Source organism: Urocitellus parryii, chromosome Y (assembly GCF_045843805.1).
Source record: "Urocitellus parryii isolate mUroPar1 chromosome Y, mUroPar1.hap1, whole genome shotgun sequence".
NCBI lineage: Eukaryota > Metazoa > Chordata > Mammalia > Rodentia > Sciuridae > Urocitellus > Urocitellus parryii.
Genome location: NC_135548.1, coordinates 34,919,313 through 34,991,401, shown reverse-complemented (window position 1 = coordinate 34,991,401; position 72,089 = coordinate 34,919,313). Strand labels below are relative to the sequence as shown.

The 72,089-nt window shown below is 41.4% G+C and overlaps 1 protein-coding gene across 1 annotated transcript; it reads left to right on the top strand.

Annotated features, from left to right (window-relative positions):
* The first annotated feature begins 26,773 nt into the window (after window positions 1-26,773).
* LOC144251089 (beta-galactoside alpha-2,6-sialyltransferase 2) lies at window positions 26,774-62,447 on the top strand. The gene is made up of 5 exons (XM_077794210.1): window positions 26,774-27,713; window positions 43,481-43,578; window positions 44,934-45,035; window positions 47,079-47,253; window positions 62,176-62,447. The coding sequence occupies exons 1-5, from the start codon at window positions 26,774-26,776 to the stop codon at window positions 62,445-62,447; spliced, it is 1,587 nt and encodes a 528-aa protein (XP_077650336.1).
* Window positions 62,448-72,089: the final 9,642 nt, after the last annotated feature.

The window sequence follows — 72,089 nt, the reverse complement described above, 5'->3', positions numbered from 1 at the left end:
AGATCCCCAAATTCTGTTGATCCACAAATTGAACATCTTAAGGACAAGGTGCACTGCCCGGGAGGACCATTCTTACATACCTGATCTAACGCCTGAGCATTGCAGTTAATGACTTTGGAGAAACACATTTACTAGCAATGTCAGGAAATCAGCATTAAATCATTCAACCTAATAATTTTTGTGACACTTGTGAATCTCACCAAGAAAAACCTGAGAATCACATTTCTTTTTATAATTATGCAAAGCCTTCAGAATTGAGGGACATATGTAATTGGTAAATAATTAGTATATACATTGAGTAGGACCTGTCTGTGGAGAATTTGTAAAAGCACATTGTTTCAGATTCACAAATGCAGTATCAAATCCTACCAATTAGAACTCCATACAATCTCAGCACCTGGTGAGAGAATGAGGCAGCTTCAGAGAGAATGGGCTCAGCAGTGTTTTGTTATTGGGCTGGGTGTTTTTGGTTTTGTTTTTTTAATTCTACCAGCCCAAGTATCATCTAAGAACAGCTGTTAGATTTTGGAAAAGGCACATCTAGACCAGGGTATACCACGTCAGCTGTCCATGAAGAATTGCAGTTTGCAGTTTTAGGACCTCCATCACCATTTCAATCCAGCCCTGCTACAGGTGGGAGACTGATGTCTTTAAGTCTAACCAGTCACTATGCTGTCCCCTGTCTGCATAGATGTGACCTTATTCTGCCAATACTCCCAACCAAAGCCAGTTGCAGAAGTGAGGGGCACCTTGTGAGGACAGAGACAAATGTCATTAAGAGTTCACATGGAACTCTGTATATGTTCAGAGGACCTTCCTGGACTCCTCCTCCTCTTGAGTTCTAAGTGCAGTGTTATCCCCAGTATATCTGGTTTTGTTGTTTGAAATTTTGCAGTTACTCCAAAGGTCAAGTTAATTCGGGGGGGCATGCCTGGAACATGTCAGTGAATTAAAGTTCCTTACTAGAGTTGCCATATCCACCTCACCACTGGTTGAAGTTAGGGACAGTGAATGATGGTCAGTGGTAAATCACACATGGCAGGAATTTAAGGAAAGCCTAGGAAGTGGAGTTTAAAACAAAGAAAAAGTACCTGGAGCCCTTGAATGAACCATTCCACTGCTCCATTTACCTTTGCACTGGGTGCTAGGAGCTGCCTGGGAAGGAAGAGAGGAGATCCAGAGTGGGCTTCTCTGCCTGTGTAGATAATCTGGAATCACGTTCATTATCCAGTGGATGTTAATGACCTCCTGTGTGTTGGCTAAGCAGTGGTCACATCGACTGTCACAGTGGGATCCTTCTGTGGTCTGGTGACCCCACCACCACCCTGGCTGTGCCTGATCTCCAAAGGCTGTTCTCTGTAAGAAAGAAAATTTGGTCTGTCTCCTGTCAGCAGCCTGGTTGGGCTCCAGAACACTGGGTGTTGCTGTGATTTAGAGTAATATATTAAAACAGGAAAATTTTGTGTTTCTTAATGACCTCAGATTTCTGCCCACCCCCAAGCTCTTTTCATTTTCCTTATGAGTCATGCTAAGCCAGCTTAATAGGGTTTACATTGCCAGTTGGTTTCTGTGCACTTTTAATTATGTTGTTGTCCTTAACAAGGTTTCTGATAGCGGGATGTGGTTAGAACAGTCTTCCTTATGACTGTGTTCCGGAACATGGATGCCAGGCAGGAAGGCCTCACCCCGTGCAAAAATCAACCCATCACCCCAAGAATGTTGTAGTCCACAGGAAACCCATAATCGCTGGATATTGGAAGTGGTTTCAAAAGAATCCCACACTTTGGGGAGGGGGGGATGAACGAACGTGGCTTTTGCTTGTTTGTTGGATTTTTTTTTCCCCCAACTGCTTTTGATTTCTTGAGAAGGTTTATTTGCTAGGCCGTGAAAGTAAGTACAATTTTGTGGCTTCCTAGAAAACTGGTAATAAATAATATGGATCTAACAAGAAGTCCTGGGTCTGCTTGTTTACACTTCATGAGTGTCTGAGGTCATTGGAAACGGCAACACTTGGGCTCTTCTCTGTGAGATGACTATGAGCCATTCAGTTTACATACCAGGGGAAAAAAATGGTCTTTCTTCATTTGGAGGGAAGGAAGACCTACTCTTTGGAAGACTGACATCCTGCTGGGCCGTCCATCCATCGAAAAGCATCTTGCCTGTCACTTTACCAAAGGTGGAAACATCTCCTCTCTGGGTCAGAGGAGTCCTGTGCCAACTGTGGCAGAGTGCAGGGTCCCCAGGTGACTGCATCCCTATGAAGTTGGGCCACACCTGGTGTAGTGGAGAGTGCCCCAGTAGAGTGCGCTCCTTACAGTCTGCACAAATAAATAAAAGATCACCTCTCTTGGGCCCAGAGGTCAAGAGCCTCTTCCTGTCTGTAGTGGGGGAGGCTGGAGAGGAGAGCACGGAGGAGTCCTGCTGAGGTGTGAGGGAGGGCGCACAGGATCCCTGGGAGCTGTCTGCCTGCCCTAAGCCTCATGCTGCATCCCCAGGGGTGGAGCCTTGCTCTCAGTCAAGTTCATGAGAACAGCTTAAAAGCAAACAAGCCCTTCTCTCCCAGGATTCCTTCCTGATCTGGAAGGTTCTTACTGAGACTTGAAGCCCCTCCTTTCCAGAAAGCTAGGCAGGAAGAGGGAGTCCCTACATTTTGGAAACTGTTCTCAGGACCTTTCCAATGGCAGGAAAGCTGGGTGGGGTTGAGCGGACCCCACCAGCCTCCAGTTACCACCCAGCTAATCCCTCCCAGAGACCCTCAGCTGCCCACCTCAACCTCTGGAAGGTCTGCTGACCTCCTGGGACAGCAGCAGTTGTCTCTGACTTCAAAGGGCCTTAGATTGGGAGCTCCTGGGGAGAGAGATGAAAGGAGGAGACCAGATGTGCTTTGTGTTTGCAGCAGGAAATTAGCATTGTAGCTTGAGGTTGGGTTTTTTCTCTGAAGATTTGAATAGAGGAAGCCAGGCTCTGCCAGAGGTCCACACCCTCATCCCACTTACTGCCTTCCTGGTGGGTTGTACCTGTTCAGAAGGTGCCCTTCCCCTCCATAGGAGGAATTCCACTGTCTGCAGCTCCTTCCAGCCTTCCTGGGTTCCTTATCTCTCCATGTCTTGTACTTGTGACCATTCTGGTCACCAGCCCCAAATTCCAACCTCCCTCCCTTTCAAAGTTCTTTAGACATGGGCGTTTATGTCTGCCTCCCCAATGGCTAGCAAATTCCTCCCATAGATTCTTGTTGAATAAAAGACACTTGATCTATAGATTTTACAGTCTAGCAATGGCTCCTGTTTTAGTCAGCTTTTTTGCCACTGTGACCAAAAGACCTGACAAGAACAATTTTAGAGGAGGAAAACTTTACTTGGCGCTTAGGATTTGGGAAGTCTCAATCCACCAAAGTGAGGCAGAACAGCAGGGCAGAGGGTGTGGCAGATGAAAGAGCTCCGGAGTGACAATAAGGCAGCCACACCCTACCAGCCTACAGTTACCACCCCGCTAATCCCTCCCAGAAGATCAGCACACTGATTAGGTCACTGCTCTCCTCACTCAGTCATCTCACCTGTAAACCTTCTTGTACTGCCTCACCCTGGAGCTTTGGGGAAACACCTCATATCCAAACCATAACAGCTGCCTCTCCATGTGTTGGGTTTTGTTGTTGTTGTTGTTTGTTTTATATCACACACCCTCCAGCCACAGTTAACACTGTGGGAGCAGAAAGTGATACAAAAAGATAACATTCTGAAGTTGGAAACTTGCTTCCTAAGAACAGAAACAAGTGGACTTACTGTAACCGTCAGGGTGCTAGTTTTCTGGGATGGGTTGTATTTTTAATTGTGCTTTATGTTTTGTTTATTTGGGAGGGGCTGTTGTTGTTGTTGTTGTTGTAAATACTGGGTTCTTTCCTCTGCTTTTTCAACTTCTGGCCTCCAATCCCGTTTCTTGCTCATTCCTGGTGTCTTTTTCCGACAGCCCCTCAGGACTTGGCATTAACGGCCGGCCCTAGGACGTGCTGCCAGAGCTTTCAGGGCACTTATCTTTGCTTTGGGACTTGTACACAGATATTTAGTTTATTGTGGCCAGTTCTAAAAATTTATGACCTATGAAAAGTTTATTTCCAGTGTAATGGAGGTCAGAATTGGACATTTAATCTGAAACCCATATGTCACTGAGCTGCACACTATATGAAGGCATTTTGTGACTGTAGAGGGCAGTCTTGAGGACAGATGGGGGCTCTGGAGTCAAGAGACTGAGTCAATAGACTCAGTTACTCTTTTCCTCTGTATATGTGGTGGGAGGAGCCATATTCTGGGCTTCGGGTTCTCCTATATAAAATGAAAATGAATGATTTATTTGGTTCTTTTTTTGACAAAGAGTATTTTTTCTCCACTACTGGAGGTTAAATAAACTCGGATATGTCTGTCAGTTATTTAAAAATATATATTTTTTTTATTTTTGAGGATCTGGCTAAGTTGTTAGTTGTCTCAAACTTGTGATCCTCCTGCCTCAGCCTCCCAAGTTGCTGGAGTTATGGGTGTGCACTGCCATGCCTGGTGACAGATAGTATTTTTAACTGCCAACCAGCACCCTTGGACAGGGCTCAAAGGTAGAACTTGCCACTGTTATTATTAGAATAATAATAGTTAAAGAAGATAGAATGGGCTACCTGTTTAGCAAATTTGCTGGGCGGATGTGGGAGGGTTCTCTTTCTTAAGGAACCTTAGGAAAAGCTACATAGGTTTTTTTTAGTTTGTTTTGCTCTTAGATCACAAACAATAAAATATAATGCCTTTTTTCTCTGAAATAACTCACAGTTGATGTAATTTACAAACCAGACAGTGGTTCTGAGGACTTCCAGGAAGAAAAATCATAAGAGGCTTAGGGATGGGAATCCCCTGACTTTGGGCCCTTCCTGGGATTCAAACACATGGAATTTTAATCTCCTTGTAGTGTATACAGCGCTCATCAGAGGAAGCTCTCTGAAACTAGATGCCGGCTTAGCTCTTAGCTAGTCCCCCCTTCCATCCAGCCCAGTGCTCTAAAAGATCAGATCTGCCATGAAGTTAGATAATTAAATATGGGAGGAAAAAACAGAAAGACGTTGAAGTTAAATAAAACCTGTCATCTTTTTGCTTTGGTTAAGATCCTTGGAAATGATTTTGTCACCTTTGAATTTAAAATTGTAGGCTTAGCAATGTGCCATAGGTTAACAGAGTTAGATATCCCTGCACAGAGCAAATATCTGTCCAATGAATGGAGAAAGGATAGCTGCAATGCCTCAGAGAAAAGAAGGGGGAAAGAAAGGAAAGGCAAAGGGAGTAAATAATGAATTATGAGCTGTCTGGATTGTCAACAGAGGACTAATGACCCCAGGTTTCAAAACTAAAGAGCCTTATTGCTTTCAGTGAGAGGCTGAATAAACTGATACCAGAGCAAAATGGCTTTGGAGTCAACCTGAGTTCAAATAAGTCCAGATACTAGGGGACGCTGTTCAAAACTAAAATGGGTCATTTTCTCCAGAAAGCAGGAAAAACGTGCACTGAAATGAACTAAAAATGTATTGCCCTTCCTTTCCCTCCTCCCTTCCCTCCCTCACCTTGTCATGGTGTTTTGACGTCCCAAGTCAAGAAAAATTAAAATTTTTATTGTTATGAATTTTACTGTTCATTTTTATCTTGTATAATGCCAGTTTTGAATGCAGATAAAAGAGCATTTAACTAGTTTTCAGAATCACTGAAATTACACTCTTCTTATCTCTTAGCTGGCACCTGTGTATTTCCTTCTTACAGCACAGTGGACACACTGGTTTTTTTGTTTGTTTGGTTGGTTGGTTGGTTTTTCTGGCTTTCTTTTCTTTTTTCTTTTTTTTTAATTACGCTTCTTGACCCATGAAGTGCCTACCCACAGTTTACCCATGAGTACGACGGGCTTTTCTATAGCATCCTTTCCAGTGTGAGCAGTTGGCTAAAATAGAGAAATAAGAAAGGCTGTGAGGGCATACTTGGTCAATTTTCATGAAGCCCCTTCCCCTGCTTTTTTTTTTTTTTCCGGTGGGGGGTGTGTGCAGGGGATTGAACCCAGGGCCTTGTGCATGCAAGGCAAGCACTCCGCCAACTGAGCTCATTAAAACAAAAAACAAAAACAAAAACCAGAAAGCATGGCCTCTCAGGGCGAAGGGATTCCCCCTTGTCCTAAGGGCAACATGATTGATGACCTTGTACTTGTTTTCAGTCTTGCTGAGTTCCATGCATGGAGGCCAGACCTCCGCATGCGCTAGGGGCATCACCGACGCTGTTGGGCAATGGGCAGCAAGGTTCAGTGGACCTCCAGGTGCACGCTTGTACCGGCACTGCACACGCACATTCTTGTTTGCTTCATTCTCTCCCATCCAGCCTCGCTTTCAGAACACGAAGACAAAGACAGTATAATTGGGAACTTTGAGACTTTAGAAGGACAACATTAAGCCCATTAAGCCGGACTGGTCCTTCTGAGCGTGGGATTGTAGGTGATGCTAAGGTCACATGCCTGGGGCTCGGCCCTAGTGACAATCCAGTGGTATTTAGCCTCAAGGAGCCTATATCCTCACTGTGAAATTGAACCAACGATAATACCTAATTTGTAAACTGTTCGGTTGAAATACAGGCATGGTTATAATGCCCATGTAGTACTACCCTTGGTACATAGGAAGGCTTTAATAAAAGTTAGTTCCTATCAATTCTGCTACTAAGCAAATCTTCAAACATGATGGTTCTATTGTCGCAAGGCAGCCTAATGCAAATGCAAGGCAGAGTCATTAAATGTCACTTCTAGAATTGAACAGGCTGCAAAAAATATTTTATAAGTCACAAACATATTTTATTATCTCTTTTGAAATGAGTCAGTGTCTGAACAATTGAATAAGCAAATAAAACATACTGCCTTAGAGGTTTTGGAGAACAGAGAGCCGTTTTATAAAAATACAAGGCCTGGATTCCAACCCCATGTCTCTCGGTGCACAATTTTTTTGTCCCCTCTGTATCTCAGTTTCTTCGTGTCTAAAGAGAGAGTGTCAGATGTCTGACATGGATCAAAATTGTTACATGATCAATTTTGTCAACTGAAATCGTCCAACTAAGATAACACCTAAGGTAAAAATGAAACCAGATACATCAATGAATGTAATAAGGATGTGATAGAAAAGAGGTACAAGAAATTTGTTTTATCATTGCCACGTTTATGGGTTGAGTGCTTGTCCTTTGTTAAGAACTGTTACAGCTGTCTCTACAGGAGGAGCTTTTGCTTAAGAGGACTTATGCACAGATCCGTATTTCAGTACTATGCATATTTCAGTAGTATACACATGCTATTTGTTGGCCACAATTCACCCCTTAAAAACTCTGAGCATTGCCAGGAATGGAGATATATGCCTATAATCTCAGCAACTAGGGAGGCTGAGACATGAGGATCACAAGTTCAAGGTTAGCATCAGGAACTTAGCAACTTAGTAAGACCTTATTTCAAAAAAAATAAAAATAAACAACAACAAAAACAATGACTAGAGATGTAGCTCAGTGGTTAAGCACCCCTGGGTTCAATTCCTGGTGCCAAAAAGAAGACTCTGAGCATGTATTTTCGCGTGTTTTAAGGGACCTGCATACAAAAAGCTCTCTAGGTGTCTGAAGTGCCTGGACTTAATTTTCTTATGTGGCTCAGGGTTTTCTTGATGGAGTGAAAAACTATGGTGGGCCTGAGTTGACTTGTAGTTTTTCAGGAGTGTTCAGAGCCAATTATTCAACAGAATTAAAAGCAAAGGTTGTAAACACTCAACATTCACCCCTTACTAGTGATTTATTTATACTGTATACAAAGATGAGCTTTCCCAGATCTTGTCCCAGGTCTGCTCAGTGACATCACACTGGTATTATTGAAACGGGCTTATGGTGGAAATATTTATACAGAATGGGCAAATGCTGGCAGTCGGGCCTCTTTCCCCACTCTCCTTCCCTGAGAGGCAGTTGTAAAACATTTATCAGCATGCTGCAGACTAGGAACCGCTTTAATGTACAAGTTCCTCTTGGAAGATTTGTTACTAGCTGTGGCTTTGTAGGCCATTACCGAACCCATCAGAGATTGGGAAAGGAGGAGAAGAGAATGAACATTCTTTGAGCATCGGTGCCTGGCAATACATTAATTGCCTTTCGTATAGAGCCCCATTAAAATCCTCTTAAAGGCAGGATAAGCTGTGTGATATTACCCTGCTCCTGTAGTAGAATAAACTGATCTGAGGTTTAATAACTTGCCCATGTTGATATACCTAATTAATGAAAACAACAAAACAACCTATGTTGGGAATATATTTACTTGTGACTCAGATGCTTATTATCTTTGCCATATCCCGTGGAAATTGGAATACCTTTGTTTTTATATTATTGATTGATTGATTTATATTTTGCTGTGCTGGGCATAGTACCCAGGGCCTCGCACATGCTACACAAGTGCTTGCCACTAAACTAAACCTCCAGCCCTGAAATTGGAATCTGTTTTGCAAAAATAACAGTGTTAGATGCTATGGTAATATTTTTGCAAGTATAATTAATACCACACTCATTCTTTCATTCATTTATCATTTTTTTCTACATAAGATACGGGGAGTGAAACGTGCCGACCACTCATCATTTGAAGGTTCCGCCCAGGGAGGGATGGTCAGGTATGAAGTGCTGTGAAAATGCAGGAAGGTGGCAGGTGCGGTGGTGCATGCCTGTATGACATCCCCAGTGGCTCCAAAGGCAGCTGCAGGAGGATCCCAAGCCAGCCTCTGCCATTTAGAGAGTCACTAAGCAGCTCAGTGAGACCCTGTCTCTGATAAAATACAAGATAGGGCTAGGGATGTGGCTCAGTGATCGAGGGCCCCTGAGTTCAATCCCGGGTACTACCACCCCCAAAAAACAATGCAAGAAGAGACCAGGGAAAATTAGAGAGGATCAGGTAGCCCTCGCCAAGGTATGTAGGCGTGTTATTGGCGTGGCATGTGGTCTCTAGTGTTTAAGTGTTGCAGGGAGAGACAGGTTTTGGTAGAGGTGTCGAGAGATCTCAGATTGTGGTTAGACAAGGTCTCTATGGGTAGTTTAGAATTCCAGTCAATGTGTTTAACACTGTTTCTGTGGGAAACATGCCCAGATTGCCAAAGGCACACCTGGAATGCAGCCGCCCTGCTTTCCAGCCTCTCCACCTTTCATTCATCCACCCACAGCCCTTTCAGGGACCTGCCCTCCAATGAGAAGTTTTTAAGAGGCAGATCATGGGCCATGCCCTGGACATTGTGGTTCAGTAAGTCTGGAGTGAATCCAGGAATTTGCATTTTAAACCCACATGCTTAGAGATTCTAAGGCAGCAGCAAGCACCATGCACTGGGAAATATCCTTCCACAGCTTTTGTGCCATCTTTCCACATACAAGGAAAGGACACGCACTTAATAATAACTCTTCCTAGCACCGCATCACTTTCACATCTAGTCTCTGTTGATGTCCACAGACACCTTGTGAGATGTTGATGACACTTCTTAGTTTGTCGTATTGAGAACTAAATCGTATTGAGAACTAAAGATGACATAGGTTCATCTCAATCTGCCAGTATGTCTTCCTTGGCTCACAGAGGCACTGAGGCTACTGCCCACCTGTTGTGTGGATACCATCTCCTGGTGACCTGCTCCAGGACCAGCCTCAGAAACATGTTGCTTTAGACTGGGGGCCTCTATGCTCCCCAAAATATTTTGAACTCCATTGGAGTGATCCTAGAGATTTTTACAATGTAGTAATTTTATTCTTGAGGTTTCTAGTTGCCACAACATTCTGTTTAGCTACCGAACTTTAAAGCATAGTCATATACAACTTAATGACACTCCGCCAGCAAAAGATTGGTCTATGTATGGGATGATGGCCCCATAAGTTCTATCACCTAGAGACATGTGGCCATCCTAGTTTGCATGAGTATATGCTGTGATGATGCCGACTACCAACACATTCCTGTCATTAACAACACGGGACTGCTCTGGAAGTAGAATCCATGGTCCAGGCTAGTCAGGATCCTAAGATGACAAGGAGCATATTTCAAGTAGAACACAGTTCTGGGCGGGGGGGGGGGTTGGTATTTCAGTCCCTTTCCATCACATATTGACAGAGAACATGACAATGGATGTGAGCCAGGAAACCTATATTTTCATTCTCTGTCTGCCTTCAATTTGATATCTATAGGTGACTTGCTTCATTTCTCCAGACCACAAATTCCTCATTTATAAGAAGAGAAAGTTCAAGTTCTTATAGGATCTGTCCCAGTTTTACAAGTCTCCCAGTCTCCAGAATGGAGGGAGAAAATGCTCCCACTGATCATATGTTCTTTGACTTGTCTAAGACAAATAAAGCATTTGTACTATTAAGCAATGGACACATGGTTCTGTAATTGTATGCATTTATTTGGTGGTTGGGAAAATACAAACTTATTTTATCTGTCAAACTCTTTAGATCTAAAATAGTCCAGCAATTTGGTGCTTCCAGCAATTTGGTTGCACTACCATCTCTGTCTTGACGTTTCTTCTGTGTCCTGCCTCAGCCTAGTGCCTGGGTCATTTCAGCCCAAAATACTCCCATGTTTTCACTTAAGACTGATAGCTTACTTTATTGAAATATAAATTTACTCCAAAGAGAAAGGCAACCAAGCCAAAAATGAATTTTTTTGTTTGTTTGTTTTTTGGTTTTGTTTGCTGCCTCCTCCTCCTCCTCCTCCTCCTCCTCCTCCTCCTCCTCCTCCTCCTCCTCTTCTTCTTCTTCTTCGTGTGTGTGCACGTAATACAGTATACACTCACAGTACCTATACATGGCTTAACTTGAACTTTATATTCTGAGAAAGCAGAACATTTTGGGGGGTATTTCTTTTTCCTTTGAAATCAAAGTAATAACCCTACACTGTTCAGAAATGAATTCCAGATATAGATTTTTATCCAACTCATCTGACATTTTAAATAAATTTTAAACTGATGAATTCAGTGTTTCTGTGATAGACATCATAAACATTTTCCTTTTTCAAAAAGCAATCTGGGGAGTGTATATTTGTACTGTAGTTAATGCTGTGTTAAGTCAGTGTAATATAGCTGCTGCAAACATTTGTAGAGCAAAGGAAGAAAAGCTTTTATTTAAATCTTGCCAAGAGCAGAAATAAAATGAGCAAATGCACACTGGAGTGAGAGGCAACATAAAGATCGGTACTGTTTTATTACTGGAGTGCTGCAGCATTAGCATTTCATTGAAGCGCATGTCACATGTGGAATAATCACTAATAATTTTACGTCTGAGTGTGTGGTTTATAAGAGATGTTTGTTGAGTGAACAAATGTTGGATAAGGCATTTCTTTTCTGCTATGGAGATGTCATTTACTCAGCATGGAAATTAGATACCCTAATTGTAATATTGTTTGTATATTTACATAAGAATAAATGAACAGCTGTTTTATTTAGTTATGAAATATTCTTGGCTGACATGGGTATCTACTACGAAGACAATGTTACTAGTTATTTTCACTAAATTATAGGATTCTGGAAAAGAAGATTGGGTTAGCGTGTGCGCGTGCATGTTGAATATCCTTCATTCCACATGCTTGGGACCAGAAGTGTTTTATATTTCAGAATTTTTTGGATTTTAGAATATTTTTATTTCTATCATGAAAAACCTTGGGAAGGAACCCAAGTCTAAACATGAAATTAAATTTATGTTTTATGTTCACCTTATACACACAGTTTGAAGGTACACTTCATACCATATTGGGGCTGACCACATTTCACTACATGAAGTCAGGTGTGGAGTGTTCCATCCTGTGGCATGAGGTCAGCCATTTTAGAAAGCTTTGGCTTTTGGAGCATTTTAGAATTTGAAATTTGGGATTAAGGATGCTCAACCTATATATATCTAACTGGATATGTATACCATTCACACATACACACATACACTCACAAAGATATTACTTACATATATATACATACATGTGTGTATGTATACACATATCCCTACACACAGATACACTTCAGTGTGTGTGTGTATAAATATATACACTTAGATTAATATATACACACATATTTATAAATGACTAGTCTATCAAGGGGTATGTCAGCAGTTTCTCTGCCGTGAGTTATTTACACACTGGAAGACAGAGCTTCCTGTGGGTCAGAGAGACTTCAGAAGTAAGGAAAAAGGGTTGGGGCAGGCCGAGCAGGAGAAAACCAGATACCTTAGTTGACTTAGTTATTGCAGCAGAAATCATCAGGTCTCATGTTTTACAACGTCCTTTCAGACCCACAGTCTTCCAGCACTTTCTTCTCCTCTAATGTGTTCTTTCTCTGGCCCCCTGGTGAGTTTTCAGCTCAGAGTCTGGTCATTTAGCCACAACTTGGTCTTAGGCTTCTATTCCTCCTTTAACTTCAGTCACTGACATCTCAAGAGGCAATCTGGGTTCAGGGTTTGACACTGGTGCCCACGTGCAGGTGGGATCATCATGGGGTCCTATGGAAGCCAGCCAAACTTCTGTGCCGTCAGTCAAGGCTGGGTGGGTGGGCCTGTATTATTATTTCCCCCTTTTCTTTCTATTCCTATATGTCACACATTAAACTTCCAGAGGTGTACTTATGAGTTCCCATATCTTGATGGCATCTGGCTGAATTTTAGCCAAAACCATTCGTGAGGAAGGTCTTCCCTGTTAGAGATGCTGAAACCCACAGTGTTTTTTTTATGTAATTAGATATCATAAGACATTGAAATTATGTCTTTAAAAGTCAGTCTCTTTCATAGAAGCCAGCATTTCCTTATCATGATATGTAAAATAGATAGCAAGCAGTTTGATCTTTATAAAGAATATGTATTAAATAACCATGAACTTATCCAAACTGCAGCATGTGGCACGTGGTTTTCCGCTGCCTGAACCCTCTACTGCTCCACTGAGGTTCCAGCTAGTTGAAAGGCTTCCTGCCGCCAAGTGCCAAATACCTAACTCTGGACTATCTGTTCATTCCAGCTCAGTTTTTCTGTCTCCAAAAGACTTTCCCACACTCCCCAACTGGAATGATGTTCTGGTGCCTGAGAACACCTTTTTCATTTCCTTCCTGACTTCCTTCCTGGACTGGCTGAGTGTGAACTAAGTGCTGGGCACTGTCCTAGGCACTGAGGATGCCATGGTCCGCAAGAAAGTCTACAACCCATTTGAGAAGAAAGGCCGTAAACAGATAATCCCATCAGGTCAGGATCGGTATCAATAATCAAAACAAAGGGGCTGGGGCTGTAGCTCAGTGGCAGAGCGCCTGCCCTGCATGCACACGGGAGGCACTGGTTTTGATCCTCAGCACCACATAAAAATAAATAAATAGATTGTGGCCGACCACAGCTAAAAAAACACATTTAAAAAAAAATCCAAACAAAGTCGTCTAAGAGGGGTAGAGAGGATAAGGGATTGTTGGAGGAGAGCCTTTCTGAAAGGTGGCATCTGAGCTGAGACTTAAGGAGGACTTCAGACCAGTTCAAGAGGAGCACTGTCCCAGGCAGAGGGGAGCCTGTTGGAAAGCCCGGGGACAACAGGAGTGGAATGTGCTCAGGAAGCCCGAGGAAGGGGATTGGAGTAGGGTAAGAGGTGAGGGCAAAAAGACAGGCAAGACCGCACCAGGGACACCTTGGATGCCAACGCAGGAGTGTTTTAGTTTGAAGTAGATAGAAGAACATGGAGGCTTCGGAACAGGTGGCACTGTTGAATTCACACTTTAAAATTGCCATGCTGCCTGGCAGGAGGGAATCAGGAAAACCAGCTCAAAGTTATGACCCTGGAATAGAAGAGAATGCAGGGTCCACAGTGGGGCCATGGGAAAGGCCCACGTTGTCAGAGGCTAGATATTCTGGAATTGGGGCTAGAGGGTGGCACTGAATATGGGAAGAAATGGAAAAAACCATCAAGAATAACACTAAGTTTTGACCTGGGCAGCTGGGTGAACAGCGATGCTGTTTGCCAGATGGAGACTACAGGAGGAGAATAATAAGAATTCTGTTTGGACATTAACTTTGGGATTTCTGGGAAACATTTACATAGAGCTATCACATAGGAAGTTGTTTTGTGGCTCTGGAGTTAAGTAGACAATCTCTGATTTACAGTAGCTCAACTTATGGTTTGACGTGTGATTTTTTTTTTTTATTACTTTACAATGGTATGAAAGCCTATGTGCTCCATAGAAATGAAACTTTTAATTTTAAATTTGATCTTTTCTCCAGCTAGCAATATACAATGTGATACTCTTTCATGAGCAACAGGCCAGGACTTCCAATCAGCCACAAGATCACAGGGGTCAACAGCTGACAGTTTCCAGTGTGCTGTCTTGCTGAGCTAGGATGTGCAGCAAGTTAAATGCATTAAATGCATTTTGGGGGCTTATGATATTTTCAACTTACCATAGTTTTTTTTCAGAACAGAACATAACTCCATCAGAATCAAGAAGCATCTGTCCATATAAGTGTGAATGACTTCCATATACAGAAAATGCTGCACAATTATAACCATGCATTTAGGTAGCAGGTGTATATTTTCAATTCATACCCACAAGTATTCAAGAAGTTCACCTTTAAGTTCAACTCGACCTCATCTATACTCTGAGACCTCATTCCAGAGTAATTTAACTGCTAATTCAGCCAAACCTTTCGATTGGTTAAATAAAGTTGACTTAGAGATACAGGTAACTTTGGTTTCCTGTTACCCTGTAATTCTGGAGGTTTGGAGAGCCTCATGGCATGGCAGGGGGTGGAGGTTGTCTGAGGCAGGAGGTGTCTGTCCCAGTGTTCGCCTCCACCTGATCTCCTGCCTTCCCAGGGTGGGCTGACTTTTACTGCCATGCCCAGCACACCCTTGCCTAAAAATCCCCATTAGGTCTGTGACTGTCTCTACACAGAGGTCACACATGGCTCTTCTTCTACGTCACTATGGGCACAGAAAACTCTGGTGCACACAGTCATCTGAGAGCTATGGTGTCCGGTGAAGTGCAGAATTTCTGCCAGACGTGGTCCTAGGTAAAGAGTAGAGCAAGATCCCTAATATATTCACTCCCCAAACATCTCTGGACTCTTGAGAGACACTACCACCATCTAACTCTTCTGTTCCAGCTCCCACTCTTCTCTTCCATCAACCCAAAGGTGTTTTTTTTAACTCTTCTTGGGCCAGAAGAAATGAGCTCCGCAAATATTCTTCCCAACTTTATTCTCCTCTCATCCATTAAAATGTAGTTTTTGAGATTAAAAACCCAAAGTTGACATAACCCATCCTCTGGTTCCCTTCTGATAATTATCCTCTGAAGGTGGGAGGTCCTCCCATCCCTATGGAGAGAGGAAAGGAGGAAGGTCATGAGGTAAAAGGAAATGTGGTGGGGGGAAATTTAGGACTTCACCGTGTCATGCAGAACGGGTTGACTCTGAGGATGCTGAACCCACAAACATGGAGGGCTAACTGTTCTTACCATGCTCAGCATTGTCCACCTAGAATCCAACGTGTACAGGTGCTCAGATGTCTACAGAGCATAGGAATGAATGAAGCAGCAGGTGAGCATGTAATGGGGCTGGCAATTCTGTGTTTACTTGTGCACTTGCATGCATGTGCACACACACATGCACACACACAAACACACACACACACACACACACACACACACACATACACCACGGGATCAGAGAGCAAAGTGCCAAATCCTTCTCTGCGAAGCTTCTTGGAAGTCTTACGTTGTAAATATTAAAGTTGATTTTATATTTGACTCCAAGATATGTATGCATGTGTGCTTCAATATAGAATATCTCCCCACGTCTTCTGTTAAATCACCACCCAGGAAGACACACCTGGCCTGTCTCCTCATGCCTGTAGATCATGTATCCCATCACAATGAGCAAGGTGTTCATTAACAGCTTGCAATTTTTTGTTTAATAAGAATTTGAAAGTTCCATCCTTAAAAGCAAACATCAGGAGTGTTAATGCTTCACTGCCACATTCTCTGAAGAGCCTTGTAAAGCAAACAACAAGCAACTTTACTTGCCCAGAAAACAATTCACAAGCCAACGATTTTGCACATGTACCTCTGCATCTGCCTAGGTGATTTTGTGTGTGTATTCCAGGGTCATCTTTGCATTCATATTTATTTTATAAACCAAAACACTGACTAAGGTTACTGTGACATAATTATTAAATCTAGATATTGACTCTTCCTCATATCATGAAAACAAATTTAAAATGTTCTAATTTTTTTTTTCCTTGACTGTTTTCAAAAACATGGGAGGTGAAGAGAGCAAACTCCATCACTGTCCTCCTCCTGTCTACCTAAAATGACACCAGGTACCCTCCGAGCTCCACTGCATATTAACAAGTGAGGCTTCCAAGGCAGCTTCACTGTGACCTAAGTCTGGTTTGTTCTACTGTCTTAGAATGCTCTCAACTCTAGTTCTGAGGATAGGATTTAAGGAAGACTAACAATAACTGCTCACCCTCTTAGCTGGGGACAGATGGAGGTCAAGCTACCCTGTGCACCACTGAGGAAGCCAGGCAACGCTGTGGCCTGGGTGTGAGGAACAGATTGGATTGCCATTGCTTTTCTTCCCGCTGTATACCCCCATCTAGACCTTGAGCGAAGCCATTTGAAGGTCAGTTTAGGGCTAGAGAGAGTCATACCATGATCAGTATTTCTCAGTAGACTGTGGATTCCTTTTCTGTGCAAAAGGTTAAAGAGTGGGAAAAGAGGCTGGGATGCTATTCGTAGTTGTCCCTCAACACTGGAAACAGGAGCTCCAGGAAAGACCCATTGTCCTCAGCAGCTGGACTCCAGATGGCACACGGGAATGCTTAGCCTAGGTGGTATGTTTAGGGACTTAGAGTCTGTGGGAGTAACAATAGGTACTCTATTTGCATTTTCTTATTTAAAATTTGTAGTCAGCATAAGAAAGAGATACCTGCACTCCCATGCTTATGCAGTCTTGTTCACAGTAGCCAAGTTATGGAATCAACTGAGGTATCTACTGAAGGATGAATGGATAACGACAACGACCAGTCACAGTGAACCACTTCTCAGCTGCCAGTCTTTGCTCATATTAAATACAACTTACAAATGTTTAGTTTTTATATCTAATTTCTGATCATTAAAATGTTTATAAATGTATTTTTACCAAAGAGATGCAATTCATTATGATAAAGTACTGCAGAGTAAACTTTTTCTTTTGTAACAAAAAATGTGGTGTATATATATATATATATATTTATATAGATAGATACATACATACATACATACATACATACATATACACAATGCAATATTCTTGAGCTATATAAAAGAATGAAATCCTGTCATGTGCTGCAAAATGGTCATTAATAGACATAGAAGACAAATGCCCCATGTTCTCTCTTATATATTGAAGTTGATCTCAGAGCAGAAGAGAGTGGAATAGTGATTACTAGAGAAGGGAGCAGAGAGGGCACAGAGGCCGTTAGATACAGGTACCAACTTAGAGTTAGGAGTAATAAGTTCTACTGCTCTACGGCCCAGGAGAGGGACCATCGTTCACAATAACCTATTATATGTCACATGAAGAGCTAGAGGAGAGTAGCTCCAAAGGCTCCAAACCTAGAGAATTGGTAAAGTGATGGAAATGCTAACTCCCCTGATTTGATCAGCACAGATTGTAGTGAAAGGTCACATTGTACTTCATAAATATGTATAATATCATGTTAAGTAGGAAGAAAATTCTAAATTAAAAAATGCAGGTTTTTCTGTAACAACTCTATGAGGCTGGGATGTTCTTCATTTGACAGAAGACGAAGCTGAGGGTCAGAGTCCAGAAACTTGCCCAGGTTCACATGGATCAGGAGAGCCAGGGTCTGGAGCCTTGTGCCTCATAAGCTCGGTTTTTCTCTGCTTTCAGTAATGGGGCTATAAAGTTATTTTCGTGGCTAATAATGTTATCCCATGAAAGCTTTAACTAAATAATATGTTCACCGTATGTGTCACTTTACTCGATCAGCAGGAGTTGTAACTTAAGGGACTTTGGAAATAGATAAATACAGAATTAATGATTATCAATTAATGCTTTCTTATTTTTATGACTTTTTACAACTTTTCTTACAATTTCACTTTTTCGAGTTTTGTCAAATATCTTAAGTATGCAGTAAAACAGTGAAACTAGTATAATAAAGAAGTTTATATACCTAGATTTAGGGACTATTAATTTTTTTTCATATTTACTTTAGATCCTTTCATTTGTTTTCCTTTTTTAAAATTGATTTGTTCTTTTTAGACGTACATGACAGTAGAGTGTATTTTGACATATTGTACATACACGGAGTACAACCCATTCTAATTAGGATCCCATTTGTGTGGGCATACCTAATGTGGAGTTACACTAGTCATGTGTTCATATATGAACACGGGAAAGATATGTCTGATTTCTTCTACTGTCTTTCCTATTCCCATCCCCCATCCCTTCTCTTCCTTCCTCTTTGTCTAATCCAGTGAACTTCTGTTCTTCCTTCTCCACTCCCTTAATGGTCAGCATCCACATATCAGAAACAATATTTGGCCTTTTTTGGGGGGGGGATTGGCTTATTTCATTTAGGATGACAGTCTCCAGTTCCATCTATTTACAGGTAAATGCCATAATTTCATTCTTCTTTATGGATGAGTAATATTTCATTGTGCATATGTACCACATTTTCTTTATCTATTCGTTGAAGAGCATTTAGAGAATTGATAAGAGAATCCACCATCTGTTGGTTCCATACCAGTCAGAATGTCAGTTATCAAGAAAACAAGTAATAATGTTGGTGAGGATGTGGGGGAAAAGGTAAACTCATACATTGCTGGTGGAACTGAAAATTGGTGCGACCACTATGGAAAGCAGTATGGAGATTCCTCAGGAAACTTGGAATGGAACCACCATTTGACCCAGTTATTCCCCGGGTTAGTTTAAACCCAAAAGACTTAAAATCAGCATACTATAGTGATGCAGCCCACATCGATGTTTACAGCAGCTCAATTCATCAGAGCTAAGCTATGGAACCAACCCAGATCCTTTCTTTATAAGAAAAGAAATACTTTTGCACCGATGCACGCATCCTGCTTCCCTCCCACCCATCAAAATCTTTTTACTCCTTCCTCAGAGGTAGCTACTAGGTAAGTTTCTACTATGTTCTGAAAGTTTACATAAATGGTCCAAATTTGTGTGTTTGCTTTTTCAGCTTCTATTTTCCCCTCAGGATTATTTCTAAAATTAGCTCGAGGATATGGAGCTGGGACACTTAGCTTTTGTTTTCTTTTTAAACTTATTTAGTTTTATGCATCTCTTTCTACATGAAACTTTTTCCAGCATTAGAAACAGATGCCCCATGTGGGGGTCTTTGAAGTCTCCTGGAAAGATGTCCCTAAGCCCACTTTTCTTCTCTGAGAGGAATTTTTGTAATCAGATCTACAGTATCCTTTTTGTTCATGCCTTTGTGGCTCAAACATTTCAACCTTAATTTCCCCCCAATCTCAATCAGTTCCCCACCCCTAAAGCATCATGTGATATATATCCAGACTTACCTTTGGCTTAAAATTTATTTGTTGAATTATAGCGGCTTGAATTATAATAAGCTGATTAGCACAATAAATCCATTAGAAGACACTTATCAGCCATGCAGTCTAGGACAGGTTGAATTTTTAGGACTGAAATACCAGAGAGATGTCTTTACTTAGATTCATTTAGTGTTTATTAGCTTGAGTCAGGCGCTAGTGTTTATCTAAACTGGGACATGTCCATTTAGGGTCGTTTAAAAGGAGAGATGCTTAGTGGTAGAACTTCAGTGTCTGCACATGGCACCAAAGCAAACACAGTGAAGTACATGCTTGCGATGCTACTTTTTCTACTTTTACAAAATTGCAGAACCTGGACTGAAAAATGATATCAACTGAGTTCTCACTTCAGGTGGAGCTAATCATGTCCCACTTTTCATTACTCCTTCAATTCATAAAGCAGTGATGATTGAAGCACTGTTATGACTCAACATTTGATGACGAAACTGAGACTCCAAGGGCTTATCCACGCAGCACCCTGTGTGACCACTAGGCTTCCTAGCGCTTTTGCTCCTCTGCCTTTGCTCCTCCTGATGGTTATTGTCATCTGTCTCTGCAACACCAAAGCCCCACGGCCCTGACTCCCTGCTGGAGTGGAGCAGCACTCCTTCACCATCCCATGCCCACCCAGGGCCAGCCCACAGTGAAGCCCTATCTGGGCTAGGATCCTCCATGGCTTCTTTAAATGGTGGCCTCTGCTAGCACAGAAGCCCCCTTGTCAGAGCCACCAATACTTTGACCCCAAAGCCCACTTGTCTTTTAAGAATCCAAGCTGACCTTTCAAGACTCAAGGGCAGGTCTGCACCTTTCCATCTTCTTGACAATTCCATATGAGGGCCAAAGCGAATATATCACTCCAGCCATGAGTCTGGGCATAACATTGGTATGAAGTGTAAATATTTGAATGCTAATTATCGAAAAACAAACAGGACGCCATGTCCAAAGCAGATGAATGCTGTCGCAGGAAGCCAGCAGACCCTGGCTGGTAGGCAGCTTGTGTTGTCTTTGCACAACCAATGATAGACGTCTGGAATCGTTTCCACCTCCCCTTCCCCCTTCGGAATGCCGCCCAGAGTGACTCACATGTGTGAGTCTTTGCCTTTTAAACCGTTTCCCATCTGCCTGCCTCTTGAGCAAAACCCCCATTCCGTGAAAATTGTTTGAACCCAGAAAGACCATGCCATCATCCTATAAGAGCAGCCCACCCTTGTCCAACCTGAGCCTACTACATCCGTGCCTGTGTATATACTCTCAACCCAGGAACATTGCCCAGGTGTTGCACTGGCTTGAAATAACCAATCCCTCTTCCATAGTGATGCATCCATATCCGACTCTAGACTTCCTCTTCATCAAAGCCCTTCTGTCTGCACTGCTTATTTCTCCTGCATACATTCAGTAGTCCTGAAACTCAATAACAATGCAGTGAATCACGTTGCCTTCCTTCCTGGCTGGCACAGTGCAGTGATCATAGGCATTGAAGCCTGCAGCCTCTCTGGAACTGTGTGTGGATTGGCAACCCATTGTGATCAGGCAAAGTCCACTTGGGGGGTGTCCCAAGACTTAAGGTATCTCCAGTTGATGCCAGAACATGGAGCCTGGAGCCGGAGCCTCACTGGGAAAACCAATCACTTGTTACTTATTCAAATAAGAACAGGGATGTCCAGGGTGGATGTGAGGGGATGAACTGGTCTGGGTAACTTAGGGAACTCGCCTGAAGTTAGACATAGTAGTTCATGGCAGAAAGGAAAATAACTCATTAAAATTGTAAAGTTGAGCCACGCAATGTGGTACATGCCTATAATCCCAGCAATTCAGAGACTAAGGCAGGAGGATCACAATGTATCGGCCAGCCTCAGCAATTTACCAAGGCCCTAGACAACTGAGTGAGACGCTGTCTCAAAATAAAAACTAAAAAAGATGTGGCTCAGTGATCAAGCACTCCTGAGTTAAAGTTAAATCCCCAGTATTTTACACACACACACACACACACACACACACACACACACACACATAAAGTTGATGGTTGCTGTACCTAGCAATGACAATGAGATAAAAGTAGCTTTGGACAAAATAACCAAGAAAGAAAGAACTTTTGGAGCTTCAGTTTTTCTGTATGCTAGATGGCAACGGTGATGCTTACTAAAGAGCTTATTGTAAACGTGGCAATGCTTGTGAGGTGCTTGGTATAAACCTGGCACACACTGGGCATTTGGTAAATGGCAGCCTCTGGTCACTGCGGCTAGTTCACCCCACAGCCCCCTGACAAGTGCTGTGGCTGCTGTTGAGAATACAGACCTAGCCATCCAGCAAGCCTGCCATCCCACTTCCCATTACCTCACTGTACCTAGAGATGCCCAAACCCTCCTGCCAGGCTGAGAAGCACAGCAGACTAGACGCAGCCTCCCTCCCAACCCAAACAGGAGCCCACATGCAGGCAATCCCAGGGCCATACACTCCCCAGTTGATTGCATTACTTTCAATCATTTATTTCACTTATTTCAGAAATACTGACTGGAACTTTTCTACAGCCCAACTTGCTTTGGTGGCTCCAGGAGCCTCCAGGAGCCTGCAGGCATCTCCACTGCAGCAAGCTCACGTGTCTGAAACCCTGGTCCCAGTGTTTTAAACCTACGCCTTTGCCAAGCAAGGTCCTTCGAGTCTGTCAGTCCTAGTAGAACTCTTCCTAGCCCACAGATCATGGAAGCCACATGCATTTGGAGTCACACAGCCCTGGGTGACAAAGAGGAGGCCCCAGTTGCCATGGGACTGCCTTTCCTGGGACAAAGGCCTGACAAATCCTGCTCCCTAGAGAAGGAGTCTGGGGTCCCACCACCACAGTGCCCTGCTGACCCGGTTGACCTGTTCTTTCTCCTCTGCTGGACATTAGCTTAAGAATGGAATGGGACTCAGCAGAATGAATGAGGGAGTGGACTCAACTTAGTGTTCTGCCTTTAGCAGCATGAAAATGTTCTTCTATTATGAAAAATGGAAAAAGGAAAGAGTCCATTGTAAAAGGGGACCTCGAGGTGGTGATGAGACAGAATTCCAGCGGGGGAGGATCTTCCTCTCACACAGACGGAGCGTCTTCTCAGATATGTGACAAGAGCTAATTTTAGAAAAATGATTCTCGAAAGAAAATGACTCCCGAAGGCTATTAAGCTACAAGAATGTCTCACTATAGCTCACACACTAAATCTTTATTATTTCAACATTAAAATAAAAACTTAGCTTTAAGATTAGTGCAGACATCTCTCTCTCTCTCTCTCTCTCTCTCTCTCTCTCTCTCTCTTACACACACACACACACACACACACACACACACATTGGTGTTTCTCAGACCCACAGAAAAACCTGCCAAGCTGGCGTTTATAGCAGACACATCAAAGTGTGTTTTTTTTTTTTTAAAAAAAAAAAGGAATCCATTCAAGAAAACTGGCGATAAAACTTGTCAACCGCAGGGCTTGAGAGGGACATCATTAAAGCAGAAAGGCCTAGAATTAACCTCTCTCTGCCCTTGAACAAAATAAGAAGTTAGCAGCATTAACCTAAGCTGCATTGTAATGTTTGTCTGTGCCAGTGTTTACATTTCATAATTTCATCTGACAACTTGTGATAAATTGTGCCTTTTGGAAAATGTGATTTCTTTCAGAACAATTGGAAGGAGCATTTAAACACTCTTTTGTACTAGTCCTGAGTATCCATGAGGGAATGCGACTCACTCCTTTGTTTGGGAATTAGTATGGAAGATAGGGGCACCCACCAACCTTCCTAGGCAAGCAGAACAGTTAAAATAATTTGCAGCAGTGGGGGCACTTTTTGATTTGGCCTGCAAAAATAGAAGTTTCCTAGAGGGTTGGCGAGAAAGAGAACAGAAGTAGGAGAAAGAGTGGGAATGGGAAAAAGTAGTGCCAACCGGCTGAGAACATCCACTGGGAATCCAAACCTTCCCACTGCCAGGTAATCACGTCGGAATTGCTGTGGGAAGGAAGAGAAAGCCACACCGCGTCTGGTTTGTGTATAATCTTGCCAGAGCTCTTCCCAGGGGAAAACTGGCAACAAGTCCGCAGCCTTAGTCACTTAAACCACCATCGACAAAGCACACGTGAAGGTCTGATTAGGGAGCACTTTTCCATCGGCGTCTGGGGACAGATGATTTGCCTGATGGGCCTCTAACACGTCCCTGATGCCATTTATTTCACACCAGCTAATGATGGCACATAGCAGTGAGTCTAACAGACGACTTTGTTTGAGCTATGTCATTACGATATTTCAGATGCACTGTATTAGGGGGAAAATGTGCTTTCTATTGCTTAGCCAAACCTCCTTTTCTTTCTATTAGGCTGTGTTTTTCTTTCAAGGAAAAGCACGATGCAGAGTTTTCACATTGATGACGTCTCCTACCTCTCTACCCTGGATTTGTTACCAATAATGCTGATGGCGGAGACCCACGATACTTAGAGTGATTTCTGTAGCATTTTGCTAGCAGAGTACTTGAGATTTAATCATTTTGGAGAATGTTCTCTTAATTAGCAACAGAAGGTTTGAAGCTACAGAAGTGCAGCAAAGGCTTTTAGATTATTAAAAGTTGAAGTCTAATCACGAATGAGAGCAGCAAACCCACTCCTTTCTATAATTACATGTGTCTTACCTGGGGAAGCAGCAGCCTTTTGCATTGGGATCCTCACGCTGTTGTGGAGCTCCAAGGGCTGCTTGGATCCCACCTCTTCCCACTTCCAAGCAGAGAGAACAAACTGTCATGGAGTCCTGTCCTTCCCTTTTTGTATGTCCCAGATCCTCCTGTTCTCCCTCACCATCATGTCTGCTATCATCCCCCTTGACAAGCAAGGCTTCCCATGTCTGCAGCTCGGAGCTAGGTGTTTTCACATAATGAACTCAGTATCTGATCATCTGAAACTTTTTGTGGAATTTAGCAGGTTCACCGCAGCTTCCTGACACCCCTAAAGGCGACATTAATTCATCTTTGGGGGAGGGAGGCCCTGGCCCTCCAGCCAGAAGTGTCCCTTTCCCAATAGCTGAAGGCTTCCTTTTCCTTCCTGCACACCCCTCCACTCAGCACACACCTCACCTTTCTCTGTGTATTTTTAAAATATTCTCTCAAGCTAATGCTGAAATAAGGAACTTCTGTTTCCCACTCTGAAATTGCCCACTGAGCACTGTTCCTCGGTGCAGGGAAATTAGGAAATGATAATTCCCAACCAGAAGCAGAAGGACAGCCATTTAAAGGAAGGACTGAAGAATTGGTGACAAAGAATTTGGCTTTTTCCCTGGGCTCCTGTCCTGGAGCTTCTGAAACTTGGATCTTCGTAAGCAATAGGAGGTAATTCACACAGCATCCCTATGGGGACGGATCACCCGAAACGTCATTACAAAGCTGGGAATCTGGGAATCTCAAGAAGAAGAGGGGTGCCGGAGATTGAGTTCAGTCACATGGCCAACAGTTCAATCCGTTATGCTCATGTAATAAAACCTCAATTAAAAGCTCTGGAACCAAGGCTTAGTGGAGCTTTCCAGTTGGTGAACATTTCCATGTGCCAGGAAGGAAACACGCAGATTCCACAGGAGAGGGTGTGGAAACTTTGAATTCCCTCCAGATATCACCCTATATGTATCAGTATGATAAAACTATAACCATAAGTACAGCACCTGCCTGACTTCAGTTAGTCTTTCTAATAGAGTACCAGATTTGATGGGTAACTCCAGATTGGTAGCTGAAACACAAGAAGTGTGGGTAACACAGCTGGCATCCAAAGTGAGGACAGTCTTGTGTATGACTGAACTCTGGGGACTTCAGAATGCTAGTGTCAGTTTATTGCAATGCACACAACTGCAATGTGAGCAGAGCAATTGTTATTAAAGGTAATTTTCCCAATTCTATTAGATATCTTGAAATACTGGAAACAACTTCTAGATCTTCACACTGCGCATTACAGCTTAAATCACTGTCTCCTGAGTTAGGCAAGTAATGTAGAAGTTGCCACTCTAAGAGTGACCCCAGACTGCACATTAGCAAGCTGCTCATTACCAGTTGCCAAAGTGATGTATACAGAACTGGTGAGTAAGCACTTAGAAATTTGGACAGATATTAGACTTTGCCATGACATTCAGGCATGGAAAGAAATATAAATATACCAGACAGTGACAATTTGGGGGAAAAATGATCCTTTACCACAGATAGTTTGAGGAGCCTAATTTAGAAAATATAACTTCAGTTGATATGAGCAGATGGAGTCAGAATTTGGTGTTAAAAGTGTGAACCTTACATCAACCAGATGGGTATGTAATATCTGCTGTGGGCTATCTCTGTGGTTTTGAGAGTTGCTTAGCCTTGCTGAGCCTTAGCTTCGTCATTTAGTACATGGATATAGCAATATTTCCTAACTTACTAGGTACTAAAAAGACCAAATGAGATCATCCAGGACAGATGCTAAGTACAGAGCCCAGCACAAATCAAGCTAACTGCTGGTATTTCTTCAATGCTCACTGCTTGGCATTGGTGATTCTGACTTGCTGTCGAAGTAGGAGGGTGTTATCTGGGGGCACTGTTGAAATCAATATACTCTGGCGTGACATTCATCCCGAGCCACCAGGGTCACTGAGGCATTTCCTTATTTAGTGCCATACATGGTACGTTCCAGGCAGCCTTCTAGGTCCAGGAGACTGTGAGGAATCAAATATAGTTGTCACCCCTTGGAAATGCTCAGCATACCTGGTGTACAATATATGTGCTTGAGCCTTTAGCAGACTGATAGGCAGATAAGAACAGGGAAACGACACTTCACTCTTCTGCATAGCTCCACAAAATTGGGATTCTATCAACTCAGATGCAGGGGCGTTTTGCTGGAGTACCCGACTGTGGTGAGGAGCCAAATGCATCCCTGAGACACCTGGGATGGCCCACGGTTCTGGACTGAGGTGGTGAGGCCAGTCAGGGATAGACAGAACCCCTGGATTTAGTGAAGCTCCCAAATGATTCTGATTTCTGATGCCCGTCAGTCCCCCTCCCTGTCAACAACAATTCCCAGGTTAGTTTGTCACCAGCCCCACACGGACTAACTGTGGCTCCTGGCTGTGTTTCAGGCTCTTCCCACGTCCCAGTGCTTCTGAACACCGAGGTGCTGACCCCAGAGATCTGCCATGAAACCACACTTGAAGCAATGGCGACAACGAATGCTCTTTGGAATATTTGCGTGGGGGCTACTCTTTTTGGTGATTTTCATCTACTTCACTGACAGCAACCCTGCTGAGCCAGTGCCCAGTACCTTCCCCTTCCTGGAGACCCGAGGGCTGCTGCCCATCCAGGGCAAGCAGCGGGTCATCATGGGCGCCATGCACGAGCCCTCGTCGCCCAGGAGTTTGGATGCAGACAAGGTGCTGCCAGGCGGACCCCCTGCTGGCCCCTTTCACACAGGTCCAATGGACCCGCAGCAATGGGCTCAGGCCCAAGATGGGTTTGAAAATGAAGAGTTCTTTCCATCGCAGGTGGGGAGGAAATCCCAAAGTGCTTTCTATCCGGAGGACGACGACTACTTTTTTGCTGCGGGTCAGCCAGGGTGGCACAGCCACACTCAGGGGACATGGGGATTCCCCTCCCCCGGGGAGTCGTCGCAGCAGGAGGCAGCTTTGTCGGCTGGAGCGGTCCAGAGGAGACCTCCCAAGAAGAGGCACCGGCGGCAGGGGAAAAGCCCCGCGTGGGAGGAGCGCGAGGACGGCGACAGGCTGTACGCCTCCATGTCCAGGGCCTTCCTGTACCGGCTCTGGAAGGGGACTGTCTCCTCCAAAATGCTGAACCCGCGCCTGCAGAAGGCCATGCGGGATTACCTGAGCGCCAACAAGCACGGCGTGCGCTTCCGCGGGCGGCGGGCGGCGCGGCGGAGCAGGGCCGAGCTGCTGTGCGCGCTGCGCCGCGTGCGCGTGCGGACCCTGGACGGCACCGAGGCTCCCTTCTCGGCCTTGGGCTGGCGGCAGCTGGTGCCCGCGGTGCCTCTGGGCCAGCTGCACCCCCGCGGCCTGCACAGCTGTGCCGTGGTCATGTCGGCGGGCGCCATCCTCAACTCCTCCTTGGGGGAGGAAATAGGTGGGTCTCACCCGGGGGAGGCCCGTCACCCCATCTCGAGCCGGTGGGGAACGGGGGTCTGGTTCTTTCTGGGCGCACCTCCGGGCTCTTACTGGTGGGAAAGGCTGGGGGTGTGCACTGGATGTTTCCAACGTTAGCTGAAGAGCCTACAAAGGGTGTCCCTGGTTGGGACCAAGAGAGACGGGTCCAGCGGAGCTCTTCTAGAGCAGGACCTAGGGATTCTTGGGGGGCTGGAAGGATGTTCCTCCTATAGCTAGTGCCAGTGGGGATGGAAGGCAACCCTCCCGGTGCCCTGTGTCCCTTCTCACTGCTTGAAATTTGAGGTCTACAGGGCATGCCAACTGGTGGGACGCTGAGACAGGGTTTCCGTGTTGTATTCTCGAGGCAGAAGTCATTCCTCAGGAATTCTTTGGCCTCCACTTTTGTTCTTAACGCCTTCAACTGATTATATAAGGCCCATCTACTGTGTGGAGAGTGATCTGCTTTCCTCAAACTATACTGATTTAAAAGTTAATCACATCTGGAAAGTACCTTCATAGTGATATGTACACTGCTGTTTCACCAAACCAGCAGCATGGTCGCCTAGCCAAGCTGACGCATATCAGTCAGCATCCTCCCTCCCTATCAGTCTTCACATAAAATATTGGTGCTTGTATATCTCTTGGTTGCAGAAAGTAGGGTAGGGCTGAAGTACCTCTCCTCCCACAGAGTCTAGGCTCTACACTGCGTAGGCTGGGACTGGATCGCCACAGAATTCTCCATTTGCTCTGGGCTGCATTCATTTCCCCATCTTCCCCAGTCTCTCCCAACCCTTCTTGCCAGAGATCTGTTTTTTTTTTTTTTTTCTGATACTGGTACCCCATCTCCCTCAGCAATTCTGGATCCCTTTGCTCCCCAGACTTCTCTCTCTGGTCAGGCTAATTCTATTGCCGCACCAGTAAGCAAGCAGCTTGGCCCTTTAGGTGATTTTATTCATTTAATAGACGTATGTTTTGCCCCTCCTGAATGTGTGGCTCTGCACTAGGTACAGGAGGCCAGTGTGGCTCACCCTCAAGTCCAGATGTGAAACGACCACATCTAATGCATTCTCACTGCAGTCGGTCTTGGATCATAACTTGTCTGGAAGTGACATTCAGAGGGCATTGCTCCCTCATTACAAAGAAATAATAGTGGTTTCCTGGCTTCATTTGAAGCAGGTCCCTCAGTCGTTCTGTGTCCTTGAAGAGTGACTGGTATTGCAGAGCTATCTTAGGTAAGCGATGCCACTGTAGGAAGGCTTAGAAAGCCAGACCTCAGCTCAGAAGTCCTTGGGAGTGAGGCTCAGTGGGAATTTTTTTTGTTGTTGTTTTTTAAGTTAAAAAATACACCCAAGACAACAAATATGGGCTTGTGGTCTTGGGTCCCTGGTCTATTCCAGCAGGCTCATAACAATACTGTCCATGTGTCACATAAGCTTGTAGTCAAAGCCAGAGCAGAGCAGCCTGCAATTTATTAAGAAAGAGCACTGGTTTAGAGGCCCCTGGGGTGGAATAACACCACAGTTCTTTCTCATTTCCGAGGACCAATATTAATAATGCAGAGGAGGAATTTAAGTATTATGCTTTGAAGCAGGCAGCAACTTGTTTCTGGTTTTGCTTTATTTTAAACACCTCTGCATCGTAAATACTTAGTATTTGGATTGCTTTCGCATGCCAGAGAGAATTCCCTTGCTCTTTATTTCTGCATAAATATTCCTGACCAGGGCCTCTTAAACTCTATCCAGAATTTGAAAGAGAAGATGAAAGACGTTGGGAAGTCCGTGTTTCTGAAAAACATGAGATGCCGGAGTTACATATTTGTTAGTTTCCAGCATTCAAATTTTAATTTATGTTGTGTGCTCTTAGAGGCAGCTTTATGATTAGAAATTGTAAAATCACAAATGAAGAACATGCCCGGAAATTTTTTTTTAATTGTCTTTCTTGTTTTATCTAGGTTCCTTTGACTCAGATTTTGTACCTATACATTTTAGGACAAGAAATCAGAGTGCCACTCTATTTTGGAAAAACAAAGTCTTTCATCCTTATGAGCTGGCATCTCAGCCAGCGTATGAGCTGTGTCTGCCAGGTGGTGACCTCTCTCCTACCTGCTCACCTGAAGGTCTCACTGAAAAATGCATATACTCATAAATAGCTCTCATGGTGAGCCAAATTCACATAGCACATTCCTTCTGCCACCTGGGAATAATTGGGGCATGCTGTTGCTAAACTCAGGTTGGCCCCTCAGTAATTGTTTGTGAATTGGCTAAGTGGAAATCAAAAGACTCACTAAAGTCTTCTGCATGATCTGATGAAAAATTGAAAGCAGAGCTGGAGAGTAGCCAGAGCAGTCTGTGTTAAGTAGCCCCAGGGCCCCTCCAGGCTGAGGACCCCAGTACTCAACAGCTCCTTCCATCCTTCCAGTTACACCTGGGGTCTGCTGACTGGCTGCCCTTGGGCTCCCCCTGGTGTTCGTTCCATGGCCAGTACAGTCCTGTCCTCCACAGGCTCAGACCCTAGTGACTGTTTTTGCTCAGAGGGAGATGTAGCCGTTGTGAACAGGTCCACTTTGAACATCCTAGAGAAAAGAAACATCCGCTGTTTTGGAAACATGGAACATTCTTTCCTAGAGTCCTGAGATGGTCTTTGGTCACTCCTACATATCAGCAGTAATAATAGGCTAGTGACGTCACCACTAGGACTGTTGTGGGACACACCACAGAGGACAGGTCTATTCTGGATGAACAGAAATGGCCTTGGTGTGGCAGACCAGGGTCTGCATATTTGAATGTTGAATGCTAATGGCAGATGGGTGGGAAATGGGAGGGAAGAGATGGGGGTGTGTGGAGGGTAGAGTCTGGAATGTGGTATGTCGTGTTAACTTCAGGAAGACATTTCACGTAGTCATTCAGCAAGCATTAGTCATCGATTGACCACCAAATCTCTACCAGGTCCTCTGCTAGACACAGATGAAAGGCACAGACTCAGCCCTCGAATTCTCTATGGGAGAAGTCTCGACTGTACACAGACAATTCCAACATCCTGGGAATAGAAGGACAGGGAGATGAGTAGATCAGGAGGCTAGAAATGACAGTGGAGTCCTAACCCACCCTGAGGCCGGAGGGCTGGGTGGGCAGAGAGACCATGGTAAGAAGAAATGCCCCAGAGAGGCAGATCTGGGCTGAAGGTTCAGTAATAGGTTCCACTTGAGATTGTTCACCAGGAACAAGGACCCATTCTAATGCTTTTTCTCTGTTGACCCTTAGAATCCTTACAGCTCGAAGTAAGAGGTAGATGCAGTTAATCCTGCCTGACTGATAAGGAAATGGGGGTACCTCGATCACGTGGGCAGAGCCTGGAGTCAGACCTCCATGTGGATTACAGGAGCTTCAGCTCTCAGCCTGCACCCCAGGGGCAGAGGCCGTGGGGTCATCCCAACAGGGAAGCAGAGGGTAGATTCTCACTGTATTAGAGCATGTCAGAGTTCTGTCCCTGTGACAAATACCTGAGATCAACACTTAGAAGCAGTAAAGTTTTATTTGGGCTGATGGTTTCAAGGGTTTCAATCCATGGTCAGTTGGCCTGTTGCTTTGGGGTCTTTTATGAAGCAGCATGTCATGGGGCGGGGGAGTGCTGGAGGGTGCTCACCTCAGGGCAGCCAGAGAGCAGAGGGAGATGGGAGAGGCCAGCCGCTCAGTCTCCTCTCCAAGGGCACACTCCCAGTGGCCTACCTCCCTTTTACTAAGCCCAAAGTTTCCTGCACCTCCCCAGAGCCTGGTGTTTTGGTCAACGTTTGCGTTGCTGAGACCAAAAGACCTGACAAGAGCAATTAGAAGAGGAAAAGTTTATCTGGGCTCATGGTCTCAGAGGTTCAGTCCTTGGTTGGCCAACCTCATATCTCTGGGCCAAGGTGCGGCAGAACGTCATGGCAGAAGGAGGTGGCAGAGGAAAGCAGCTCTGGACATGACAGCCGGAAAGGAGAGAGAGCTCTCCTCACCAGGGACAATATTTAGACCCCAATGGCGCAGCCCAGTGACTACCTCCTCCAGCCATCTCTCCTGCCCATAGTACCACCCAGGCAATCCACATTGGTGGATTAATCCACTATTAAGTCACAACTCTCATAATCTAGTCACTTCACCTCTGAATGTTCTTGCGTTGTCTCACATACGATCTTTTAGAAGATACCTCATATCCAGGCCATCACAGCAGGGGACAACGCCTTTAGCAAATGGGCCTTTAGGAGATGGTTATCCCAACCCTAACAAGAAAAATCAACCTACACCCTGGATTTGGTGGCACCAGGAAAGTAAGAGATGAGGGGATCCTGCCAGCGGAGAGACCAGGGCAGTGCGAATCAGGAGATGAATCAGGCCTTAGCCCCAGTCCCTGGCAGGCCATTTCCCAGGGACTGAAGACTTGTTCTCTCTCATTATGTCCAGTTTTTGCTTTCTGGTCAGTGGGTCAGGAGGAAGAGGGGAGGATGCAGAGCACGGGCCAGGGAAAGGGAGTGACTTGGTGCTGGTGGTCTCCTGGCCTGGCAACCAGGAGTGATGCTCTTTCAGCATGTGCACGTGGCCAGGCCCTGTTCTTAACATCAGCACAGCCCTGCTGGGGCCTGGAAATGCCTTCTCTAGAAATGAGGCTTTCCTCTATTGCCCTTGTGCCTGCCGTCTGCTCCATTTCTTCTGTTTAAAATCTGAATGGACAGCTTAGGTTCTTAGGCGCTTCACCGACATCACCGAGGCAGTGTACGGCCAGGCCGATATGAGGAGACCCTCCTGGCTCTTCCTCCAGCATGCCCATCTAGTCCTGCTCACTGACAGCTTCCACCAGCTTCAGCACCAGCTCCATCAGCTCCGCCTCTGCCTTGTGAAGCTGTTGGAAGGCTCGGAACACAGCTCCACACAGGACCATCGATGGACAGTGACATGCTGGGAGGTTTTCAAGGCTGTCGTGACTCATGTGGAATTACTACTCGATTCATTTGAAAAGCTCCCACCCCTTGGGACCCTGGGGTTGCTCATCTGACCTTGAGATGGAGGCTGTGTAGGGAGGCGGGCAGCCTGGATTCCTGGGAGAGCTGTGGTCTGAGTAGGTCACACTCCCTCACTGGCCTGTCCCCACCAGGCTCCTCACTGTCTGGCGTCCCCTCGTATTTTCTACCTTCTCAGGGAAGTACCATAGATCATCACTTCTAACAATTCCATCTTGGAATTCGATTTTAATTGGAAATGTTCAGATATTTTGGCATCCTTTATGCAAAGCATAGATTCCCTCGGTTATAGATTGATAGACATTTTTTTAAGACTCACATTGGGCCCCCCGGGGTCCTTTTAATGGTCCAGAAGTTAAAAATATTATATAACTTTGATATTTGCATGGACCAAGCAAAGGTAATGATGGATAAAACTACTGGCTTTTTAGTACAAATTGAGGTAGTAGCACCCAACAATAGTCATCATCAGACTTTTTTTTTTTTTTTTTTTTTTTTTTTTTACCACTAAGTATCATTGTCAAGTGCAGGTTTCACTTATGGTTGGCCTCCATGAAGAAATCAAAATAGTTAATTTTGTGAAATCTCAACTTTTGAGTGCCTTCATTTTTCAGATCCTGTGTAACCAAGTGGGAAGCAAAAGAAAACACTTCTGCATATCAGTGACATGCAAAGGCACTGTGGTATCGTGTTGAGCTGAACTAGCCACATGAAATACAGTGTGTAGTTAAAAAAAATCACTGGCAGACATACTTTAATTATTCATACTTGGATATTTGACAGATGTTTTCTCAAAAAGAAATTAAGGGAGACTGTCACCTTTAGGAAAAATAATGGACAATATTTGTTGCAGATGATAGAATTTAAGCTTTCAACTCACGTTTCGACAATACTTGAAAACAAATGAGATCCATAGTGGTTAATCAATGTGATTTTTTGATACTTTATAATAAAATGCATCAATATTTGGAAGATCTGCCTGACTTTTTTAGCAGAGAGTTTTCAGATGATCGTTACATGATATAACAAAGTCATGTGTGTATAAAGGACCCCCTCAAGAATAAATAGACTGATGGATTATAGTGTGTCAGAATTTATTGGGCTCTTGGATTTGCACCTATTTGAATTCTTTAAAAGTAGATTTTTGGAAGCCTATCTTAAAAACACACTTGTTCTGAGAGGCTTCCTGTGAAGACTGCCGGGTTGGAGGAGGCAAACATAACTAATTCTGGAGTCATGAATTTATTAGGAAAAAAAAACAACTCATTGATGTGTTTCAGTCTCCACACTGTAACCAACCCTTAACCAATCAGCACTTGAAAAGTTCTGATGAAGTTTGAAAGAAGAATATCTGAAGTTCTCTGGAAGGATTCTTAAAATAGCCTTCCCTTCTTCAACAATGTATCTAAGTCTTCATATACTGTGGCTAAAACAACATATTGAAAGAGATTGTCTCTTCTAAAAGCCAGACAATGAAGGTTTTAAAACATTCAAAATCTTGTCAGTCTTCTCACTACTTTTGTTCTAAAAATAGAGTTATTTTGTTTACAAAATATTATTTTAATATAAACTAATAGACACTTAAAATTTTCTGCTCTACTTTCTTATGCAGAAAATAGGTTACAAATAATTTTCTTTAAGAGGTACTGATACTAAAATGTGAGTTCGACTGCTGTGAGTCCATTCATTTTTTCTATCATTTGTTTTCTATGCCAATACATCATTTAGTAAAAATAAGAAAGCAATTCAGAACAGAAAAATATCAACAAGTGCTTAAAATTGTAAGGAAAAAATTAAATTTTAATTGGAAGTGTTCTGATTTTTTGACATCATTTATACAAAACACAGATTCCCTCAGTTCCAGAGATGAATAAGCTTTATTTTTTTCCCCAAGGAGTCAGATAGTAAACATTTCAGGCATTGTGGGCCATATGGCCACTTTACAGCTTACTAACAGAATTGTCCTGCAGGTCATACACGTTGACTCTTGCAAATTCTCCCCTAAAAGAATACTGGAGGATTTTTAAAATGGCATAACCAGGTGTGCTTTATGCATTCCCTGTGATAATCTTGGTACTCAAAACTGGAATCCCAATTCTTTTGCATTCAGGACTTGCTAATAAAGGCACCTACTATAGCCTTGTTTTAATGGGAGCATCTCTGGTAGTTTCTGCTCTTCAAGGAAGAGGAACATGTCCAAGAAGAGCAGAGCATAATCCAAGCAAAGGAGGCCAGCTGCCTCCGTTTCTGGGTGGGGTGTCGTCACAGTAAATGCCATGCCCTCATGTCCACAAGGCACTTGAACATACAGAAATACATGACCCCACCTCTCACCCTCACAAACAGGCGATGTCATTGCTGCAAGCTAAACTTGGAAATTGCATGGGAGGGTTGAAGCTATAGCAGCCCTCAGAAATTCCATTATTGCTCACATGCTCTGGTTTGGGGGAATTTTTAGAGATGCATGTGTCCATAGCCTGCCTTAAGTGAGGGGCATTCCCCATTTCCACCCTTAGTTAGATGAGCCCCTCTGTCCTCCCCTCTTCCTCTGTGCCTCCCTCTCAGCCTCCATGATTTGGGAGCCTTATTTTCATCCAGCAACCCTTTGCCCAAGATTCAGAGAACTTAACAGAGAGTCTGGCTGCCAGGTTGAATGAAGGGAGATGGAGACTGATGTTTAAGGACAAGCATGGTGGTCCACAGTGTCCCGTTTCAGAGAATAAGGAGGCTGGCGGTGGTGACATTGGTCTTTCCAGGGCTGCACGGTCAGTCAAGCCATGGCTTTGAGAACACAGAAAACGCAGGTTGCTCTCACATGGGTCTCTTGACTTCAGCAGCCTTCCAGTATGAAGGCTGCATGGAAATCAGAAACCTTTACCAAAAGGTAGCAAGGTGGAATTGGATGCTGAGGCTTTCACCCTGGGAGAGGTGCACTTGATCTTTGTGAAGGCAGTAGCGTTAGATGCAGTTCTTTATCACCATAACCAACTTCAGGGTTCCACAGGTAGTAAGAAGCCCAGACCAGCAGACCCTGAGCAGCCCAAGCCTTCGAAGCTAACATCTTTACCTGCTCCTGTAGATCCACCTTCCAAATGGCTTGGAACCTTTGGGGGAATGGCTGCATAAAATGCATCATTTGTAAAGAATGTGAAAAGAAAATAAGCATTAAATATAACAGGATCACCTGTAATTGAGGTATACACACACACACACACACACACACACACACACACACCACATGTCACTTAACGTGTCACATGTTGCTTAACGGGGATACACTCAGAAAAAAAATGCTTCATTAGGCAATTTCAACATTGTGTGAACATCATAGAATATACTTACATATGCAGTTCGTGATGGCATGTATATTTCCATGTTGTGCCGCAGTCTGGCTGGGCACAAATCACGAGCCACTAAAGCAGGAACAAATTTTATTTTTTCTACTGCAAGAAAAAACCTCACACACGCTCCTGGGGAATCCTCCCGAAAAGCCAGGAGGCTCCTCCAGCAACCCCCAGCCGGAAATAATTATCCGGGAAAACCCTCCTCCTGCACTTCGACAACCAATGGGAACTCCCGGGGAATCCCCGTGAGAACTAAAAATAGCGCGAGAACTCAAAATTAGCGCTAGAACTCAAAAGTAGCGGCAGAGGCGGATATTAACGCCTTGCCTGTCAATCAATACTATTGGCAAAATGCCAGGGGCCATACAGACTCGGCTGTGGCTCTCAGCATCTCCCCCCTTCTGTTTAATTAAACAACAAGTAATGTGGCTTAGGGACCGTGCCTGTTAGGTAGTCCAATTCAACATATGGTCCTTACCCGTCATCGGATGAACTGACCTCTAGGCGTCAGCCTCCTGTCTTAGGTTGGTACCACTGCAATCGGATCATACCCGTCACTGACTACCGGTCCAGCATACAGCCATACTTGTGGATAGGCCTTTGCACCAGTGGGGGGGTGAGGTTCTTTGCCTCACCTCTGTTGGCCCCCAAACTTGTCCTTGGTGCCAATGGGGGGGTGAGGTTCTTTGCCTCACCTCTGTTGGCCCCCAAATTTTAGACCATCACTAGTAGAAGGGAGGAGGATGAAAAATGCCATGACACCAAGCCAATTGAGGGCTCCTTTGAAAAATTGTACCACCAGTGACACCATCAGCAAAGATGCCAGCATTACCACAATTCGCTGCACCAACAGATAGTTCACAATGCATACAAGTGATACATAGTCCAGGCAAGTTGTGCAAGCAGTTCAAAGTAGAGGAATCTGTCAATATGTCCATTTCCTCCCAAAGTAAATCTACTCCTTGATTGAGCATTACTTGTTGAGTTATTATTCACTGATGCATCAGTTTATACAGTTTGTTGATAGCTACCGAAGAAGCTGTAGTTTGGTTTTATCTTTGTCTTCACCGGCACTGGGATGAAGATAGGAATTCTGGCAATGATGCTAGGAAAAAAAATTATGTAACATTCCAACAGGCATTAAGAAAACAATTTTTTGAACAATTTACATTATCCTGAACAGAATTATTAAATATAATGAGAAGGAAAGGTGAAAGCAAACAAACAGATCTGTTAACCTCCTTATTTGTTTACATATTAAAACAATTTTCAACAGCTGTTTACCCAATCTAAATTAAACCATTAAAATCACGTGAATAAAAAAAAATTCGGATCCATTTATTCATGAGCGCTCCTCATATAAGATATATGGACATACACACATACAGACATACAACACAAAACAGAAGTGTGCGCACATAACATACAACATATAAGACAATAATAAAGGCCTTGTAGCTTTACCTAGGTGAAATCTCCATTGCAATGTTTAAAAACTCCACAGTCAAAAAATAAAACACAGTCAAAAAACAAAACTGATCAGAAAAACATTAACCTAGGTTTGTATGAGCTCAAAAAATAAAATAGAACTTTATGATGTGGGAAAAATGCAATAATAAAATAGATATTGAAAAAGGGCACCGTGGTTAATCACTGTCGCAGATGTAAGAATAGCCAAGCTGGAGCTCTGGATATCAGCTGTTATGGATTTCAGTCAAATCATCTTCTTTTTCTGTAGAAATTGTTTTGGTTAACCTCTCTGGAATCCAAATCGGCTGCTGTTCTCCCTGTGGGAACACACAAACGGAACCCCGACTCCAGACAATAACTGGGTCGGGACCTTTCCATTGTCCTGTTAGAATATCTTTCCAAAGTACCTTAGGCTTATGTACATTTTTCGGATACATATGTCTTTCCGCAGCACTAAGTCCTGATGAATCCAAATTTAGAAAGTTTAGAGTAAAAAGGGTTATTTTAAGTTTATCTTTGGGGGATATATACCCCTTTCCAATTCCCTCTTTTTGCTTTAATAAGTACGTTTTAATAGTTTGATGAGCTCTTTCAACTATGCCTTGTCCCTGTGGATTGTATGGGATTCCTGTTATATGAGTAATACCAAAAGATGAGCAAAATTGTTTAAAAGAGTTAGAAGTGTAACCAGGACCATTATCAGTTTTTAACTGTTTAGGAACACCCACAGTGGCAAAATTTTGTAAGCAATGAGCTATAACATCTTTAGTTTTTTCTCCGGCATGAAGGGAGCCCATCAAAAATCCGGAAGAAGTATCAACTGTAACATGTAAATATTTTAATTTTCCAAATTCTGGCAAGTGTGTGACGTCCATCTGCCAAATATGGTTAGGTATCAGTCCTCTAGGATTGACTCCAAGATTAACTTGTGGTAAAAAGGTCACACAATTTTGGCATTGTTTTATTATATGCCTGGCTTGTTCCTTAGTTATTTTAAAACGTTTTTGTAAAGTATTAGCATTAACATGAAACCTTTTATGAAAATTTGTAGCTTCTTCTACAGTAGAAAAAATATGTATATCATGTGTAGTTTTATCTGCTAAATCATTGCCCAAACTAAGGGCTCCAGGCAATCCTGTATGTGCCCTGATATGTCCTATAAAGAATGGATCTTTTCTATCCCAGATTAGACTTTGTATAGTGGAAAACAAAGAGAAAACAGTAGAGGAAGGGGAAATCCTACCAGCATCTTCAAGGGATATTATAGCATTAACTATATACTGACTATCAGAAAATAAATTAAATACAGAATCTTTAAACATCACAAAAGCTTGTAAAACTGCATTAAGCTCTACCTTTTGAGCTGATTGTTTGGGAACTAAAAATGTAAAAGTTTGATCAGGGGTAACTACTGCAGCTGTACCATTATTAGACCCATCAGTGAATATATTTGGAGCATTCACGATAGGTGTTTTTCTTGTCATTTTAGGAAAAACTACAGGATGCTTAGACCAAAAAGACAACAAAGGATTAGATGGTAAATGATTATCAAATGAAACATTTGATTTACACATGATTATTGCCCATGTATTTAACTCATTAGCTAACTCATCAATTTGCTCCATAGTATATGGAGTAATAATTTTATTGGGAGAAATTCCAAACACTCCCTTTGCTGCTTTTATTCCTTTCAGTATTAATTGTCCTACAGCCTCAGGATACCTAGTAAGAATAGTGTTAGGAGAGTAAGATAAATGTATCCACAATAATGGACCTTCTTGCCAAAATACTCCTGTAGGAATATTTTTTGTTGGTATTACAATGAATAATAAAGGCAAACTTATATCAATTCTGTCCAAATGCATATTTTCCATATATGTTTCAATAATTTTTAATGCCTTTCTTGCTTCAGGAGTTAATATGCGGGGTGAATTTGGATCTGATGGACCTTTTAGGATATCAAATAAAGGTCCCAACTCTCCTGTTGGTATGCCTAGATAAGGCCTTATCCAATTTATATCTCCCAACAACTTTTGAAAGTCATTAAGCGATTTGAGTTGATCTACTCGTATTTGAATTTTAGGTGGACGGACCATGGTTGAGGATAATAGAACTCCTAAATAATTAATTGGAAAATTTAATTGTACTTTATCTATTGCTATCTCTAGATTATAATTTTTTAACAAATTTGTAAGTGTGGCATAACATTCCAACAATGTGTTTTTATCTTTGTGTGCTAACAATACATCATCCATATAGTGAAATATTTGTAGTTCAGGATTTTGATTTCTAAGTGGCTGGATTGCTTTATTAACATAAATTTGACACATAGTTGGGCTGTTAGCCATCCCTTGAGGGAGCACTTTCCATTCATATCTCTGATCAGGACCTTCATGATTCAGTGCAGGGATAGTAAATGCAAAATGTGGACTATCCTCAGGATGAATTGGAATTGAAAAGAAACAATCTTTAATATCTATAGCTAAAACATACCAGGTTTTTGGTAAAGCAGACAATTGAGGAATCCCTGATTGAGCAGGTCCCATAATAACCATCTCATTATTAATGGCTCTTAAATCTTGTAATAATCTCCATTTACCAGATTTCTTTTTAATGACAAAAATGGGAGTATTATAGGGAGATACAGAAGGTTGTATATGTCCCTCCGCTAATTGTTGTTTGACCAGGTCATGGGCTGCTTGTATCTTTTCTTTAGTCAGGGGCCACTGAGAAACCCATACTGGTCTATCTGATTTCCAAGTGATTTTTATTGCCTCAGTGACCCCTTCTGAAAACCCAGTCCATGTCTATTTATTCTTTGATCTATTTGTATTGGTGCTGCTATACCTTGTTCTTGTTTTTCTAATCTTTTTCCTTTCCTAAAACCTTGTCTAGCCATAATAGTGGGTGCATTTTGATTGATATTATTTGTTAATGTCAAACCTAATTGATCTAAGACATCTCGTCCCCATAAATTTACGGGAAGATGATCCAATACATATGGCTGTATAGTTCCTTCACATCCTTCAGGATCCTTCCAATCTAAGACCATTGCACTTCTATGGGGATTAGTTGCCACTCCTAGGCCTCGAAGCGTTTGAGTGGCTTGTTGTAATGGCCAATGTTTTGGCCATTCTTGACGAGATATGATGCTAAGGTCTGCACCTGTATCCAGTAGCCCATTAAATTCATGTCCTTGAATATTTAGTTTTAGCATTGGGCGAGAATCTAAATTCAAAGACAGCATAGCCCAATCTACACCTGTGGAGCCTAAACCCCTGGAACCTCTTTCCATAGTAGTACTGGAAAATTTATCATGTAGGCTGGATATTATTAATAACTGTGCTATTCTATCTCCTGGTGAAATTACTGATATACCCTTTGGAGAACTAGCTATAATTTTTATTTCACCTTCATAATCGGGATCAATTACCCCGGGACTTATCATAAGTCCTTTTAGCGTAGAAGAACTACGTCCTAACAATAAGCCTACTGTTCCTTGGGGAAGAGGTCCTTTTACTCCTGTGGGAATGATTTGAACTCCCATCTCTGGAGTTAGTACTGCTCTGGCGGAGGCGCAGATGTCCAACCCTGCGCTCCCTCTGGTTCGTCTGATGAGAGATCGGATGGATAATGTGTCCTGGGTACTACCCTGATGGGGTTGCTGGGTTCCTCCATGGTTTTTCTGGGTTCCTCCAGTGCCCCGTACATTTGTGGTCGTGGGCCCCGGAGCATTGGGCCCCCCTGTCCGTTTTTTGGCAATGGAGCCTGATGCCTTTCTCCACGATATCGTGGGTAACCACCTGGTCCTTGTCCATTTTTTGATAATGGAGTACCCTCTATGGTGGTTTGAGAACGGCATTCATTAGCCCAGTGTCTCCCTCTACGGCATCGTGGGCAAATATCTGGTGTTCTATTCCTTTGATACCTAACTTTGTTATACCTTCCTCCTATGGGGCAACTCCTTTTAAAATGTCCTGTTTGTTCACAATTGTAGCATGTTTTTGGCCTGGCATCTAAAGCCTGTTGTACTGCTGCCAAGACTTGTCCTTGTTCATTAATGTCTCTACATAATTTAATATATGTGTTTAAATCTTCATGTTTCCATGGTCTAATGACCTCTCTGCAGCAACGATTTGCTTGGTCATAAGCCAGTTGTTTTATAAATGGCATTGCTTGTTCTGTGTCACCAAAAATTTTGGAGGCTGTTTGAATAAGCCTATCTACAAAGTCAGCGTAAGGTTCATTAGGTCTCTGTATTACCTTAGATAGCTGACCTTGTAAATCTCCATGTCCTTGTAAAGTCTTCCATGCCCTAACTGCGTCTGCAGCAATCTGTGCATATACAGCAGGATCATATTGAATTTGTTGCCGCTGACCCTCATAAGGTCCTTTTCCTAGCAACATCTCTAGACTTCTTTGAGGGTAACCGGCTGCTGCATTTCGTCTAGCTGTCTCCCTGCAAAATTCCTCATTGGCAACCTTCCATAACAAATATTGTCCTCCATTTAGCACAGATCTACACATACTAGCCCAATCTGCTGGAGTCATGTCCAAGTTAGTAATGGATTCGACCATGCTTACAGTGAAGGGTGCATGAGGACCATAGGTTGTTACAGCCTCCTTTAATTGCTTCACTGTTTTGAACTCTAACTCACGGTGAATTCGCTGCCCTCCTGCCTGCTCAAGTACAGGGCATGCTAATCTTTGAGGTCCTGTCTCAGGATCCCATCTATCAACTACGGGGGTTGAGGGGGTTGAGGGCCACTCAGCTATCTCCATAGGTGGAGCTGTTGGCTGAATTACGCCCTCTGGTGATAGATCGGTGTTAGTAGCAGCCTCCTGTTGTTGCTTCCCCCCTGATAGCTGTTTCTCCTCTAAGCTTTCTTCCTTTAAATTTTCTTCCTCTGTCTGACTAGCTTGAGAGACCTTCTCTTTTGCTTGATCTAAATTGTCTTTCTCCATGGTTTGAACCTCTAACAATTTATTTAACACTCTTTCAGTTTGTTTTTTACTAATTTCTAATCTGTTACAAAGATAACGCAACCCAAAAAGATAACACAAAACAAGACCGAAACAGAATGAAACAAAAATGGAACAAAAAATCGTTGTATCAATTTTCCTATTTTCTGGACATGTGCATTTGTGGTCTATTTCTATCTCTTCCTCAGGGGCAAACAACTTCAAACCTTGAGCCAACCATTTTTCCCAGTCTGCCTGAGAAAATTCTAGGGATAGGCAGCTTGAAACAAAACCAAAACAAATCAAAGCAAGAACATATTGTTTTTTAAAATGGTCACCCATTCTCTTGCCTTCCCTTAGGGGTAAGCAATTTCACTTACCCCGAAGCTTCAGACGTTCCCCGTCCGGGCCGCCAAATGCCGCAGTCTGGCTGGGCACAAATCACGAGCCACTAAAGCAGGAACAAATTTTATTTTTTCTACTGCAAGAAAAAACCTCACACACGCTCCTGGGGAATCCTCCCGAAAAGCCAGGAGGCTCCTCCAGCAACCCCCAGCCGGAAATAATTATCCGGGAAAACCCTCCTCCTGCACTTCGACAACCAATGGGAACTCCCGGGGAATCCCCGTGAGAACTAAAAATAGCGCGAGAACTCAAAATTAGCGCTAGAACTCAAAAGTAGCGGCAGAGGCGGATATTAACGCCTTGCCTGTCAATCAATACTATTGGCAAAATGCCAGGGGCCATACAGACTCGGCTGTGGCTCTCAGCAATGTTGATCTCCCTAGCCAAGATCACATCATAAATCAGCCATCAATTATCTGAAAAATATGTATATGGATATGTTAATTTTACTAGTGGTGTCTGATTAGTTTCAGGTATTGAAAGATTTATTTAAATATTTTCCCTAGATAATGTATTTTTTTAAGATAATGTATTCTATAGAAAGAAAAAGTAAGCTTGTTATTTATGTACCCTTAGATTCTCATGATGCAGTTTTGAGATTTAATTCTGCTCCTACACGTGGTTATGAGAGAGATGTTGGAAATAAAACCACTGTTCGCATCATTAACTCCCAGGTAAGATGGATGGAGTTCTTCACAGGGGCACCTTCTGTAGGTAAATAATTTAACTGGATGAGTGAACAGAAATGATCTGGTTGTCCATAACCATGATACATGCTTATTTTTGTGGGTCTTGTAATTATAAAAATTAATGATGAAAAATGCAGAGAAACAAGAATTTAGATGTGAATTATGACTAGGAAGAAATAAGTAAGATCAAAGGACAAATCGGAATAGATATAGAAATAGAATTTTTTATAATCATAGACTTACCATGTTCCATTTTGTGAGCTGAGAAAAGGCAACTCAGCTTAAAAGAAACCATGGCAATGAAGGCCAGGGAGAAAAACAAAGGCACAAAATCTGAGGGTCTCTATTTTATCTTTGAAACTTGAGTTTGTTATTTGAAAATTTAAAAGCTGAAAATGACTTGTTTAATGGAAAATGAAAATACCTCTTTTCTTCATGTTCTTAATAAGAATGTCTTCCAAATTTATGGCAAAATTACTCTCAGAACAAACTACAAGAATTTCTAGAGTTTCAAAAAATATGTAGAAAAAATATGAGGTGATAAGTGATTTATGGAAAATTGCTTGCAGAACAAACGGTTAGCTCTTTGTACAGTTCGCTGCACCAGGCAGCCTGCAGCGAGGTAAGAAACAATCACCGTATTTCCTTAATTCAGAGATATCATTGGCTGTAAGATCCACAACTAGTTTAATAGCAAGTCCTCAGAGAAGAAGAGATAAATCCGACCGAATTAAAATACATGCTGCCTGTAAGATAATCCTAACCTCAGACACATTAAAATATAAAAAAGTGCATTTTAATAATGGCAAAAAAATATTGCCTCTTAAAATGGAGGGAGAAAAAAAAACAGAATTTTCCCCAAAAATGATAGTTTTTATAAAAAGATGATTGGCAGCTGAAATCGACGAGTTCAACCGGAACCAGATAGGGCCACAGAGGGAGGACTGTGGCTGGCACTCTGGAGGCTGCTTTGTAACTCAGCTCATTCACACCCACACCGTGTCTGAATTACATGTGGAGGCTATTAGAGAGAGGGTCGGAGGACTGAATTAGCCGGGCAGTTCTGTGTTCCAGGGGCTAGAGCTCAGGCCACTAGCTATGGTGCAGAGTTGAAAAATGTAAACTGATATTTGAAAAAAAAACCTCTCATTTCCCTAAACATTCTTTAAGTGCCTGAGTGTGCAATGGAAGCCTCTCTCCCTCTCCCAAAGGCAAATAGAAAGCCGTTTTATCCTTGCTCTGGATCCCTCTTTTAAATTTTGAGCTCTTTTTAAAAAATATGCTTTTGAAGTAGTAAACACTGGCTGCATTTGAACTTTTTTTTTCCTATGTGCTTGCAGATTCTGACCAATCCCAGTCATAACTTCATTGACAGTTCTTTGTATAAAGACGTCATTTTGGTGGCCTGGGACCCAGCTCCTTATTCCGCAAATCTTAACCTGGTAAGTGTTTCCCTGAGGCCCTGACCCCGTGGTCAGACAGGGCCTCGGACTGATAAATCATGGGGGCGGGTCAAGAATTGCAGTCAACAGAATGAAATTGATCATGGGTCCTAACTGAGCACATAGGTGTGCACACATGTTGATGCCCAGGTATGGTAGTACTCTTGAACATTATCCATCAAATGCTAAATTGCTTTTGTTCTAGAGGAATGGAAGAAAGATGTACATATCTAAAGGCTCAGAAATTCCTAGAGGTTGGGCTGATTAAACTTACACTGGTTCTCATGTGACCGGAAGACATCCCCCTCAGAGTGGTTGCAAGACCTTTGGAAATAAATTAAAAGTGGTTGGCAAGAAAATCTAAATTTTGTGCATCCACAGCTCATTGTTATTCAAATGGAGCCTGTTCCAGGTTTTCCTTGAGTGTTCCTCTTTGCCTTCTGCTTCTGAACCTGTTAAATTTTATGCAATAGAGCTGAAACAAGTTTATTACTAGTCATCAAAACATAAGCAGGCTGCATTTGGGACCTTCTGGCAAATCATCATCTACCTAAGCAAACAGCCAGCAACTTTTAATGGAGCTTTGAATGAAAAGCCAGTGAGCTTCGTTTTTAGTGAGGGTTGGAAAAGGTGGACAATGTTTAGCCTAGCAAGGTATGTTATCAACTATGCAAATGCCTTTAACTTGTTTTTGCCATGACCAGAGAGCCTGCAACTTCCTTAACCCATTGTGTTATCATTTAGATGTGCAACACCTGTAAAAACTTAACTGTAGCATATAATATATAATTATATAATAAATAATGTGATTGAATAATAAAAACACTAATGGGAAGAATATAACTATATTATAGTATAATAATGTTAGTTAATATTAATTAATGTAAGTATCATCTTCTGATTTCCAACCTATTTTAATGTACCCATATAATTTCATTGAAATATTCACAAAATTGAAAACTTGGGACTTAATTCATTAAGATGAATGTGGAGGCCAGGTATTGAGGGCTCTAACAGGTAACAGTCTAAGAAAGCTATACAACACAGAATGGCTCCCTCCTGAAGGAGTGTGGGTCACCATCCATCTGGAGACTGAGGCTGGACATGGATTGCCACCACATCTTAATAATAGGTGCAAATCAGAATCACCTGCACAAAATTTTTCAAAATCTGTCCATCAGACCCCCAATTTAAAACCACAGAAATGTTTCAGCTTTGGACAATGACTTGGGATCTTCCTATACCCCCATGATACCCATGGCATCTACTTGAAAGTGAGCACAGTGCTCTCAGGGCCGTTAGAGCCAAGCCTTTTCCCACACATCTTCTCCAAGCTGCATTTTATGGTGGCACCTGACACACTTCTGAAGATCCTTTTTAATCAAACCTTACTGCTTTTTTTTTTCATACAGTATACCTACAATAAGTGCAAATGCACATCCTCATGAATATTAACAAATGTATGCACTCATGTATCCACCACCATAATCAAGAAAGGGAACAGTTCCATCACCCCAAGAGTTCCCCTGTCACTCCATCCCAGTCAGTCTTCGCATCCCTGCTCCTGGGCCCTGGGGGCCGTGGTCCACTTTGTCACTATAGATAAAATTGGGAAAATTTATTTTTTGAAACACACTATTCATGACAAAGATCAGCAAACTATGGCTGGCCAAATCTGGCAACCACCTGTCTTAATCAATGCTAAAGTTAGCACTTAGTAATAGCCACAGAGACCACTCACAGAGTTTCAGGTGTTTATCATCTGACCCTTTGCAAAAGCCTGATAATCTCTGATTTATTTTTTTCCTCTCATTTTGTTAAAAAGCAAAGCATCATCTCTGCCAGAACTAGAACCCTGGTCTTGCTTCATACTTGTTCCTGAGGAAGTATCTATAACCATGATAAGTAACGGTCCTCCATGCTCCCTCTATCTCCAACCTGGACCCTCAGCATCTACATCCACTTGCTTGCATGCTGTTCTGTCTCCTTTTTACACTGTAGTTCCCTGTACTTGATTGCGTGTGTGTGTGTGTTTTTCCTTAGTGGTACAAGAAGCCAGATTACAACCTATTCACGCCATATATTCAACACCGTCAGAGAAATCCAACGCAACCATTTTACATACTTCATCCTAAATTTATATGGCAGCTTTGGGACATTATCCAGGAGAATACCAAGGAGAAGATTCAGCCAAACCCTCCATCTTCTGGTTTCATTGGTATGTGTATATTAAAAATTGTAATCATTGGGCAGGACCTCGTATTTAATAAACATAGTCAGGTTATATAGTAGAGCAATTAACAGGTGTATTTAGAGATTAGGCCAAGGAAATGAGAAATAGTCTTTTCCAGTTATCTATTACCATATAAACAAACACCTCCAACATTTCAAGGTATAATGCAATACATACTTTATTTTCTCCCATGATTTTGTGGATCAGCATGGGCCAGCCTGGATGATTTTCTGTTCCATACAGTGTTGATGGAGTCACCTGGTACTCAGTGCTTCATGGAATGGTTCCACTTGCAGGTCTAGCCCCTTGGCAGGGAGAGCTAAAACCAGACCCCAGCTGGGACTGTTGAGCATGAGCCTGCATTCTCTTTCATGGTGGTCCCAAGGTAATTAGAGTTCTTAAAACGGCAGCCCAAGATCCTAGGGAGAGTGTTCTAAAAGACAGGAAGCAGAGGTTGTCATGTTCTTAAAGGCAATGCTTGGAGACTTGCACCATGTCAAGCGTGCTATTCAGTTGATCAGAGCCATCTCAGAGTTTACCAAGTTCATGGGGAAGCAACATAGACCCTACCCCTTGATGAGAAGCAAGAGACAGATGTCCAGGAATTTATGAGTCTCTTTAATTCACTACTCACCCCCATTCAGTTGCTTATGGGATGCCAGACCGAGGAGCTGAATCTGTGACCCTAAGACAGTACGGTGTATTTTAAGGTTACTGGTAGGTAAGAACTTTGATGAGACTAGTTTTAGTATCACATAGAGTTCTCTTAACTGGAGAGTCCACTAGCTCTAATCCAAGAATGGATTTTATATATATCAAGATAATCACACTTAGCCTATATATTTTCAGCCAGGTGTTAGACCTCAAAATTTGTGGTTTTGCTCCACTTCTTTATGTTTCAGCTTATCACCAATTATTTATTTGATTTTATCCAAGTTGTCAATATTGAGGCATATCTTAGATTCCCAAAATGATAGGAAGACTACAGGAAAACCAAAGGATATTGGTTTTGTTGCTTTCCAAATTTCAATGAATTTACCTCGATGATCCACCCTTGGGCTACGCAAAGGTCCCTATGAATAGAAGAGAGATTTAGGGAGATAATGCTTGTTTGGTTATGAATGCAGGATACACATATATCTGGAAGCAAGGCTTTCAGGCTTGCACATTCTGGATTGGGTTTATACTATTGTAATAATGTGAAATATTTTACGTAGAGCTCCAGAAGAAAAATTTACAATAGGACTGCATATTATTTTCCTTAAGTCTTATTTCTCCCCCTTCTTTAAAGCCATGTTTGAAACTCTTTGTTTCCAAATCACCCATGAAATTCCAAATTCTTTATCTTTTGTGTAGTTTAATAGGATCCTTTTGATTTAGGAGAGAAAGTATTATCTGGTTTGTCAGCAAAGGGTAAACAGGAGAGAGTAATGCTTGGACAGCATAATAGAATGTTGCCGCAGTCTGACTGGGCACAATTCAGGAGCCACTTGTCAAAAGAAACAAACTTTATTTTTAAAACTACAAACGCCAAACAAAACAGCTCCTCAGGAAAAACCCTCAGAGCCCAACTGCCACCACTGGCTTCCAGAAGCCTCTCTCTCTACACAAACCACACCACCTCCCACAATCCTCCTGCTCTTGAGGCCGATTGGCTGGGTCGCGTGGGCGGAGCCAAAGAAGTCCCCCAATGAGCAGTTCCGTAGTCTGAAGGGCAGGGAAACAGCCCAATGAACATGACCGCAGAGGAGCCAATCAGCTAGATGTTGCTGGGGCCACTGTGAGCCAATCATCAGCTGGCAGCTTGAAGGGCAGGGAAACAGCCCAATGAACATGACTGCAGAGGAGCCAATCAGCTAGATGTTGCTGGGGCCACTGTGAGCCAATCATCAGCCGGCAGCTGGAAGTTTGCTGGCAGCTAGAAGTTTGCTGGGGCCCCTTTGGCTGTGGCTCTCAACAGAATGTGGCACAAGTTTTATAAAGACTTCTTTTCATATTGTCACCTTGAATTCATGTGAATAATGTTTGATTAGGACAAAGGGGGGGGGACTGTCAGATATAATTATTATTGACATGTAGTTTTAAAAATTCAAAAGTTATGTTGTTATTGGCAAGAAAAGTTCTTGCCCACACATTTTGTTGAAGGAAATCATGCCACATAGGACCAGCTTCCTTTGATTGCTATTTACCTAGAGTCTGGAGCTTGCAAAGGCTCATGATTACCTTTAAGGCTTCCTTTGCATGAAAAGGAAATTGCAATTCAATGTCATTGCAAGACTGTAGGTCAGGGATACCTAAGTGTGAGTTTCAATCCTTCTATGCCACTTGCTAGCTTTCGACTTTGGTCAAGTTGCTTCAGTCTTTGTTCTTTGATATCCTCAGGCAAGGAATGGGAATAATAATAATAAAATCGTTAGACAGATAAGGTATCTTGACAATTTACAATCATTATTATTTTCTAGCACTGCCTCATCCAATACAGCAGCTATTAGCCACGTGTGACTATTTAAATCTCAATTAATTCAAATTAGACAAGAGGATAAATTGTTTCTGAGCCCCAGTAGCTCCATTTCCAGTTCTCAACCACGTGTTCTTGGTGGCTTGCAGATCAGACGGTGCGCACAGAGAACTCTGCCATTGTCACAGAAAGTTGTGCAGGGCAGCACTGTTAAGATTTACCAATGAAAGAAAAACAGCAAGTTGATAACTTCCCACTCAGCAGGCTGTGCTGTATGGGCGGGATTGAAGAGACAATAGAAGCCATAGTCTGACTTTGTTAAATTCCCCTCCTCCTCTTGAGCCTCACCATGGTTGTATGAGAGCTCTCTCTAAGGATGGGCAGTAGAGGCAGCCTGGATGAGCTTTAACAGCACTCCCTGAGTATGTTCCCTGATGCGGTTGTAGTCTTTGTTCTCCTCTTTGGTCTTGATCAGAAACAGGCTGAGAGCCACAGTCTGTTTTATCATTTATCTGACATTTTCAATAGCAGTTGAATGATGTCACCCACATCTCAATCTGTCTGCCATAACAACTTTTAAAAAGATCAATGAGTTTTGTTTTTTTTTTTTAATCAAAAAGTATTTTCCACATGCCTCTTCACGTTTGAAGGTCATGTTGAAAAGTATTGACCTGTTGTCTCAGTAGTCATCATATCCAAGCACTCTCACCTCTAACATCCGCTTCTAAACAAAAGAACCCATGGTAGAGCTATTAGGAGGGATCAGAATGTTTGCACAGTCCAACATTGTGCCCTTGGTACACAGGTCGCCTGGCCAGGGTGGGTCCTTGCTCACAGAACAGCTTGGCAGCATCCCTCACCTCCTGCTGGACCCACCCCATAGGTCTTTGCTCCAGATGAAGCTGTGAGAATTACTTTCTTCACTGACATGTTCATTCAGGTGTGAAAAATTGTCTCTGATTTGGTGACTTATATTTCCAAACCTATCGCCTGCATTTTCTTATATGCTTTTAGGGATCTATGTATGTGAAATAAAGGAACTCTAAAAGTTGGCTGTTTTGAACATGAAAGACATTTCTTTTTATGGAAATGGATTCAATAGGGAAGTTAGGTTCCCAGAGAGATGCCCCTTAAATGTAGTGTGATTGGTACTGTTCAAGAGACTCAATTCATCGAGAAAGGAGTCATCCACCACGTGGACACTAATTGAGCACCTCCTGTGTACCAAGCAAAGGTCCTGCCCACTTGGAACATGCAGTGAAGTGGAGGAGGGGGCACTATGATGCACAGGTATGTGTGCATTAATGAAAGGTAATTACAAACTGTGACAAATGCATTGAAAGGAGCAGGGTGCAAAAAGGGCTGGGCAGTATCTACTCTGGCCATCACTGTGTTTTTATTCTCAGTGTGGCAAATAGTTGAAAAACAAAACAAAGTAAATACAGTTGGCCCTCCTCATCTGTGGGTTCCACACCTGTGGATTTAACCATCCATGAATGCATGTTCTAGCTCCGTGGTACTCAAAGGTTATCATACATCACAGTTGCCCATGATGTGTATGCTTTTCACTGCAAAGCAAAACTTAGCTACTAAAAACAATAAGCATGTATCACCTTACAGAGTTTCTGTGGGTCAGGAATCCAGGAGCTGAGTGACTGGATGACTCTGGCTTGTAAAGTCTCATGAGGTTACAATTGAGCCCTCTGGACCAGGCTGGATGGTCTGTGCTTCCAAAATGGTTTGTTGGAAGGGCTGTTGACTGGAGGCCTCAGTTCCTTACCCCACCAGGCTGCTTGGGCACTCTTATAACATGGTGCTGGCTTCCCAAGAGCAGGGAATCTGAGAGAAAGAGCAAAGAGGAAGGAACAGTGTTTTTATGATGCCATGAACCATCAGATTGGTTATATGCTATTCATTAAATAAGTCAGCTCCCTTGTGGGAAGTAAACTACATGGAGGCATGATTAGAGGGCAGAAACCATTCAGAGCCAATTTTGAGGGTGTCTATGACAGCTTTTTAAACCAGATTACTCAGTGATTCTGAGTAGGTGGAGGTGGTGATAATTTTCATTTCCAACAAGTTTTCAACTGGTGATGATGCTAGTCCTAAGTCCACACTTTGGAAACGACGTTTTTAGCTTTTTAAAAATCTCAGAACACTAGAAATCTAGTTGATAGGTAGACATATTGGTATATGTCCCAACAAAGTGATATGCACCGGCTTCAGTGAGAGGACTCAGGATTCCTGCTCATCACTTACTCATACTGATCACGTCTTTGTTAAATGTTGAAACACAAGTGGAATGATTATTTTTATTTGTGTTTAGTTAAAACAATGTTATTAAAAATTATATTATTATCTATTTATTATTATATTATTAACAATGTTATTATTAAGACAGTATTATTAAAAATATAACATTGATCTTTGTCTTTGAAATTGTGTAGCATTAAACCCTACATTCCAGATTTTTAACTACAAATGCAATTATGCATTTCATTTCTTTTGAAGACATAGCTATAAAATTTACTGCTATTACTAATAAACAGATTTTATGCTCTTAAAAATTATTGTGAAATGGCATACATAATAGCTGCTTGTAAATGTCATTTTTTAAAGTGAACTTCTGTTTGTTTCTATATCTCATTTCATTGGGAATACTGATTAATGGGTTATAAGTTAGGAAACCTACTCCCATTGATTTCAGAAAACCATCCTCTCCACAACATTTGGTGAGATGATTTGGTGCAATGAACTACATGTTTACATCCTCTCTAAATTCATATGGCAAAATCCTCACCTTCTATATGAGTCAGTTTTCATCAATTTCCAAATACCAGACAAGAACAATCAAGAATAAGAAAAGTTTCTTTCAGGCTCACAGTTTGAGGCTTGGTCCATGGTTGGCCCCCTCCATTGCTCTGTGCCTGAGTGAGGCAGAACATAATGGCAGAAGGGGACAATGGAAAAAAACACCGCAGCTATGGCAGAGGAAAGAGTGAAGAGCCAGGGACAAAATATTCCCAAGGGCATGCCCCAGTGAGCTCCTTACTCCAGCCATGCCCCACCTGCCTACAGTTACCAAGTTTGTCCATTCCAATTATTAATCCATCAATTGGACTAATCCACTGATATTAGTGGATGAGGTCACAGCTTTCACAATCTGATCATTTCACCTCTGAACATTGCTACATTGGATATCATGTTTCCAACACATGAGTTTTCCAGGGAACCCTTCATACTCAAGCCATAACAACCCCCCAAAGTGATGGTGGTACCAGGTTGGGTCTTTGGGAGTGATTAGGTTAGGAAGGTTTAGCCATCATGGTTGGAATCATTGCCCTCATACAAGAGGCTCCCAAAGGTTCATTAACCTCTGCCACCATGTGCAGATGCACCAAAAAGAGCCATCCTTGAACCAGGAAGCAAAGCCCTCATTAGACACTGAATCTACTAATACTTTGATCTTGGTCTCCTCAGCCTCTGTCACTCAATTTTAGAGTAGCCTGAATTGACTACTAAGACATTTCATCCAATACCTTCTATTCTAGAAGGCTAACATTGTTTTTACACCTTCCTTAGCAAACCCTAGCCCACTACCAACTGTCTCCTTGATGGCTCACAAATCATGTGGTTATGCCATGTTGGATTAGGGTGTGTGCGTGTGTGTGTGCATGTGTGTGTGTGTGTGTGTGTGTGTGTGTGTGTGTGTGTGTGTGTTTCTGCTGGGAAAAGAGGAAGCAATAAATGTTGAAGACAAAAAGAGTTTAGATGGAATTTCTGCTGGGTTTATCAGTCTGCATGTTTCTTCATTAGTGGGAGTGGAGATGTTTGGGCATCAGAATTGATCTCAGTACCCTAGGGCAGGGTTAAGTCTTTCCTCTGCTGCAGAACATGTATAGTATCATTCCCAATGAGGAATAAAATCAGATTTCCTAGTGAAATCAAATTTGGACAGAAATACTTAGTTTGCAACTAAATAAATTCTTATGTTATCTGAAAATTATTATAAGTTTCCTTTTCTGCTTCAAGAGAAACAACAAAAGTTGTAGGATTTGAAAAACACATTAATCATGTGACGGAAGCAAAATCTAAATACTTTTTCATCAAAATTTATTGTTGGGAAAACATCTCATTTCAGAAGTTTGTAATTCACATACATAGGAATTTATCAAATCTTATATGTAATTTAGTATGCTTTTAAAATAATAACTGAATTAGAGAATGTGTGTGAACCATTAAATTTTTGCATAATACAAACCTATATTTATTTTAAATGAATTCTCCCTTTATACATTCACTTTAATATTAATAAGATACTCATTAAAATTTTAATATCTATAATGTACACTTAAGTTAGTCCTTTCAAATTTCTAAAATGATATTTTAAAATCATGTTTTCTACTTTTTTAAACATTGAGACCCTATTATTGCTAAGAAATCTGCAAAATATTTTGAAAAATCACTATTAAGAAATGAATATTCATTGAACTTAAACATGGAAACCTAACTCAAAATGTTGCACATTGATTACTGATCATTATTTTTCAAGACATTTTTAAATAACTTTTCATATGCATTTTGACCTTCAGTAATAAGGTAAGTGAAATATGACTTGACTTTTTAAGAAATCCCATAATATTAATATGTAAGTTTGGGGAGGTTTACAGATTTTTTTTTAATCCATACAAAGATTTTGGTCCAAGGCCTAACCAAACCCTAGAGAAGAGAATGACTATCTTGGCTCAATAGTTTTTCTTTGGAACTTATTTTTTTATTTTATTTATTTATTTATTTTGGAGGTGCTGGGGATTGAACCCATGGCCTTATGCATGCTAGGCAAGCACTCAACTGACTGAGCTAGATCCCCAGCCCTCTTTGCAACTTTTTTGAAGAATCCCCTAGAACTTTGTAGTCTTTCTAAAAAGCAAGGCAATAAGTTTATTAACTAAATGTTTAAACATTTTTAAATATGAAATAACCCACACACACTTCCTGGAACTGCCATCTTGGTTTTCTTTTATTATGTCTTCCAAGTCTTGACCACATTGAGGTGTTAACACTGGTGTGATGACCTCACCCTGTCTCAGCAAGTGACACCACAGAACAAACACACAGTTAACATTTGCTGAGCAAATGAGTGAAGCAGAGAGTGTGAGGTTGAGATCTTTCTCTTGAATTCTTCACTTCCATGCATAGGATGGCTCCCTCCTCCATCTATCACTTGGCATGTGCATTGTGATTAACACCGTGAACTCTGAAGAATAAAATCTTGGCCCAAATAGCAGTTTGAGCTTGAGAAATCTACTTACCATCTCTAAACCCCAGTTAATTGGCTTATAACTCAAACATACTAACAGTCCTTTTAACCTTGGGTTTTTATGTGACTGATCACAATAACTAATATTTACTGTTTACTATGGTTGTGATGTGTCTTATCTAAAACTTTATGCTGGGTCAAATAAGACTGTATTTCCAAGCAGCATATTCATTAAAGGCTTATAATCAAGGTGAATATAGAGTCTGGTTTCCTTTGCTATTACAGAGGATATATATAATTATATCAGATAGGTATATCATAATTTATGCCTCTCTTTAGTTGTTGAATATTTTGGTTGACATATCATCAAACAATTATGTTGATGAGTCATTACTATATTCATCTACTAACACATACTTTGTAAGTTTATTTTATATATATATATGACATCTAAAATTTTCTTTCCTTCAAGCTGATTCCTTAAAATAAATTTCTAGAAGTACTAATATTAGAGTAAAGGTTATAGCATTTTGATGATTGTGGCGAAGTGCTGACTAATAATCACTTTCCTAATGACTAACTAGTTGAATTTCTATGTCAGAGTCCATATCTGTCCTCACAATTCACAGAAAGAAATAACTAGTAGATGGCACTGGAGATGTATTCTACATACTATTCCCTTCTCTAAATGGATTCATACACCTACTGGGCTGCACAAGTATTTTGAAAATTAAAAGGATGTAGCAAGGTAATTTAGATGAGGACTGGTTTCTTTGAAGCATAGTAATTTTTTCAATTTAATTCCTTACCCTCAGACAGTTAGCAGCTACTTGTTCACATATGAGGAGCATTTCTCTATTTCATCCCTAGTTGCCTACTAGAGATTTTTACCATGTTATTTGGTGCAGTGAAGTCATTTTGATTCTGCTTCAGCCTAACTAAGTAAAGAATGATTTACCTGGAATCCCACAGCTTCTCTTTTGCCATCATAATATTAGATAATTTTATAGAAGATGAGTGAGCTCACCTTGGGTCAGAAAGCCTGGCTAACATTTGCTACCTACATACAGAAGGTATTCAGGCAAACCAGGGGGGACCACGAGACAGACAGCCCGGCCTCCTGTGCAACATGCACATAGACATGGAGCTTATTTAGAATGTACAGTTGCCAATTTTTTTATTATAGAAAACATGAACACCCTCACTCTCTTTTGCAAAGGCAGCCTCTACTGATTATATTGTAAATAATATTTCTGAAATTCACAGAGGCAAACACTATAATTTCGGGCTATTTAATATATACACAAGAATAATATGCTTAACAACAAGTCATAACTTCCTTTCTTTTCAATTTTATATTGCATTTTGGGATCTAATTTCCAATATATCATCCAAACTCAGAGTGTTAACACAAAATAATAAGCCACTTAATGTCCTTTTTTGTGTGTGATTGTGTAAAATGTGCCACAAATTTGTTTGATTAGGAACAACAATGCATTTTTCTGTAAATAATGAGTCAAATAATACAATATAAACAAGCTAAAAACTGGCCTTCCAGTATTATTCTTGCATTTTTATTTCCTTTAATGAACTGGATGTTTTTTAAATTTTTATTTTACTACATCAAGTTCAAATTCTCAAACCATCTTTTATTTACAAATATTTTCTAGAAATGTCACTTATAAAGTCACTTATTTTATTGAAAGAATATTAAGTGTGGCTCTCATAGTTTCTAACTTTATGATCAAATCTATGGAGAAATCACAAAACATCTGCTAGATTTCCAATCACCTGGCACATTTAATATACTTAGCCTCTCACCTTTACCACTCACTCAGAAAACTGTTTTGCAATGAGCCATCAGTCTCAGAAATGCCCAGTTTACTTAACATATGAATTTTGTTCAACTGCTTAGTAGAATTGATTTAAGATGATATTATCTCCTGTTACTTGAAATGTGTTCTTTTTATATACATAGCTCATTTTGCTATTTGATGAAATAATATTTTCATCAAGGAGAAAATTCCATTATTCTTAATGACTTGGGATGTTATTTTAAATATGCAGCAAAGTAAAAATCAACATAATTTTTCTGTAATTACAAGTAAGCTCGATGATTGTACTAGATTCTGGTAAAATACAAAATATGTCTCTATTTGCAAATAGAGATTTGCAGAGAACCTTATTTATTCAGAATTTGTGATAATCTGACCATGGGTTCAAGAGTGCTTTTTAATCCAGGTTTTAGAGCAAAGAAATGAGTGTCCATTTGCTTATTGTGCTGAAATCATACAACATGACATTTTATTAAGAACAGTTGAAAAGCATTTTAATTGGTTTGATAATTATGTTGCATGATACAATATTTAAAAGCACATTTTGGCAAATGAATGCCTCTTGAGCCATGATTGCCTAGAAAATACAATATTTTTTTCTTCAAATTAATCCCTTGTATGGATTCATCTGTAAAAATTGGCCATATAAAAACTTAATATTAGTTGAATTCTGCTTAAAGATCTTAAATAGGTGGCTGAGTGCCCATTTGACTGGCTTGAAAAAAATATACTAAAAAGTATTTAAGTGTTCATTTGCCTTTCAAAAAGTCCAATTCCATCTTGAAAGCAGTAAAACTTTTGTTAGTGATAAAAGCAGTTAATTTTTGGTAGTTGTTAAACAACATTATTTAACATAAAATCTCTTAAGTGATTTTTAAGTTATTTTTTACTGAATTGCATGATATGTGGTGATTTGTATTCTCCTTGCATTTTAGATAATCCTGAGCCAATATTAAAGAGGAAATGAAAAAAAGAAGTCAATAACATTTTTAGCCTAACCAGATGTGAATTCCCCATGTCAGTCTAGCATGGGGAAGTGATTATGAAGTAAGGTGATATTTTGAATTTAGGCATATATGGCATCAGTGCAGGAAAAAAAAATTAACCTGGAAGACTTTGCTGCTTATCCTTAGGAAGACCTGCTTATAAGTTTAACCCTTGGCTGGCATCTAGGAACTAGGCATTCAGAAAAGTTCCCTACCCCTCTAACTGGTGAGAGTAGTTCTCCATGCCTGTTACATGCAAGAAAATGGGTTATGCTGGACATTTACTTTCCTTCTAAGAGACTAAAATCTTGTTTATGTGCCAGGCTGAGATTGCTTGTATGACAAGCTCCCAGTAGAAACTCTGTATACCAAATCTCTGACAAGCTTCCCTGGTTGGCCGTATTTCATGTATTGTTGTTGGAGTCATTTGGGGTGCTGTAATAGAAATAATATAGACGGTGTGTCGTAAATGATAGAAATTTCTCTTCTCATGGTTCTGGAGACCAGGAAGTCCAAGATCAAGGTATGAACCAATTTGGCTGCTGGTGTGGGCAACCTTGTTTGGTTAGTTGATGTGGGTAACCTCTTCTTGCTGTGTCCTCATGTGGCATCATAGGAAGAGATCCTCTCTGATGTGTCTTCTCATAAGGACATTAACTCCATTCAGGAGGACCCCACTTTCATGATCTAATGGCCCCCAGAGGCCCTACCTCCTAATTCACATAAAGGATTAGGATTTGCACAGATGAACTCAAGAGGGATGAGGAGTAGACGTCGCAGCTCACTGTTGGAGGAATTGAGTCCATCCTGTGTGATTTCCCTGGGAAGAGGGTTCCGGAAGCTTGCACCTAGTTTCCCCTTGGCTTCCTGCCATGCACCTTTACCTTTGCTGACTTTGTGTTGTATTCTTCGTCCTCATAAAACATAGTCACAAGTATGGCTGTGTGCCGAATGCTGTGGGTCTTCCTGGCAGATCACCAAACTTAGGGGTGTTTGGGGGACTCCCCACACAGTACGTTTTCAGTGGTAATTTAAAGAACATTTGAAAGCCGTGTGCTATTGGTATTTATGTCATTTGTGGATGATGGGGCTCAGCATTCTAGCACTTCCCAAGAGATGCTGATGGTAGTAATCAAACATTTTTCTCAGCATGACAAGTAGAATACTTTCTCCAGATATTCTAAGACTGGTTATAGGCTGGCCCCTGTCTTTAATTTAAAGATGAGTTCTTTAGTTTAATATTTTAAAAGAAAGTTTCTCTAAATTCCCAATGATTTGCACTGTGCCTAGCTTGATAAATGTTGAAGTTAATTGAAGATGATTCCAATAACTCTTGAAGGCTCCACTCTTGCCCAATTCAGTCCTGTCTGCCTGCAGTATCCCCTCCCCACCTGCTCCTTAGCACTCATACTCTGAACCATGTAAGCACCATTACACACTTCCAGACATTTACATCTAGTAAGTTTCTTCAGTAGAAACTTAATAAAGTTTCAAGAAATTTATTCTTCAGGTTTTTATGTATTGCTATGTATAATTAATAGCTCTTAGGAAAACTGATGTACAGATTTAACCACATCTAATAATTATTTTCAGTATTTATTAAATGACAGAATCTGAATCTAAATGAAAATTTATATATTAATATCATCCTTAAGAAAAATAAAAAGCCAAGTATGCATATACCAAATGAACTAACCATGATGATGGAAAATTTTTAAATGTTAAAGAGTACCTTCCCCTTTGGAACCATAATTCTCTTTGTCCACCTTTCATCTGTATCCAATGAGTTGCAAAATGGTTTTTTAACTTCCTTTTGAAGGTGCTTTCATACCAATTCCAGTATCCAGTATACTACTGTTGACTGCCATTTAAAGACTTTGGGAAGATTCTACTATTAATGAAATTTTAGAATGCTCTCAGCTGAGGTTCAGAATAACACAAAGCCACAAGTTCATATGGAAATACAAAATGAAATGGGAAAGCAGTGTTGCAAAGTCACCACCAGAGAGGTAAAACTCAGGAAGAATTATGCAGATAACTCAGGACACTTTCTTAACCTCTGCTGACTTTCAGTTTGGACAGATTGTGAACAAACTGAAAAATTCTTCCATTTCTGAAGCTCCTGAAGTTATTTTAAGGTATGAAGTATTTATAAAAGAAAATCACGTGTGTACTTATTATATTGAAAACATAACTTTTATTCTAGTCTTATAGGATATGTAATTTGAAATGTAGCAATTAGCTAGCAACAAGAATAATAATTTTCTCTAGAAAACTTTTTAGAATAAAATTCAAGTATCCAGTAACTTTGAGACCAAGACAAGAACAAGGCCATCTTGAGAAACTACCAAAGATTCTTCTTACTGGGATTTGGGTAGCAGTTCACTTCTAAATTAGCTGTCCACATGCAGGATGTCTGACTACCTGTGATAGCTCAGAGATCCCATTTTTCAAAGATTATGTTTGTTGTACCAGCCTGGTCCTCAAAGCTTGGTTGGAAGACAAGCACGGTCCAGAAATGTGTGTTATTGGACTACAACTAGATTAATGTGGAAATTGAAAGTCTTTAGAAACTTATAGCAACTCAACCTAGTCATGGCATCCAGATAAATGATCATTTTTCTAGGTAATTTGTCAATATTATAATTTACAAATGTATTCATCTGTGATGGATTATCACTACATATAATTTAGGATTTTTTTAAATCAATTCCTATACCCCAACACAAACAATGGAACCCACAGTTTGGGGATGAGGATAAATCCCAGCAACTGCATTTTAACAAGCTGCCCAAGTCATTCTTTTTCATTCTCAAATTTGAACACTACTACTTTAGGAGGAGGGCCAACTGCATGATTATTGTATTTTTCTAAGTATGACATTGTCTTTGGAGCCAGTCCGTTTAAGAACCAGAGATGCAAAGGTCACAACTGACACAGAATTGACCCTAGTCCCCACAGATGCAGTTATGTTAGTGGCTCATAGAAACATCCAGCTAACAGACACCTGTGGTTCCTGGGTATGATTCTATTGCCAGTTTATAAGATGCCTTTGTGCAAAAGATGTCCTTGAAGCCACTTCATGACATTGTGCAGGGAAAATGTAATAAATGCAGTCATCTCTAAGTGTCTGTGGGGAATTAGTTCCAGGATCTCCCTTACACCACAGTTGATGGATGCTTAAATACCTACACACAATGACACAGCATTTGCATATGATCTAGGCACATGCTCCTGTATTCTTTTAGTCATCTCTAGAATACTTAAAATACCTAATGAAATGTAAGTGCCAAATAAGTAGTTGTTATACTGTATTGTTTAGGGAATAATGGCGAGATAAAAGGCTGGTGCATGTTCAATACAGATGCATGTTTTTCTAGAATATTTTTGGTTGGGTTTGCCAATGTGGAGCTCTGAAACACTGAAGGGCTGCATGTATATCAATCAATGATGCTTGTGATAGGAAGAGCACTCCCTTAGTGGTTCCCTGGATGCAGCCAGCACAGTGTATGCATGCCCAGGTGAAGGAGAACAGCCAGTCTTGTGGTAAAATATAGTCCCAATTAGAAAGCATCAAAGCTATCCAGCTCCATAAACATGGACCTGGGAAAATTCCACTTCCAGAGAATATGTACATCAGACTAGGGATAAAGGGAGAATTCAATTCCCTGGGCAGATGAGCTTCCTCACTCACCTTGTCAGCTCTTCATAGATGATTTTACACAAGGGAGAAAAAAAATCATAGATTATCACTGCCAAGTAGGAGGGAGAGTTTTGTATGTGTTGGTGCCCATATATCAGGTGTCCAGCAAGCACCAATTCCTTGCTCTCAATTGACCCTACCTCAATCATATAGCTTGGGGCTGGCCCAACAGAAAACTTGCAGCTGAAAAATAGGTTTTCTGTGAAATAAGAAAGGAAACTGGGAGTCCTGGGAGGAAACAAAGAGGAAATGATCAGTAACTTGGAAGGTTTTTAAAATTTCTGTTTGTTCTGTGGAACTCAGAGTCTCATGCATGGTACCCAAGTGCTTTACCACTGAGCTACATCCCTAGCCCCTTTTTTAGTTTTTTATTTTGATACAGGGTCTCCTAGGCTGACTCCAAACTTGCAATCTTCCTGCCTCGGCTTCCTGAGTATCTGGGATTACAGGTGGGCGCCAACTTCAGGGTTCCATCTTCCTATGCCTCAGCACACCATGGGCTACATGTATTCCATTTAGTGGAAGTTGTAGCATTGCAGGTGTAAAGAGAGCAAGTGCAGAGCAGATGTTTCTCGCCAGTCAGCCACATCCGTCATTACCACTCCCCGCAAAATGGTCTCTTTTACTTAGTTCTTCACCGAGTTTTAATTTTCTTTCCACATCAGGAATCCTCATCATGATGTCCATGTGCAGAGAAGTACACGTGTACGAATATATCCCATCTGTCCGGCAGACGGAGCTTTGCCACTACCATGAGCTGTACTACGACGCAGCCTGCACCCTGGGAGCCTACCACCCGCTGCTGTACGAGAAACTCCTGGTGCAGCGCCTGAACATGGGCACCCAGGCGGATTTGCATCGCAAGGGCAAGGTGGTCCTGCCAGGTTTCCAGACTGTGCACTGCCCTGCACCCAAACCCATCAATGCACACTCTTAAAAGTGACTCTTGAGAATCAATGTGCAATAAGGTACTACTGTTGTCCTCGAAGTCACAAAAGAATACTTGAAACTAGATTTTAGACAATGTAGTATTGAGTCTTTAAACTGTAATTTAGTAGTGACCCTGAGAATTCTTCTCTTTCTAAAGCCATTGAGTATTTATTACTGCTTTGAATATAGAGATGGAATTTAAAAAAAAAATACTCGAGAAAGATGCAAAAAAAAAGAATATATAAAAGAAAACAGATGTATAACCATGGGTATGATACCTCCAAAAAGGCTGGCCTTTCTTATGCCAGTGGTACCCTTTGTCGGGGTGGGTAATGAAATGGTTTCTATCTAGAAATATCCAAATTGAGGTCTAGTACCTAGCGTGTCACTTATCTATGTATTCATCCTTAAGTTTCCTGGGTTTTATGATGAATGCCTGAAATATGACTCAGATGTTTTATCTTGGCAGCAAAAAAACCCCCGTATATCTGATCAGGTGCACAAGTTTCCACCCTTTGTGTCCCCCATCTCCTCTTTGCACTGTCCACTGAATGCTTTGCACTCTGCGTATCAGGACAATTTCTAAAACCATAAATCATCCGTCCTGAGCAGTCCAAGGAAATGCCCAACACCTGAGAGCACCCAGACAGGCCTTTTGTCTCCCTGCAAGGCTTGGTTTCCCTCAGACAACATCACTGGCAAGTCTACACAGAGTCACGAGGCTGCGGAGGCACGGGGAGGACTCAGCTTCAGCTTCTCAACCTTGTGCCTCCAGGCCTGCAGGTCCACCCCACAGCTCTTGGGTAGCAGGTGACTCATGTGACAATTGGTACAACCTGGCAGGAGAAGCCAGGGGACAGACTTGTTCCTTCCAAACTGGACAGGACTGTGGCGCCACCAGCCCGGGCTGTGGGGGACGCATGCCTATCTCTTATACAGATTTCTTGCAGGTTTATATCAGCTGTTGGAAACTTGACAGTGATGTACTCTAAATTTTCACTGATTCTTTGTACTGACAGACATTTAAAAATCCGATCCTTGTTTTCACCAGTATGTTTGATGTCAACAGCATGACAAAGCCATATTATTAAATAAAATTGTGTGAAAGCATGGCTTTTTAACAGCAAGGAAAGAAAATTTTCAGATGGAAATTCAATTAGGGGAAAATTTTCACCCCAATGTGGTAGCTATATTCAGGTTTTTAAATCTCAACTTGTGTCACTGATACATGATTATTATTATTATTATTATTATTATTATTATTATTTTGGTATGAAGATAGTGCAAAAGAAACATTTTGGAATACCTTAATTAAACATGCTATTATTTCAATATTAAAACGAAAACTATCTCTGTGGTACAGTTAAAACTCGTTGGCAATGACAGAAGCTTAATTAAATACTTTTCCCTTGCAGAGTCCGTGAATGTCAGGAGAGTTAGTGGAAAAGGGGTTTTTTGTTTCAGGATTGGTTTGTTCCAGAATGCTCTCGGGACTGCTTTCTTGAGCAAGAGTGGCTTACAGACACTGACAGCTTCTATTTAGTTATTCTACTCAGCAGAAAGCAAGTTGGATAACAGACATCCCCTGTGGCTTATTACAGTATCCAAGTGGGAGTAATTGAAAACTTTGAGTCCTGACAATATCTCATAAAAGTCCATCTTGAGAGCCCTGTTACTAGTCTATGAGAAGGGATAGATGGTTCTTCTCTGTGCTGACTTACATCTCAGTAGACATGGTCCTGCTGTGTTTCGAATTTCCCAGAAGGTCTCAGCTCATCCCCGTTTACGTGTGTAACAGCTTCTGTAACTCTAGAATGCAAGGAGAAAGTTATAATGTGGGACAAGTGTTTCCTCCTGGAATCCTTGGATTTTCTAAGCCTTCCAAGTTTTTCCATGTTAAATGCCCACATCTATTAAAGTTCTTTTCACTGAGCTCTAATGGATTCACTGATGGGCATCCATGTTATCCAGGACACCCTATCTTGGGTGACATGAGATGATAGCTAGAGAATCATATATTGGGATCAACATAAATATTCGTGTCCAAAAGCCCCCAGAAAACACTTTAAAGATTTTTAAATGGCATTCTGTTATGGCATGTGTACTTTTAAAAGGGCACTTTCATGAAGGTTACAAGAAAGACTGGAGAGCATAAAGGAAACTTAATTAAAATCTTTGAATTTATTATGGCCCTAAAGACTCATGGGGATCAGAGTCTGTTAAACATTCAGAAAGTGTGATACACATATTAATATAGTGTTGGCTGGGCATTCCTCTATTTAAAAGTTTATATTGTTTAAATTCCCCAAAATATTACACAGCGATAGTTAATGAAGGCTGCTTTTAGTAGTAGCTCAATGGGCCCTAAGTGGCAGTATTTTGCCAGATATTTATTAAATTTACATACCATACTTAGGAACTCCCATAAACAGAGTCGCGGCCTTTCTGTGGAGTAGTTACATTAAACGGCACTCCACCTCTGTCAGAAATCTGTCCTCTTTTAGGAAGGAAAGCTGGTTAAATCTTCATGGTGCAATCTGAAGCCATCAGGGGGTTCTTTGTCTACGCTCAGGACTAAGATGTCACATTTCTTTGCATTTCAAGACAGTGTCCCTCTATCTCTTGTTGTCACTATTGTAAAGAAACAAATGTTGACCAAGAATGACAATTCAAACACATCTAGGTTCCCCATAATTTTTTCCTCCAGTTGATCATGTGAGGCAGGAGGATAGTGTGTAACAAGTGTGTCATTCTCAATCCTGATTGTTCCCATGGAATACCAATGATGGGCCTCGACCCCGACTTCCCCCTCTACCTTCTTACAGAAGTAAGACCTTCCCCCTCTACCTTCTTCTTCTGTGGAGAACCTTGTGCTCAGGACCAAGAGATGATCAATTAAAAGCTCCATGTCGGCCTCAGGGCTGTGCTTCACCAGGCAATGCAGAGGTTTGACACATCTTTGCATCACTGTGTCTTTCCTGGTCTTCCTGGACACAGAGCTCAAAAAATAGCACTTCCATGTGTCTCATCTGCTTGGTCCCTCAGCCACTTGATCAATCCTGGACTCTCTGGTAGTCTTCTGTCATTATAGCCATAACATGTGGGCAAAAGCAACACTAAGATAATCCTTCACTTTTTCAAAATCGGGAAATCCAAGGAACTGGATAACTCTAAGATGAGTTTATGAGCCAGTTCATTCTGCCGGAACAGGTTATACCTTATGTTCTTGATGGACCCTTCTGGGAGTAAGGAACACTGTGTCTACTGAATTAATTAGGTGCTGTTTGGGTGCATAAGGTGGGATCAATCTCAGATGAGTAACATTTCATATGCACCAATGACACAAGCAAATTTCTCCAAGTTTTCTTATAAGTCAACACACACTGCATATGGTCAGGTTACTTGATCTCCCCTGCTTGGCTGTGGGAAAGACAGAGAAAGGGCATGGAGTGGGGCTTGGGGAATTATCAACAGGTGCATGATTGAAAATATAGGACACTAGTCTCAGATTGTGTTCTGTCATGTTGTCTGTTTGGATTTCTGACTTTTTGATGATTTAGGTCTCTAACCCTGTGGTTACACACCCAATCAAGGCAGCTCCATTTAGAAATCAATTGCTTAGTTAAAATGTGCCTGAGTTTAAACTTGTTTTTTTATACTCTGGATATTTCCATTGTGAAATTATTCTGCATGTTTCTGTCGGGCATTATTTAAACACTTGGTAAATGAATGGTCTTTTTCTGACATAACATGGAAGTTCTGATTCTTGTTTTATTAAATGAATAAAGGATTTTAGTGATAAAAAATAATCTGACATATTCTCTACAAGTTTAGGCTAATGAAATTTGAAGAATTAAAGACACTGATATAGTTCTTAGTATAAAAGTGTGCATGTAGATATAGTTATATAATTGTATATATACATATCTACACACATGGTTGGTTTTATAGTCTTTTTCATTAATCTTTATGATGAAACCTTTACAGTAAATCTTATTTTAATTATGAAAACACCAATTTTTTAAGAGAAGGAAGCAAATGTTTTATGTCCTTCTCTTAAAAAAAAATTACTCCTCTACCTACCCACCCAGACATACACACTCACATTCTGCACATTTTGACAATATTAAAAGAATAACAGAAATATTTCAAAGGCATAATGATGGTAGAAGCACTACCTTAATACAGAATTCTAGTCACAAGCCTGATTTAATTCTGAACTTTGAAGAGTTTATCTGTAATAGCTCATGGCTTTTACAAGGTTAGGGAAGAAACATTTATTGGTTCCAAGGAAAATAGTCTTCTATAGCTAAGTTTCAAACAAATAAAATGCATTGGTAATGTTAAAATCTAACATTCATAACACATATCCCATTTTGTTCTAGATAAAATGCTTATAAAATCCTTCCAGTGGAAACCAGTGAACTTTTTTTAACAGGTTTGGGAATTTTTTTGTATGATGATTTTTAAAAACTAAATGTGTACTCTTCAAACTAATTAAGGCCTGAGGTTTTCCAGGAGTTGCATTTAAAAAAAAAAAAGTGTTTGTACACATTTTAACACTTTGGTATTTTCTATTTTGGTTTTGTATATTTTTATGTATACACAGTGTACAGACTTTTTCTTGTAAATAAAACACACTTTTCATTTGTCTAGAAGTTTCTCTGTTTTTATTTGTAGAAGTCACACGTGGAAATGACTAAGTAGCAAAATAATGAGCCATTCCTAGAGGAGCAAAAAAAAGTCACCCAAAGCTGAAATCTAATTAGAAGACTGGATGGCCAAAGAAGTAAGAGCACATGCCTTCAAACTAGAAATATTAGCACAGCCTGACCCGGAGCCAGAGGTGGTGGAGGGTTCCTCCAAGGTTTAATTGTCACATGCAGGAAAATGAAGTGACAAAATCAAGTGGAAAAGATAGATTTTCAGCAAACCCATCCTGATGTTACCTTAGTCACCTAGCTTTTTGTTGAACTTATTGCACTTATTAATTTATTACTCTTCCCCAGTGTGTCAGTGATTTAAGTCCAAGAAAACATAAACAAGTTATTAGAGAAATGATTAAAGACAGTTGAGACACCTTCAACCCACCAAGATGTCAAATTAGCCTGGGTATTTTTGTACTTGCCCCAGATAGGGAAAATTGGTTAATTGGATTTCTGGAAGGAGATCCTCAGTCATTTGTACTTTTTTTTAGTTAGAATGTGTAGGAATCCTCATCTGGGAAGGCTTCAGGTTCAGATGTGAACAGCTGGGGAATCAGAAGACATTGGTGGTCAGGGATGGTTGTACTGAATCCCCGAGGACTCCACCCACCCCGCAGGATGACAGCTTCCTTCTAGGTAAACGTGGGGCGGGCTGGCCATGCTGGGAAGAGTCAAAGGACGCTGGCCTATGCCCAGTGGGCACGCAGGGTGAGCAGACCTGGGCACACGGAGGGGCACACACGGAAGACTGTCCCTGGAGATCTGAATTCTGAATTCTGGGAGGATTAAGGGTAAAGAAGAGAAATCCTGTTAGATAGGTCGTGCTCACAGCAGTAAAGGAGGAAGCAGAGATTCCCTCCACTTAGACAGTGTATTTTAACTCTGTGTGCTGAAGCTATCCACATTCCCCCAAAAGCAAAATTCAAATTTTGAATTTGGAAGTCTTCCAGGGCTAGCACTCTGCATTCACATCCTCTTTCTCTCAACGCTGGGCAATAGCAGTGAGCAGCATCTCCCCGTTAGTCCCCACCCCGTACCCTGATGAGAAACTGCCCTACAGTGCGTTGTGTGCTAAAGTAGGATGTGTGCAAGTTAGATGGATTCCGTGCTTCTGCACCTTAGGAAGAGAATTAGTGGGGGTGAAGACCTGGGCAGGGAAAGGAAGTTCACAGAGAGAAGCAATGAAAATAAATGCCACCGGGTGTCTGATGTCATTTACATGTTAAAGTCATTAATTCAGAAATAAAAACACTCCAGCACCCAGTGACCAATGCCTGTAATCCCAGCAGCTCCGGACACTGAAAAGGGAGGATCAAGAGTTCAAAGCCAGCAGGCTGAGGTTGTGGCTCAGTGGTAGAGCGCTTACCTAGCATGTGTGAGGCACTGGGTTTGATCCTCAGTGCTACATAAAAATAAATACAGGTTTTGTTGTTGTTGTTGTTGTTTTTAAGAGTTCAAGCCAGAGTCAGCAAAAGTGAGATACTAAGCAGCTCAGTGAGACTCTGTCTCTAAATAAAATACAAAATAGGGATGGGGATGTGGCTCAGTGGTCAAGTGTCCCTGAGTTCAATCCCTGGTACCAAAAAAATAAATAAAATAACTACTCCAACAACTAAAGTCACACCCAGTTTATCCAGCCAAATGGCGCCAGTGCGATGTCAAGTCAATCCAGGTGCACAGGATGTGATGGGAGTGAGCAGGGATTGGCAAACCCCCGCCCAGGGACTAACTTTGTGAATAAAGTTTTATTGGAACACAGACCTGCTCATTCACCTCCACTGCTGAGACTGCTTCCATGGTGTAAAGGCAGAGTTGAACCGTCAGGACTGGGATCATGTCATCTCCCAAGCCTAAAATATTGATTAGCTGACCCTTCACACAAAATGTTCGTTGACCCCTGTCATGAATCCAGTGTGTGGAGAACCGTGTGGACTAGCCCGTGGCAGATGGTGTGCATGTGCTTCTCAGAAAATCACTTTAGAAGGTAGACGTTCTATTAGCTCCCTGAAAGTTGGGGTCAGAGAGGTTAAGTCATCAGCCTGTCTTCACACAGGCAGGAAATGGCAGAGTCAGGCTTGCAGCCCTTGTCTGACTTCAAAACCCACGTTCAGAGCCATGGTGTTAGTTTTTTAAAGCAGCCCCTCTCTGAGCTTCTGCCCTAATACTCAAAAATCCCACACCCCAACAAACTCCAAGCACCCAGATTTTGGAGGCTGATTATATAGTTATATACTGCACCGTGACATTTTAATCAACTAGGTGCGCAATAGGCCATACTACCTAGGTTTGCTCAAGCATACTCTATGATCACACAAAGAAGAAATCCGGCCTGGGCTTGTGGCTCAGCTGTAGAGGGCTCACCCAGCAGGTGCGAAGCACTGGGTTTGAGCCTCAGCACCACATAAAAATAAATAAATAAAATAAAGGTATTGTGTCCAATATGACATAGATATAGATATAGATATAGATGAAGAAATAATACAACAATGCATTTCTCGATCCATATCTTTGTCATTAAGCCACACGTAACTGGTGTTTTGACTATTATGAGAAATCATGCTTTGAAATTTGTTGAACAGCTGACTTTTCCAAAGGCTTTTTCCAGTGCTCAAATCCCCAGAGCACTGAAATATATCTAGCACTCCTTGTGCCAGTCATGTACGGTGTTTATTTTGTTCTAAGAAGCCAGCCTCTCTGACTGTAGGCCCAGTGACCGAGCACCTCTGAGGTGGCCAACAGAAAGCATCCTGAGGGCCGGCATCCCATGGACTCCACTCCAGGCACTGTCCTCACTAACTTGGATCATGCTGGAGAAGCAAGTGGTACTTAACCTGAAGAAAGAGGTACAAGCTGAGAAACTGACCAAAACATTCAAGGTGAAGGAAAAATCGATGCCTTTGGGAAATACTATGTGTTCCTTGGTCACTGCTGACTTGCCTAGCATCCCAAGGGTAGAGGAAAAGAGAGAAATAAAACAGCAACATGCCCTTTGGTTGTTCTAAAAACAGTGCTGATGGGAGGAGATTAGAGAGGTTGATTAGAGAGGAATGGCTTTTATTCCCATCTGCAAAACCTATTTGAAAGGGCCCTGGAAAACCTACAGGAAAACATCCAGCCAATACTGTGATCTAGCAGGTAAAGTGCCAACGTCCATAGTGATTCACAAGCTTCTTCAGGAATATTGTACAAGTTGTGGAATTCTGTGTGAGAAATACAGCAATCATAAGATGCTTTTCTGTTCAACAAATCTCAAGAAAAATGGTGATTATTTTTGTCAGAGATCATTATTTCCTCACACTGTTCCTGTTGATGATCAGTTTGCTTATATGCAGTTCCTGACATAGTATACAGTGGACAGGCCAGAGCGGTGAACTGCCCAGAGAAGGAAAGCAAGAGCCTGGTAAGGTGAAGCATGGAGTCAGGCATGCTAGGGGGAGAGAGAGTGCTCGGCTTCAATTTGATCATTATATACTATATGCATGTACGGAATTATCATACACTGCTCCATAAAAAATACAACTATTATGTGTTAATTAAAAAATCAAGAGAGAAACTTAAAAAAAAACAGGACTGGAGATGTATTTCAGTGGTAGATTGCTTGCCTAGCATTTTTAACACCCTGGGTTTGATCCCCAATAATAAATAAATAAATAGCCATGTTCATCTTATTCCATCCAGTCTAAGACATCATTAAGTATAAAATGCACCACTCATTGGCATCCCACCACAAAGAAAAGTGCTATGATTAAACCACATGATTTGTTTCCATCCCAGATGTGCACAGTGAAACACAATTGCTTTAACGTTTGAAATATGCCTATCCCTGAATTGAGGTGTGAAGAGTGAAATACACACTGGAGTTCGAAATTTTGGAAAGGTGAATGTGATCTATCTCAATAGTTTTTTTTTTTCAAATTAATTACCTTTCAAACTGATATTTACATATATTTGTTTAAATAAAAATGTTAACTTAAATTTCAACATTTCCTTTTGCCTGTTTTAACATGCTCACTAGAAGACTTGAAATTGCATCAATGGAACAAAATAGAGAAACTGGAAGTTAACTCATGTATCTACAGTCACCTGATCTTCAACAAAGGTGCTAAGAACATACACGGGGGAAAGGACAGTTTCCTAAATAAATGGTGATGGGAAAATTGGATATCCACATGCAGAAGAATGAAACTAGAACCCTGATTTTCATTATAAATGAAAGTCAACTGAAAATAGATTAAAGACTTAAATGTATAAGCAATGTGATCCTGCAATCTGTACATGTGGAAAAATAAGAATTCACACCCCATTTGAATCAAATGTATGATATGTCAAGATCATTGTAATGTTTTGAGCAACTAACAAAAAAAGAAAAAAAGAAAAAAGAAAAGGTAAAAAAAACCTTAAATGTAAGAAGTGAAACTACTAGAAGAAAACAGAGGAAATGCTTCAGAACACTGGAATGATTGCAATGATTTTTTTAAAAATATCCCAAAATCACAGGAAATAAAAGCAAAAATAGACAGGGTTACATTAAACTAAAAATCTTCTGTACAACAAAAGACGCAACAGAGTGAAAAAACAACCTATGATATGGGAGAAAATGTCTATAAAGTATACATCTGTCAAGGGTTAGATATTCAGAATTCATAAGTCACTCAAAGGATTCAATACCAAAATAAATGAATAATCTGACTTTTAAAATGGGCAATAGACCTAAAAAAGACATTTCTCAAAAGAAGCTATACAAATGGACAAAATGTATATGAAAAAATGTTCAGTGTCACCAACCATCAGAGAAACACAAATCAAAATCACAATAAGTGTAACCTTACTCTAGTAAGAATGGCTATTATCAAAAGGACAAAGAGGGCCTGGGGTTGTGGCTCAGCGGTAGAGTGCTCACCTAGCACAGGCAAGGTGCTGGGTTCCATCCTCAGCACCAAATG

What these genes read in the sequence shown, in the direction of transcription:
- LOC144251089 (XM_077794210.1), top strand. Translation starts at nt 26,774, where the DNA reads ATGAAACCACACTTGAAGCAATGGCGACAACGAATGCTCTTTGGAATA. An exon ending in TTCGCATCATTAACTCCCAG is followed by an intron (nt 43,579 to 44,933) that starts GTAAGATGGATG and finishes ATGTGCTTGCAG; the next exon opens with ATTCTGACCAATCCCAGTCA. An exon ending in ATTCCGCAAATCTTAACCTG is followed by an intron (nt 45,036 to 47,078) that starts GTAAGTGTTTCC and finishes GTTTTTCCTTAG; the next exon opens with TGGTACAAGAAGCCAGATTA.